This window comes from Ambystoma mexicanum, chromosome 4p, assembly GCF_040938575.1.
Source record: "Ambystoma mexicanum isolate Mex_15411 chromosome 4p, UKY_AmexF1_1, whole genome shotgun sequence".
In the NCBI taxonomy this organism is placed as follows: Eukaryota; Metazoa; Chordata; class Amphibia; order Caudata; family Ambystomatidae; genus Ambystoma; species Ambystoma mexicanum.
The window spans coordinates 432,037,495-432,109,583 of NC_090927.1; positions in this window are offsets into that span (position 1 = coordinate 432,037,495).

Below are 72,089 nucleotides of genomic sequence, written 5' to 3' on the forward strand. Positions count from 1 at the left end.
AGGTCTATATTCTTTCCCAAAAATTAAGAGAGTGGATTAGAGTGGACTATTTTGCATTTACAGTTAAACACAGCTCTTCATGTTGGTTGTATACACATCTATCAGCTTATGAAGCAAATTCTGGATCCTCGTCATCAGAAAAGTGTTATTAAAAGGACAACATGGGGATCTTGAAACCGCCACATGTGAACATCTGCCTCAATTCTGCAAAGATATGTTCAGAGTTAATCTTTTTAACAAATGGATTAAACCCCTGTTTGAACTGATATTGGAGAGCTCACTTTACGTCCATGGTTGTATAACCATTACAGTAATATGTGCATGGATAGCTGATATGATATACAGTAACTCTCTATGGATCACAAAGTTGTCTATATAGTATTATGATCCTCAAAGTCAAAGGCTGTAGTCAGGTCCATGAAAGTCACGGTTAGACTCTCCTCTTCGATAATTAACATTTAGCTGAGACCAGAAAAGGATGGAATGTTATAGTATGGTTACAAGGCCCAATCTAAAGCCCAGTTAAGTGATTGAGAGAACATTATGCTCCTTGATCCATAGTTGTAACCTCACCAGTACTATTGTGCCAAATATTTTGAATGCATTATCTAATACTGAAGTGGGTCTGCCTGTTTCCAGCAGCACATATCATGTTTTCTGTTACCATGGAATTGAATCCTTTGGTGAGCAAGAGTGCCTGTATGCCATTATGGGTCTTAAATAAGTCAGATGGTAAGAAATCAGCCCAGGGGCTGTTGCCTGCTTTTGTCGCTATTATTACTGAGACTACATAAACCTTTTTCATAATTCCAGAAAATGAGTTAACAAAGCCATCCACTAAAATCCCAAAATAGGGAACATTGTAATGTGGCAAGGCACCCAACTGCTGTCAGCTAGAGTTCTTTGGTATAGTGATCTCAATGGAATACTCTTTCTGGCAAGTTTGTTCATTGACCACTATTTGCCAGAAGACCCAAACATTTTTATCAGCCATATCCTTAGCCAGGTCATCCCACAATGATCTGGCAAATTCACGTTTAAGGCACTTAAGTGTCTTTGTACAGCTTTCAGAGTGAAGATAAATCTCTTCTTGTATTATTGGACAATTTGAGAGCCTCTAACAACGAGTCTCTGTTATGTTTACATTCTTCATCTAGCCAGGTAAATCCGATGTTATGTCATTTAAATGGTTTTGTTATTGACAAAGCATTTTTTAAGGTAGTAAATATGCCTCAGTAATTAGATATCATCTGAGGTGGGTTTAGCAAGCCAACAGATTTTGATAAAGCCAAAAAAAAGGGAAGACCATTTTTCATTGGCCCTGTTATTAGCCCATTACAATCAATGCGTTTTTGCTGTCACAGCTCTCTCTATCATCAGAGAAACTCGACATTCTTTTTGTTGTTGTTGACATTAGGTAGTTTTTAGGTTGTTTTATTATAGTGAAGCAGATAGAGGAATGTTCCCAATATGCACTGGGCATCACAATGAACTCAATCATCCAACTTCAATAGGCTATTATTGGCAAAGCAATATCATCTATAGTTGATTTCCGTCAGGAACCCTCGGAAACCCAATGATCGTTATATCACTGAAAAGCCTACACTTTATTGATGCATTCCCCAACATACTCGGGTTTAGACCAGCATTGTCCATCAAGGGATCTTTCATGATGAATTTAGGAATACCTAATATTTCTCTTTTTCATATCCAGGAGATTGTTAGCTGGGCCATATTCATTTAAATCAACCCCGAAAAATGTGTGGAATGAAGCCAGTGCTCTGGGTCATTATGTCATCAATGTTATTATTCTAGTTTCTCGAAGAAATTGCAATGTCCTGATTTCCACAGTGATGTCTAACAGTTAATTACTCAGAGTGAGGCTTTCCCATCCCTTTAATTTCCAGGATCTGTATGAGATCAGCATTTAAGCAAACTAAGCAAATCAGAACACTTAGATCTGCAGGATGCCTTCCGGGCCTCTTTCTTCTGGGGGTTTAAATCACTGAAAGTTACCCATGTCTTGTGAGAGGAGTGAATGGCCACATTTCCTGCAAATGTTTGATGTCATATGTCTCTAATATATGCCGAGAATCTGTCTTCATTCATTTTCATTGTGAGTTCTGGCACATTACAAACAATTATTTGTAAGGTTTTCTTGCCAATTTGCCAACATGTGTTTTGAGTAGATGCTTTCTTCAGGGAAAGGTTTTAAGTTTCCTAAATTCTGATTCTCACTTCATGGAAAACCTATATTTTTCAAATATAAAAATATTGTTCTTACATGGTGATGTTATTAGAAAAGAAACCAACATAAAATAAATTAAACCATATGACAATAGCAAAAGCAACTAAAGCTCTTTGTGATCCCATAGTTGTTTTAAAATGGAGTAACGTTACAAAAACATTGGAGACAAAAACAGAAAGAATAATAAATTAGTTAATGGTCATTGACATTTAATATAACTTTCATTTCTTCTCATGAATTACATCTAGGCCTCTTAGAAATATGCATGTTCACCTGTTTGTATCCCATATATAAATTAGGTACTTTTAATGTTGCACTATATGTGATGGTTAAGAGTTATGTTTTTTGTCCAATCCCACATATCCACTTGCCTCTTTAGATACTGACATGTAAAGAATTATCATTCAGCCAGTGAATCTCATATTGTGTATCTCTAAAATGCCTACCAATCTCATGTCAAAGTAGCAGGATATTCAAGAAGACTGTTACTTGTAAGAGTATTTAGCATTATTTTTATGCAGCGCCACTGCATGGGTTTGGTGCATTGCTATAATGCGGTACAGCAAGGCATGTGTTGCCAGTGTGACATGGACATGTAAATGAAAACAGGCTATTCAGTCAAAAACGATTTCTACATTTAAAATGCAAATCATTTTTTCACAGTTAAAAGCATATATTTTTTTCTCCACCTGAAATTCCTCTGTTGCAGGAGACACATTCGAGGATTAATGAACTAACCTTATTAACAATACTAATGATTCTAACTCATTAATAATATAATGTGTTCTCCACTGCAAAGTGAGGCAGACTCTGAAAGTCATTTTAAACGCGCATCCAGATTTTTTTTTCTCTGTGCTGCTTTGTCCACAGTATTTGCAGGAAGCAAAGATTCGAATAAGCAGGAAATCAGTTTTGTTACAGTTGCTTACTGTAAAAGATTTCTATTGTGTGCAGGAGGAGGATAGGACATAGGGGATTCTTATTGGACAAGCATCATATTAGAGGCTGTAACCAAGTTTTCCTGTAGAATCTGGGGGAAGGAGAGAGGGAGAATATATTTTACACAGCTCGGGGGAAGACCTGACTGGTGGCTGGGGAGTTCCTGATTGAAAAAGCAGATCCCAGCTGCACTGATGCAGAGACTGGGAATTCCAGACAAAAATCCCCGGTTTGAGTAACGGCAGATGCCTGTTCTCACTGGGGGTGCTTGAAGAGGGAATTGCCACATCCAGAAGGCGACCAGCCGAAGAATTTCACATGCTGAACAGATTAGGTAATTATATATTGCAAAGTACGGGGGCAGTGTGCATGAGTGCGAAACTATTCAGTCAGTGTAGAAGAAAGAATTCCAATTATCAACATGTTTAATGTTGCGACTGTTCTCGTCGCCCTCTTCTCATTTTGTTACAGATAATGTTGACTGTGCTATTTCATTTATTTCTGTAAAAAGAGTAAGATCGTGTTTAAATGCAATTTTTATAATATACAAAAATATCTGAAAGCAGACGAGCAGTGTGTTTTATTTTCTCTTTCCTTTGTGCATTTACCATTACAGTGCTGATGATGTGGGGAGATGTTTAGACAGTGCAATTGTCATTTTTAAGGTAGCTAAAAATAAGACTTGGCTGCAGCTGTGTGCACGATTTCATTCAGTATGAGCAATTATAAATAACTGTGTGTGTGAAATAGCCTGCTGAAGGTAAATGAGTCAGCAGAAATAGAGACCCGGGACATAGTTCACTATTGTATATAAAATAGTGAGTGTTGTACCACATGTTAGCTCGCTGTTGTAAATAATTCAGTGAGAATTGCCCATGATGGCACACTAAAAATGAAAATGTGGTATTTCTGAAAGGTAGGCCTGAGGTCTCTGTAGTGATCACATGAACAATCTAAACAAAAATAAGGGGTTCTGGATATTGGGGCCACAAATAAAGGAATTATGCTCACCAAAAATACCACCAACCACGCATACCAACCACGCATACCAACCACGCATACCAACCACGCATATCAACTAAATATGTCTGTGTACTGTAATAATGCATATCCACCGTGTTATTATTATACCTAACCTAATCTGAGTACAAGTAGTCATTGTTGCTAAATTATTTTGGCGGTAAGAAAATACTGCCAGGCCCCAAATCTACACAAAATACCCAACATATTTATGGTGCGTTGCAGGCCGGGAAAGTGATCATAGAGCACCTACTGGGCGTGGCAAGCGTGCCTCACACCGCCATCTGTACACTAAAGGGAACCCATTTCATAATAGCAGTGTGCCACTAAAACGAATTTCAGAATGTCTCAAATGGAAGCCACATTCCCAGAGCTAGTGCAATATTTAGAGGCAAAGTTATTTGCACATGGGACGTGGTCATCGAACAATGCCACAGAATGGCACGACCGCATTCATGGTGAAGTGCAGAAAGAAAAACTAGACAGTATTTTTGCAGCAGGCAGCATAATTCAGGTCTGCCTTCTGAGATTATTAAATGCAGCTGACAAACATGCAGAGAAAGATTATCTGATACGGCTATGTGCCAAGATCTGGTTTATATTGAATAGGTCCCTGCCAATGCAAGAAAATGATATCCAGCTAATTAACAGGTTAAAGACTGACTTAGATGGGGCAAGTAAAAAAGAGGAGATGTTAAGAACAGAATTAGAAGGATGTCAGAAAGACATGCAATTAAAATGCAGAGATTTTGATATTCAGTTGTCCAAAAGCAAGAAACAGTTTGAAGACAGTGAACAAGAATTGGTACACTTAAAAGCCTTAGTGGATCACATTAGACAGGATAAAGATGAGATTGTTTCAGAAATGTAGATTTTACAAAAAGAAAATTTTGAAAAAGAAAGTGATCTCCAAGGTGCAGAGCAAGAAATGGTTAAAATGATACAAGAAAGAGACAAGAGAAACAAAGAATTCAATAAATGCCAAATGCAAATGTGCGACATGCCGGAGGTAATAAATAAAATGAGTGATGAAAACAACTATCTGCAAAATGAAGCACGCAGGCTCCTTAAAAAGTGCAAAGACTTAGAACAACAAATGTGCATTCCCAGGTCCCAGGAGAGGCGGCAGGGTACTACATTCAATGGAGTGGAGGTGAATTCTAGTTCTGCCCAAAGAGCTAGTGCTCCAGTGACTGGGCCGGTGACTGAACTTGGTTGCAGCGCCCTTGGGGGATTTGATGCTCCCATTGGGGGCAGCCACCAATCCCATACACCTGGAACCAGGATTGAGTCACCAAGTAGTGCAATTCCATGCATTGCAACAAGTAGCCCCATAAAAAATATGAAAATCTATTAAAGCTCTGATCAAACCATTTAAGAAAGGAGGGGAATGCTGCATTGAGGATCACTTAGAAGCGGTTCATGACATTTTTAAAGCACTCCAGATACCTAAGGAACAGTACAGACAATATTTTCATTTAACTTTAGATGCTCCGACGGCCAGCATCATAAGGGGATTAAATGAACAGCAGAATATGACATGGGTGGAGTTTGAAAAAGAAATTAGGCGTCATTTTTCTCCTTTCCAGTCATTACAGGAGGCAAAGAAAGTTGCTTACACACTTACTGCTGGGCCTAATACATCCCCTCGCCAGTTTTTACAAGACTTAAAAAGAGCATTTTCTCGCTTTGATATATCTTTTGACCCCAATTCTAATGAATTTAAAACCGCCTACTTCTATGGGCTACAGAAAGACATCATATCCCAATTGGTTCGTGAATTTGATTGTGACAAGTCCCTTGAGTGGATTGTGCATCAAAGCACAAAACTATATGAGGTACTCTATTGTCAGGGTAGAGAAAGTGATAAAATGAAAGATACTAGACCTAAATCTAAAGAACCCTCAGCAACAGTGATGGAAATCAGGTCAGCCAAAATGTCCCTTGATTCTGCTCAAAGTCCAGGTAAAAATAATTCGGCACCTGAACAAAGGGTTAATCAACAAAGGTCATCACACTCTGCACCAATGTTTCAATCACATGATCCTAGTAATAGGGAGAGCTACATCAGTCCTAGGTATTTAGGAGATAGGCCCCGGGCAGGCTATCGGCCTGATATGTCAGGTATGAACTATAATCAGAGACAAAATCAAGATCAAAGAAATGATGGTCCCTAGCAGACATTGGGGACACAGAGCAAATTTGATCCCAACACCATGATATATGGTAATTAGGATAGACCCCGATATGTGGATCGATTTGCTGATAATGGGAATCAACATAGGGGTCAGTACCCACAACATGAGAGACAGGACATGAGACAGAACATGAATTACACTCCATGTCAATACAATGATTCCCCACCAGGGGACTAAAACCACAAATGAATCAAGAGTTCAGAAACTATCCCAATAGAAATCACTCACCTGAGAGGTATCAGAATAGATCCAATCAGGGAGAAAGCAACCAATATCGATCTAGGCCATAGAGGGAGGATTCTAGAGAGATGGAAAGGTTCCAGTGCCTTGATGCCCAAGTGAAAATGTTAGCTGAACAAATAGGGAAGCTTTGTACAGCACAAAAACAGTCATGAAAGGAGGGGGCTGATGGCCATAGCAATGACCGGGGGGCTACTTCTGAAAAGTGACTAAGTACTCATGATACCTACAGCGCTGAAAAAACAGATTGCTCTGATGTAATTTCGCATAATGACTCTGAGATGTCTAATGATTTAAAACTGAAAATGCCAGTAAATGAACATGTAACAGAAAGTGCAAATACTTCTAAAAGAGAGGTATAGTTTAACCTAGAGCTAAATCAAACATTGGAGATTTGTACAAATGAAATAAGAAAACCTGAAACTCCAAGAGAACAAAGAGACAGATTTAAGAAAAATGACTCATGCATGGGGAATACCAGTAAACAGGTAGTAAGTGGGGATGCTATGATTTCTTCCCTGGGTAGTAGAACAATGGCCAAACACAGGCAGAAAAAGGAAATACTCCAAAGGAGGGTACATGCTTCACCTGAAGAATTCTTTGAGCCACATATTTTTGAAGAGGCTGAAAGGGCTGGTACCACACTAAATGATCACAAATGCACAGAATTAAACAATGACAGATTTCTGAATGATATGATATGATATGATATGGTATTTGTAACGCGCCTATACAAAAGTGAATGATACTGGATGGATAGGCGAACAGTGGCCACACTCCAAAAAACCTCTGAACATGGAGAAATGAATAAAGTATCTCGCGCAGAAATGGGTAAAAAGGAGGGAAAAATGTCTTTCCATTTACCAATGTGCTTAGCCAAAAGTGAAAAAGGCCTGAGAAAGGTGAGTCCTGAAATCAGTAAGAATTCACACTTCTTATGTGTATTAGAGGAAGTTGAGGACAGGTATTATGCTCCCATCACTGTAGAAGAAAAATTCCAAACATTTGCAATGATTGACACTGGCGCACAGGCCACAATTATGTCCAAGGAGCTGGTAAAGATTATCAATGAAGGGAGATCCCCACAGAATCAGATCACAGTGAAGGAAAATCAAGGTCCAGTGCATAACTTTAATGGGGAGGAGGTGCCCATCATAGGTGTAACTGAGGTTGACATAAAAATAGGAAAGCACAGAATTAAACAAGAGGTATTGATCACATCTATTTGTGAAATTCCATTTCTGATGGGGACAGATTGCCTGAAAAGATTGTCTCCTCTCATAGATGGGGTGAATGGAGTGCTGTGGTCCTTAACCAAAAAACCATTGAGACCTAAGAAACTAAAATCACAAAACAGCAACATAATGAATGTCACACCGTTGCCAAAACAAATGATGCTGTGGAGGTATATCTCCAGAATAGTTGCATCACTAGTGTCACTGTTATATTAATGTGTCAAGACAAAATGCAGAGCGACAATGAAAAACTACCTGTACAAATATACTTGGACCCAAGGAAAAATTGGCATAGATGAGCACACGTTACGTTTTTATTTAAAAGAAAAGATATGGAAACAAAATTTTACTCCTAAAGCAGATTCAGAAAAACACATTACCACTCTTGCTGAAATACACATGGAAGATGAGCAACCATGGGTTCATGTTGGTATAAATGACTGTTTTAAAACAATAAAAGCCACTTTAGCGCTTGAACATGAGAGGAGCTTCATTAATGAGAAATTGTTGCAAAAAATAATAGAGAGGGAGGAAATCCCGAAATTTAGGATCAAAAACCAATATGTTTCTGGGTTGGACAGTCCAGACTTTGAAAACCGAATTGCAGGCAGATGCATGCTTAAAATTATCATTCGGCAGAAAACAATTTACCATAATGTATGGATAGTGAGTGGAGCACAAAATGATTTTTACATGGGCAATGACATCATGCACAGAATGTGTATGGTGTTAGATTTCCTTAATCAAAAAATATGGTCACGCCTAGGTGGGCCGGCACCTGAATTTGAAGACAAAGGAAGGGCTTATCATTGTGCACAACTTGTTCCTTATGCAATCGAACTACAAATGAGGAAAGATACTATTATTCCTGCATTTACAAAACAGTTTGCAATAACACTGAAATGCAAAAATGGACAGCAGATAAAAGACTCTGATGCATTTGTGTGCCTGAATGAATCCATAAAACAGCAAGGCCTGGATTATGAATACATTCCATTGGTAGATATTGGTGAAGGGCCTGTAAGAATTATGGTAAATAATAAGGGTTGTCAAGATATTCATTTAGAGGAAAACTCCCCATTAGGAATGGCCATACAAAAATCACATTCTACTGCAGATCTAAATAACATGGTGATTGGAAATATCCCTGAAAAGTATGTAGATGCCAAGGGTGAGTTACCAGAATACCCGGACTCTCAGCCCAAAGGAATATTTAAAATTCATTCTGTGTACCCTTATGATTCAAGTGAGACAGTATGCTGTTATCAAGAGAGTTGTATAACATTTGATTTAAGTGAAAATGAAATGGAAAATCAGCCCATTGAAATGGAAGCTGACATGACAAAACATTTAAAAGTGGCAGCTTTACAAAGAGATACAGCCACACAGCTAGAGGAAAGCACCGAGATTCCACTACCAGAACATTTTCCGGAATTTTCCAAAATGGTAGAAGAGCAGATCTCCTTAGCGGATGCGTGTGACAACGATGAGGATAGAAAAGAATTGAGGAAGATATTTATGGAATTTAAAGATGTATTTGCAAAAGATGCCTATGATTGCGGGTTAACTAATTTACATGTGGCCACACTTCCGGAAGGGTGTAGCAGAAGTCCAGTATTTGTACGCCAGTATAGACTACCGCTGGCATGTTTAGAATCATTGGCAGAAATTATTAAAAATTTAGAATCCCGAGGAATCATCAGGCCTATCCATAGCACGTCCAACGCGCCCATTTTAGGTGTGTTAAAGCCAAATGGTCAATGGCGGCTTTGTGCAGATTTGAGGGAGTTAAATAAAAGAGTATCAGTGTCCAGATGGCCACTGCCATTCATTGATCAGGGCCTAGCTCAGGTACATGGTTCAAAAGTGTTTACCACATTAGATCTCACCTCTGGATATTGGTGCGTGCCATTGGCAGAGGAGATACAGAATTTATTTTCCTTTACATTTGACAGGACTCAATACGCATGGGTTAGACCTCCGTTCGGGTACGTTAATAGTGGGAGTGAATTTGGAATATTTTTGAGGAAGGCCATGCCTGATGCAGCAGAAAGAAGAACCATAGTTTATGTGGATGATGTCCTGACAAAAAATGAAAGCTTAAAAAACCATTTTGATGAAATAAGGCATGTGCTTGGCCAATTGCAGAAAGCAGGCGCCAAAGTGTCTTTACAAAAAGCACAATGGTGTAAGAAAAAAGTGAATTTACTAGGCCATGAAGTAACTGAACATGGACTAAATCCACAAAAGAAGAAAATAGAGGCCATACAAAAACCAAAAGACCCTAAAAATGTGAAAGGGGTGAAAAGTTTATTAGGAATGACAGGCTATAACAGAAAGTTAATTGAAAATTATGCTGAGATCACTCAACCATTGACTAAACTGCTAAAAATAAATACGCCCTGGAAATGGGAGAAAGAGCAGTCTATAGCAGTAGCCAAATTGAAGGAATGTCTTGTAAAGGCACCATGTTTAGCATACCCCATAAAGGATAGGGATTTCTTTATAGAAATAGGTATCTCTGAACATTGTATGTCAGCTGTGTTATCACAAAAACACGATTTGAATCACAAAACCATTGCCTATGCAAGTAAGGCATTTTCCCAAGTTGAAATGAAATTCAATGAATGTGAAAAGGCCCTATTAACCACTGTGTGGGCGCTACAACATTTCCGCCCCATTGTTCAGGGGGAAAAGGTGATTATTGAAACAAATCATCAACCTTTGCAATTCTTAGAGAGTAAAAGAATTAGGTCAGGTAATCTAGCGCAGTCCAGAATCACTTCATGGACGCTAGCATTACAAGGTTTTCCTGTAGAAGTGAGATATGGCCAAAATAAAAAGAGCCCAATTGCTCAAAGTTTAGCAGATTTACACGACTGTGCAGCTGAACAAGCATCAAACGAAATGGAAATAGAACCTAATTTACAGGAGTTTGAACAATCACCACACAAAGCTTTTGATGAAAAAACATGCAAGGACTTGCCAACTGTATATGTCGATGGTTGTGCTTTTCACATTGAAAATGACAGTAATAAACAATTAGTGTCAGGAATAGGAAATGTCTGGTTGAAATGTGAAGGTATCCCCAGCATAGGGATGAGAATTGGAGCTAGGTGCAGTCAAGTAGCGGAAATGGCAGCCATTGCTACTGCAATTGATAATAAATTCAGTGAAATTGTGCTGGTGACTGATTCTGACTATGCATGAAACAGCTTTGTGGAATATCTACCTGGCTGGAAAGCGAGAGGCATGATTACATACAACAAAAAGCCACTTAAACATGGAAAAATGATACAAGCCATAGACAAATTGGTGTCAGAGAATGCTTTACCAATATACTGGAGAAAAATGTGTGGGCATTTAAAAACACCTGGAGAGGATAAGGAGGGAAATGATAAGGCAGACCACCTGGCTAAAATTGGGGCTGTGATGGGAGAATTGCTACCTATTAATGATTTACTGGGTGAAATACAAATTGATGCAGTAACACGTTCTAAAGCACCAAATGAGGTAGATCAACCAGTGGTACAGTGGGGTCATAATACACCAGACCAAGATGTGATTGAGGCACAAAAGAATGATCGAATTTTGGGAATCTATTATAATCATTTGATAGATCCTGAACAAAACCCTTTAACAGAAAATTATTGTATGAGAAAAGAAGAATTGAGGGTGCTATTAAAGAATAAAAAACAAATTAGACTACAGGATGGACTCATGGTTAGAGAGTCCATAATAGGACAGATACAATGGGTGGTACCCCTTTCATTTAGAGGGCTAATGCTACACCATGCACATGATGCCATAACTGCTGGCCACAGAGGTTCAGAAAAGACATTGAAAATACTAAAAGATTATGCTTATTGGCCACATATGTCCCAAGATGTGGAATTGTATACTAGAGGATGTCTAGTATGTGCCCAATTTAAACCTGCTTCACCAATGCACAGAGCTCCACTAATGAAAAGAGGCCTAACCCTTCCATGGTCAGATTTGCAAATAGACTATGTAGGGCCTTTAAAAAGGTCGGGCAGAGGAAACCGTTATATTTTGAGTGTGTTATGTTTGATGTCGAAGTGGATTGAATGTATTCCTGCACCAGATTGTAGTGCGCAAACAGCAGCCACATTGCTAGTGAATCATGTGTTCTCAAGGTTTGGGTTGCCACAAATAATTGAGTCAAACAGAGGAAGTCATTTCACAAGTGCTCTAATGAGCAAGGTATGGCAAATACTGGGTGTGAAAAGGAAACTACATATCGCATATCGGGCGGCTTCTTCAGGTGGAGTTGAACGGGGTAATAGGTCTGTTGTGGACATTTTAAAGAAATTTGTAGCTGAAGCAGGTGCCAGCTGGGATTTACGTTTACCGTTGGTTTTGATGGCAATCAGATCAACTCCTGCCAAAGCAACAGGTATTAGCCCCCATGAGGTCTTGACAGGTAGGAAAATGGTGTTACCACAACACCTACTATACAGAACACATGAGCAAACACTTGTAAGCGCATCTACAGTTCATGAATACATTGATGAGCTGAGGAAGCATTTACAACATGCATTTGCTTTTGTACAGAGATATCTGGAAAGGGCTGCTGACAGTGCTAAAACATACTACGATAAAAGAACATCAGTGAGAGAATACAGTGTCGGGATCAGGTGTATAAGTTTCATTTTGGGAAAAGTAAACAGAAAAATTCTAAATTTCTAGCAGCCTGGCAGGGGCCATTTCGAATTATAGATAAGGTCTCTCCTGTAGTTCATAACATTTTGAAGAATGAGGATGAAACAGCAATAGAGCAGTTTGTCCATGTGAATCAGATCAAGCCATGCCATCCCAGACACGAGATCAGGCAGCTTGAGCATGTAGAAACAGATAAAGTCCCTTGAACACAAAAAGGTAAAATAAATGGGCACAATCAGGAGGCAGTGACAGAGAAGTTAAAAAGATGGTTGAAATGGTACATAAACACTGTAATATATGTAAAAATATATAAAATAAAGATAATTAAAAAAAATTAAAAAGAAATAATAATAAAAGAAATAAAAAATAATAAAAGCTCATGGTTGGTGTGCAGAATGAAAATGCATTGAATATTGAATGTTGTTTTATGTATGCTTGTTTTCTTTTCAACCTGTGCTTAATTTCAGAAGGCGAAAGAAAAAGGGCGAAATGTTTTACAAAGCATGTTTTATTTTTGGCAAAAGGGTGAAGTTAGTATTGTGCTATGTACTTAATCTGTTTCTTTTCTATTTGATATAGAATATTAACATATTTGTACCGGAGGTCACGGGAGACGATGGAGTCCTGGAGTCCCCTGGATGAAGATCGAATGATGCCTGCCTCCGGGTGGAGGTGAAGACAAAATAACCGGAATGCCAAAGAAAAGATGACTTCTATAGAAAAGGATCCAAGAGTACCAAGATGGAAGAACACCCGAATGAGCCAAATGATGTGACATCGCTGGTCGGGACATATCAGAGGCAGACAAGTGTCCTGGCGTATGGAGTTCCACGTAATTATTATTTTAATTAATTATTTTAATCTGTTATGTTAATTCTTTGTTTTAGTTATTTGTTTTATTTTATTGTTTTTGATTGACTTCAAGTATAGAATTGAAGCACTGAACTATGGACACTTCCATTGGGAAGGAACATATGGACCCAAAGATGAATTTTGATATTATGTTGATTGGACAGTGATTTTTCAACTTTTTCGTTTTGCATGTGAATATTCATTTTGTTGGATTGCTACATTTTAACAGAAGGAAGGGAGCAAGTTGATTTTCCTCTAATTATGGCTTGTACTGCCAAATTCCCAGAAAAAGGGAGGGAATATGTAAGAGTATTTAGCATTATTTTTATGCAGCACCACTGCATTGCTATAATGCGGTAAAGCAAGGCATGTGTTGCCAGTGTGACATGGACATGTAAATGAAAACAGGCTATTCAGTCAAAAACGATTTCTACATTTAAAATGCAAATAATTTTTTCACAGTTAAAAGCATATATTTTTTTCTCCACCTGAAATTCCTCTGTTGCAGGAGGCACATTTGAGGATTAATGAACTAACCTTATTAACAATACTAATGATTCTAACTCATTAATAATATAATGTGTTCTCCACTGCAAAATGAGGCAGACTCTGAAAGTCATTTTAAACGCGCATCCAGATTTTTTTTTCTGTGTGCTGCTTTGTCCACAGTATTTGCAGGAAGCAAAGATTCGAATAAGCAGGAAATCAGTTTTGTTACAGTTGCTTACTGTAAAAGATTTCTATTGTGTGCAGGAGGAGGATAGGACATAGGGGATTCTTATTGGACAAGCATCATATTAGAGGCTGTAACCAAGTTTTCCTGTAGAATCTGGGGGAAGGAGAGAGGGAGAATACATTTTACACAGCTCGGGGAAAGACCTGACTGGTGGCTGGGCAGTTCCTGATTGAAAAAGCAGATCCCAGCTGCACTGCTGCAGAGACTGGGAATTCCAGACAATAATCCCCGGTTTGAGTAACGGCAGATGCCTGTTCTCACTGGGGGTGCTTGAAGAGGGAATTGCCACATCCAGAAGCGACCAGCCGAAGAATTTCACATGCTGAACAGATTAGGTAATTATACATTGCAAAGTACGGGGGCAGTGTGCATGAGTGCGAAACTATTCAGTCAGTGTAGAAGAAAGAATTCCAGTGTTTTATCAACATGTTTAATGTTGCGACTGTTCTCGTCGCCCTCTTCTCATTTTGTTACAGATAATGTTGACTGTGCTATTTCATTTATTTCTGTAAAAAGAGTAAGATCGTGTTTAAATGCAATTTTTATAATACACAAAAATATCTGAAAGCAGATGGGTAGTGTGTTTTATTTTCTCTTTCCTTTGTGCATTTACCATTACAGTGCTGATGATGTGGGGAGATGTTTAGACAGTACAATTGTCATTTTTAAGGTAGCTAAAAATTAGACTTGGCTGCAGCTGTGTGCACAATTTCATTCAGTATGAGCAATTATAAATAACTGTGTGTGTGAAATAGCCTGCTAAAGGTAAATGAGTCAGCAGAAATAGAGACCCGGGACATAGTTCACTATTGTATATAAAATAATGAGTGTTGTACCACATGTTAGCTCGCTGTTGTAAATAATTCAGTGAGAATTGCCCATGATGGCACACTAAAAATGAAAATGTGGTATTTCTGAAAGGTAGGCCTGAGGTCTCTCTAGTGATCACACGAACAATCTAAACAAAAATAAGGGGTTCTGGATAGTGGGGCCACAAATAAAACAAAGGAATTATGCTCACCAAAAATACCACCAACCACGCATACCAACCACGCATACAACCACGCATACCAACCACGCATATCAACTAAATATGTCTGTGTACTGATGTTACTTGCCCTAGATGCCGCTGTAGCAACGCATATTATATAGGGATGCGAAGAGGGAAACTGACCCTAATACTACAATGAGGCTATGATGACGGATAGTAATTAGCTATACAGCAATTTCTAAAAGGACCATTGTTAAAAGAAACAGTTTGGTATAATTCGTCCAATACTGTGTCCATCGAATGGTCAAGCAAATTGCCTGGGACTAGGTTTCTCAAAAGCAATTTATTCACTCTCCACGAGGTGTGCTTGATCCATTCATGGATACATTATTATAACACCTTAGTGGAGAGGAGACGGCTAGTCCGTCATGCCTCTCTGTTTGAATGTTTGGACTTGAGGGTAATGTGTTTCTATATTGCAACTGACGTTCGTTACAATAGACTGCAGTTGTCACTCTTATATGTGCTCAAAATCTAAATGTATAAAGAAATACAATGGATGCAATTAAGGCTTAATCTCCTAATTGTTAGGAGATATTCTATTTTCTCAATGGCTTCTCTCCTTGTTTATCTTAGTTCAGAGGCACCTAAAAAATAGTCTGGTCGACCCGTTGTGATGACATCTTTTTCATGCGCCATCTTCTTCATGACCGATTTCTTGAAGTTGTAAAAATCAGACAGATCGCCTGTCAAATTCGGCACATAGTCCAGCGTACTCTGCAGGGCACAAAAAAGTCAAAGGTGACTTGTCATGGGCCGGATAGTGTCAGGACATATATTACTTGTTTATGTCGTATTTACAACCAGTTGCTATTTTGAGGCGTGCAAGGACATTTTGCGGGCACCTCCACCTCCCAATTCTGGGCATACACCAAATCTCATATGCATTTACTTAGACACTTTCCGTAACTTAGATGGTATGTGAGGATGCACACTTATGAGAACTGTAGTCATGTTTCCTTCATTTATTTACATGACATATACTCTGTTACAAGGTTGATGATGTTTACATTGGGCAGAGTACTTCCTTTCTAGGTGCTAGTTGTGGATTTGACTGTGTGCCAAAATATTTCCTTGTTCTTTCACAGGATGATACTGTGGAGAGACAGAGAAGAGTGATGGTCACCTCTTCCCCACAAGTACCCATTATCTATAATAGGCTATGCATGTTACTTGGTTGCTGACACTCAGTTTTGAAATATTGTTCTTGAGCGCAAGTGTTTTGTCGTGCCAGTTCGAGTTACATGTGTAGACCACTGCTTACAGCAGGGACATAACAGTTCTGTTAAGGTCTATTCAGAACTAGGGGCCCGTGAGCCGCCTGTGTATCTGTGCGGTTATTTCTTAAGGTGGACAAACATATGTTGTTAGACTGTTTATGATCCTTTATGATCGGCGCCACTTTGGATCCGCCAGCCGTTAAAAACACTGCATGCATGAATGAGCGGGTAAGCAGCCGTTCGATTTTCCAATTTTACGGGCAACATTCAGTACATTTCACATATTTGTGAGAGCTCTATCGGCGATTTTGTGTTGTAAAAGAACTGACTTACCTATTTCTCCTCCGTGTGGGAGCAAGTATGCAGCGAGGCTCTGTGAGGAATCTCGTGCTGCTTGTTTTCCGAGAAGGGCTCGTCATAGCAGCCATAGTTGGTATTATTTCATGTCGGGCCGGGCCATTTCATAGCAGTGGCCATATTAAAGTGGGCCATACTGACAGTATCGAGCAGCCACGTTTCAATTGTCATTTTTTGTTAAAGTCTGCCAGTATCAGACATCCATGTTTAAATGGTCATTTTAGATAAAGGAGGTGTTCATACGTTGCGACCAGATACTATTTAGAGGCGTGCGGGTACACAGTAGCCTAGTTCATTTTATTTTTGGTTTTATTTCATGTCGTGGCTGGGCCGTTGCCTAGCAGCAGCCATCTTGTGTTAGTCTGTGCTGACAGAGTCAGACGGCCATGTTTCAATGGTCGTTTTTTGTGTATTGCTGCCAGTATCGTACGGCCATGTTTAAATGGTTGTTTTAGATGGAATAGCATAGGTGTTCATGCATTTCTTGTGTGTTATGATTATGGTCTGCTGGTGATCCAGTGTCCTACATGTTACGGCCTGAGCAAATTCTGGGACTTCTAATTAAACGATCATTTAGATCGAAGGGGTAGAAAAACAATCTGTGATTGAACATGTTATATGTGCTCACCGATGGAATCATTTATCCCTGAATCAATGATGTTCATCATGTCTGGCACATGTGTGGTTATTTTGATGTGCCAATCAGTGGCTCCTTAAGTGGATGTATTTATCTATCAGGCCCAATGAGGCATCTAAAGTGTATTATTTCATAAGGGCTAAACTGTACCACTATATCTCCTCATTTGACACATTACTTACTGTTTTTAGATGTAAAATGTTGTTCTTTTTTAGAAATAAATCATGGTAGTTCCCTCTTCTACACGGGTGTAGGATCTTTTCCAGGACTGTCCACTTAAAGTCTCACATTTTAGAAACTGGAGAGTAAAAGTAGTGCGCAAAGTCATTAGCAGAAAGGGAGCTAATGATACATATTGGCTTGAGAGTTGTTAGCAAAGATTGAAGGCTAGATGAAAGTTGGGGGGGGGGATTGTGACAGGGTGAAATTAGGTTTGTGACAATGTCCAGTTCAGCGGTTAGGGCAGCAAGGAAATATTAGTAGGCTGCGTGTAGGGCAGGTGTGCATAATTTGTGACAGTATTGTGGATCACAGAATATGTTTGTTTTGAGGGTCTGAATTTCAGAGTTGATCCAAGGCTGAGGACGGGAACAGGGAGGTGTCAATATGTGAAGAGGACAGTGTTGGTCAAATGGAGTCATAAGTGTATAGTTAATGTCAGAGAAAGCACAGTCAATGGAAGAAGCATGAATAGGGCAAAGAGACAGGAGAGTGGTCCTCAAATCATCAAGGTAAGGGAAAAGAGAGTTCTACAGGTTAAAGAGCACAGGCGAGTGATTAGAGGAAGAGGGATTAATGGAGAGGTCAGAGGAGGAGAGTGAATTAGAGATCAAGACAAATTCATTAGATTTCTCACCAGAGTTGGTAGTCCAGTTGTGGATGGAGTAAACAGAGTGATCAGATAGGAGGGAGATACATTCAAAGAAGGTGGTTAAAGAGAGATTGTTGAGGTTAGCCGTCCGGCATGAAAAATGAGATGTTGGTGGGAAGTTACTCAAAATCAAGGCTCATATCAGGGGAGAATGAGTTGCAGGGACCAGATGGTCAATAAAGAACCATAACAGCAAGAGGAGTATGTGTAAGGAGGTTAATAGTGTCATATTTAAAAGAGAAAGAGTTGATGCCATATTTGGATTAAAAAAGAGTGCTGAGGGCCTTATTGATAAGAAACCCCACACCACCACCCTTCCCAACAGGTCAGGCAAGCGAGTGAAGGTAGCAGAGTCAATATGGATAGCTGCTAGTGTAGGGATGTGGGGAGATACATGTTTCTGTGATAGCAAGAATTGAAGGTTTAGAGAGATAAGAGTTGTAGTTGTCAGTGATGTGGGCAGACTTGCTACAGAAGGCCTGTGCATTACAGAGACCAAGTGAAAGAGTTTTAGGAGGTGGGGGAGAGGAGCAGGTGTTTTGCTATAGGTGAGGGTGATAGAAGAGGTCAGAGATACCGGGGAAATGCGATCATCTTCTCTGAGGGATGTGGGTTGAGGGAGGAAGATGGGGAGGTCAGTGAATGATGTAGATGTTACACCAATGTTCTACATTTCCTAACTTTTCCAAAACAATCAATAGCATGGACGTTTTTGGGTCTAATGATTTAAAGGTGGTGGCCTCAAGAGGTATGTTATCTTTCATTAGTTCTGATAATTGACTATTAGGATTAGCTGTTTTTCTAAGTGTCAGTGTCACTGCTGCAAGTTTCAGTTCCTCACTGAATTCAGAAAAAGGCTTGGTGCTGAGGCCAATTTGCTATTTCTGCTTCTGGAGAGCGCTGAACAATGGATGCAACCTTGTTTGTTTGTTTGTTTAATTTACTTGTATAGCATGCCTGACCCAGGGGTATCTGGGCGCTGGTAAGTACAAATAATACATGTTACAGTATATACAAAGTAATTCGGATCTTGCACAGTAAGGGGTTACAGTTCACACACCAACTTACATATGATACATGCTAGGAGGACACAAAGGAGGCACATAATTAGATACATAAGAGTCTGGTCTGTTTTAGACTAGTCATGGTGAATGATAGAGTGCAAGGGTGGGTTAGATTTTGTTGAGTATCCAGGTGATGACGCTACCTCTGAAATTGTAAAATACTTGGATAGATTTAATGTTGGGTGGAAGTGTGTTCCATAGTTGGGAGGCCAGGACAGGGATACAGGAGCCACCTGCTCTTTTGAGATTGTATCTGGGTACCAATAAGCATAGTGTATTAGTGGACCGTTTAGTGCGAGTGGATAATCTCGCAATGAGTTTGTCAGTGAGGTATGGTGGGGCTCGTTGATTTAGCGCTTTGTGGGTGAGGCAGAGAGTTTTCAGTTCAATTTTTTCTTGAATGGAAAGCCATTTACAGTGTTTTCTTGTAGCTGTAATATGTTCTCTTCTGGATATGTTTAGTGCAGCTCTGAGCGCATTGTTCTGCAAGATCTGTAATTTGTTGAATATGGACTTATTAGCGCCTAAGTAGATAGTTTGGACTGTCTGAGTGCTCTGGCTAGTATGAGGAAGCTGTTAGGTGACAGAAAAGGTCTGCATGCCCTGATCAGCTTGCCTGTGTAGGCGGTGGCTGAAAAGGTCATATTCACCTGTTTGGTTAGATTAGTGTTGGCGTTGAAGTAGAAACCTAAGGTTTTTACATATTTGGCAGTGGGGATGTTGTTCCGTCTATGCTTATGCTATTATATTTAGGGCTGAGTTTTTTTAGGTTGGTGGGTGATCCAACCAAGAGGATTTCGGTCTTATCATCATTGAGGCAGAGGCCATGGAGTGCCATCCATGCCTGAATGATGGTATAGAATTTGTTAATCCGAGCTACATCTATGTCATAATTGCCTGACAGGGCTAGGAGTATCTGGGTGTCATCTGCGTAATTCATGTAGGTGACACCCAGATGGTCCAATTTATCAAGCAATGGCTTTGTAAAGATATTGTACAAAGTGGGTGAGATACATGAGCCTTGTGGCACGCCGTAGGTGATGGGTATGGGGTCAGCTGCTGCCAAAGGTGAGAAGACCCGCATAGTCCTGTTGTTAAGGAACGATTGGATCCAGGTGATGGCGGTGTTAGAGAAGTGAACTGCCGTTGCTAGATGATCGCAAAGTACCTTATGGTCGACCAGGTCAAAGGCCACCGACACGTCTAGAAGGAGAAGAGCAGCCATTTTTCCTTTGTCTTTTATTTCATCAATTTGACTCTTGAGGTCAACAAGTGCAGTCTCTGTTTCATGTAGTGGTCTGAAGCCCAATTGTCGGGTTCATAGTAGTTTATTTGTCTATAGATAGTCTTGTATTTGCAGATTTGAAACCCTGTCTAGAATTTTTAAAAGGAAAGGGACCATAGTAATTGCCCTGTAATTTGTTGGTATAGTCGGGTCCAGAGTTTGTTTCTTAAGAAGTGGGAATACCCATGATTCCTTCAGGTTGCAAGGTACGGAATTGCTAGAATATGATGAATTGATTAGTTTGGTTATGAATGGGGTGAGATCTCTGGCTGCATCTTTTATAATCTGTACCAGACAGCTGTCGTGCTGACAGTTGGATGGTTTCAGAGAGGCTATGATTTTTTGCACCTCTGGCACTGATACGTTAGTGAATTTAAGGCCTGAGATGTGATGCGCCGAGGCAGATGTGGTTGGAATATTAGGGCTATTGGTAGTTAGTTGGAGCTTTTTGTCAGATATTTTTGTCTGGTGGCCTATGATTTTAGTGGACAGTGCATTTTGGCTGCTAGTGCACCAGCTTTTACCCTTGAGGCAAGTGTCCGAGGGAGGGTTAGGGTTTTCCAGCTCTCTTAGAATAGTGAACAATTCTTTAGTGCTGGATCCTGCTTGGTTTATTCTGTCATTGAAGGTCTCTTTTTTTGTATGCATAATCTCACTTTTGTATTTAGCTGTGATATTAGCTAAATTGGCTTTGTTCTCAGTAGCGGGGGTGTTTTTCCAGAGTGATTCAAGTCTTCTTTTTTCTGAGCGTAGCAATCTGAGATCTGGGGTGAACCATGAGTTCAGATGAGCTGTTGGTTTCCCGCTGCGCATCTTTAGTGGGGCGATAGTATCTACGGCTTTGGCCATGGCTTTGTTGTAGGTGTCTACCAATAAATTTGTGTCATTAGTGGATGGTAGAGCATTTAATGTAGGGATTACTAGTGGTCTGATGGCATCAGTGGTAATGTTGAGTTTATTTCTCGTAAGGCATGGTGGTGCAACTGGGCTAGTTTTCTTCTCTAGATTGTTAATGTTAAGCTCAAAGGTGAGGAGGTAGTGGTCGGTCCACAATTGGGGCGACGCTTCAATGGTTGTGATATTGCAGTTTAGGTCTGCTACCCAATCAAGTATCCAGCCTTTCTCATGGGTGGGTTGGATAATTTTTTGTGAGAATCCATGTTCTGACAGGGCAATGGCTAAAGATGTGGCTGGTGGGTCATTCGGGTCGTTATAGCAAAGGTTAAAGTCACCTACGATGATGTTTCGCGCAGTGGGTTTGGTGTTGTCAGCAGCTATTGACGTGATGTCTTCCTCGAACGATCCTAAGGAACCAGGAGGCCTGTAAATTAAGTGGATGGTGATAGTACTTTTGGGTGATGTTTGGAATTTAACTGATAGATGCTCACAGGAGGTGAAGGTAGTCGAGGTGCATAGTCTGATGTCTAGTGAGGATCTAAATATGATGGCAGTGCCTCCTCATCTAGAATTGGGTCTATCAACTCTGAGAATAGAGTAGTTGTCAGGGATTGCTAGGGCAAGTGCCGGGCCTGCTGCAGCATATAGCCATGTTTCTGTTACTGCAAGAAGGTTCAGGTTGTTTGCTAGGATGATGTCAGCGAGCTCAGTCAGATGGGCTACGAGGGATCTTGCATTTATGAGGGCTCCTCGTGTGGGTTGCTTCCCTACGAGGTGGGGGTGTTTGTTGGCTTTAGAGTCTTTCAGATTGTCAAGAGGTCTTTTGTGCGAGGGTGATTAGTCTGTGCGTTCTGTGTGAGGTTTAGACATGTGCTTGGGGTTGAGCGTGGCTGACCTGCTTCAGTTAGTATGAAGCCTAGTTCTTAGTCTAGTGTTTCTGGTAGTGATGTTAGGGCATGAGGTGAGTGTACCTGCTGTGAGGTTCAATTGAGTATTAGCGTTGACAGGGACGGGGTTGTGCCTTTACTGTTCCGGAGTGAGGCATGGTGGAGTTTGGGTAAAACAGGTGGTTCTGTTGCTCCATTTGGGCAAGCTTAGGTATTCTAATGCCAAACCTGGCGATGATGGGTAACAGGAGGATAGTGCAGATTATATGTAACGCTCACCTGATTCCCGTAGAGGCGCCGGTCTTGACTGGGCGTATACCGTATCTTCAAAGGTGATGTGTAACACACGGCTGGCTCTTTGGGCTGGACCTCTGTGCACTGTATGTCTGACTCGAAGGGTAAGATGTCTGCAGATAGAAAACATGGGATTAAGGAACTGGGTTATTGAATGTCTCTCTCTTCTTCCCTTTCTCTTCTCCTGTAGAACCCCAAAGGTTAACGCTCTCACCTTAGGTAAGTGAACGCCGTGCTCTCCATCTGCCTCGGGGCAGGGTGCTGTAACCAGTTTCTTCACTGGATAAGGGGAGCAGGCCTCTTGACTTCAGAGGACTGCTGTCCGTCGTTTACTGCACGAACGGTAAGTTTCGAGTAATTCTAATGTCTTTAAAGTCTTTAGTAATGATGTTTCTTGTTTTGCAGGGTTCCGGCGATGGCGGATGACGGGCTGAAGTGAGTTGAAGATGGAGCCCGTGTGATGAATAGAAGCGCCTGGAAGCACGTAAGTAAGCGCTTTTTGCCTGCTTCACGATGCGCTCTAACTGTCTTTTTATTTTGCAGGTACAAGTTCGGAGCGGCTGCAGGGTGCCGGAATACCCACTGGGTTAGATGTGGAAAGGAGTAATGGCACGTGAGTATTAAAGTTCCCCAATGTCTTTAAACGCACCGTGTTTTGTCTTTCAGATGCGGGATGCAGCGCCGAAGGCCTCCGGAGCGTGCGAAGAGTTGGTAAGCTTTTGTCTTTCAGATGCCGGAATGCAATGTGAAGACCTCCGGAGCGCACGAAGAGTAGGTAAGCCTTTGTCTTTCAGATGCCGGAATGCAGCGCGAGGCGTTGGTGACAGCCGATGGACCAAGTAAGTGAAGAGCTGTCACTGAAGACCGTAATGCTAACCTGTTCTTTCTTGTCTTTATAGGTGTTGCTGAAGACTGGATTCAGGATGGTAAGCCTTTTTCCTTAGGCCCAGGATCAGATGCAGAAGACACAATGAGCGTTCTGCTGCAGAGGATGCAGAATAACGCAAAGCAAGATTCATCCATCGGGTGTGGTTTAAATAGCCTCCTGTAGTGCTTAGGTGTCTCCTTCCACAGCCACGCCTAGGTAAGAAAAGAGTTCCTGCTTTCCAGAAGAGTTCCAGTGTTCTGAATCTAGGGAGTGGCTCCTGCCCCACCCAACAGGAAAAGTAGTTCCAAACAGAAGAGGATCAGAGGCTCAACTGGCAGGCAAGTAAGCAGCATGGTCTGCTGCAGGTAAGTCCACCCAAGCATTATGAGCCCGGCGCTTCCAGCGCTGGGACTGGGCATATTTATGAGCCTGGTGCCACTGGCGCCAGGACTGGGTCCAAAAGGTCCCAATTGGGACTGGTTGGCACTCGGAACCTGGGTTATGGATCTGCTTCCAAGGGAGTTGGGAAAACCCTGACCTTTTGGAAGCAGAGATCATGACAGTACCCCCCCTCAAGGCCCCTCCCAAACCGGGCTTCTCCAGGGGTTTTGGCTTCTCAGGAAATGTTCGGTGAAATCTTTTGATTAGGCGAGGATCGTGGACATATTCAGCAGGTTCCCAGGATCTCTCTTGGGGGCCGTAGCCTTTCCAGTCAATTAGGTAAAATAGTTTAGATTTGGAGATCTTGGAGTCCAGAATGCTTTTGACTTCAAACTCGAGTTCTCCATCAACTAGGATAGGTTTTGGAGATTTAGTTAGTCGGGTTTGAGGTTGCACGGGTTTTAATAGAGAGACGTGGAAGACCGGATGTATCTTCATGTGCGGGGGCAAGTCCAACTTGACCGCTACTGGGTTTACTATGGTAGTGATGGAATAGGGACCAAGGTATCTTGGGTTGAATGTGCGTGGCCCTTTTAGAGGTAGATATTTGGTGGATAACCAGACTTGATCCCCTACTTGATATTGAGGGGCTTCCTTCCGATGTTGATCTGCTCCTTTCTTGTATTGTTCTTTAGCCCTTTGAAGATGAGAAACAGCTTCCTTAAAGGCTTGGGTGATTGTAGAATGCAGGTAGTCTACTGCTGGTGTTTCAAGATCTTGGCGGGGATCCAACTCCGAGGTTCGAGGGTGACTGCCGTACAAAAGAAAAAACGGGGTTTTCCCAGTTCCCGAATGGACAGAGTTATTGTAGGCATATTCGGCTATCCAAAGGATGTCTTTCCAAGTTTTTTCAGTTTGTTGCAGCATGCAGCGTAAATACTGTTCCAGAGTTTGATTGGTCCTCTCGGTTTGTCCGTCGGTCTGAGGGTGGTGACTGGTCGATAGTCTCACATCAATTTGAGCCGACCGACAGCAACTTCGCCAAAAATGAGAAATAAATTGACTACCTCGATCCGAAATTAGAACCGAAGGAAAACCGTGCAGTCGGACGATGTTTTCGAGAAATTCTCAGGCCAGAGTTGCTGCTGTTGGCAAGCCTTTGAGCGGAATGAAATGCGCCATCTTGGAGAATAAGTCCACGATTACTAGAATCGTATTGTATCCGGAGCATGGAGGTAGATCGGTGATGAAGTCCATAGAAAGCGTATGCCAAGGGCGAGGTGGGATGTCAATAGGGCGTAAGAGGCCTGCTGGTCTTTCCTTTTGACTCTTGTTTTGGGCACATACTCCACAGGACATTATAAAGTCTCTGATATCTTTTTTCCAAGACGGCCACCAGAAGTAGCGCTTGATCTTTTCTGAGGTCTTGGCCATACCGGGATGTCCTTCCATTAAAGAATCGTGATAACAAGAGATTACTTTTTTCTGTAAATCTGTGCTGGGTAGGTATAATCGTTCTTGGAAATACAATAAGTTGTCCTTTACTGCAAAGTCCTTTCCCTGCAGATGCCAATTCTGTATGTCAGCTGGAGTTACAAGTTGCCTGGCTTTATCCTTAACTTCCTCTATGGATTCTGTGGCGATTACACCCAGAATTCTTTGTTCGGGAAGAATTGGTACAGGTTTAGGGTTGATCAAGTGTTCTTCCACTCCCATCCGAGAAAGGGCATCAGCTTTACCGTTCTTTGTACCAGGTCGATAGGTAATTATGAAGTCAAACTCGGCAAAGAATAATGCCCAACGGAGTTGTCTAGAGGATTGGGCTTTTGCGGTTTTCAAATATTGCAGGTTTCGGTGATCCGTAATCACAGTAACGGTGTGTCGGGCCCCCAGCAGATAATGCCGCCAAGCCTTAAAGGCAGATTTGATAGCCAGAAGTTCCTTGTCAGTAATCGTGTAATTGATTTCAGGAGGCGAGAATTTGCGGGACCAAAATGCCACGGGATGCAACTGATTGGTTACCGGGTCCTTTTGTGATAGAACTGCCCCCATGGCAAGGCTTGAAGCATCAGTTTCCACGATGTAGGGGAGTTCGGGGCGAGGGTGTTTTAAGATTGGTGCAGAGATAAATTTAGTCTTCAAATCCTGGAAAGCTTGTTCCGCCTCAGTAGACCATTCAAACCGTTTGTTTTTCTTTAACAAGTCAATGATGGGCTGGACTATTCGAGAGAATTCGGGGATAAACCTGCGGTAAAAGTTAGCGAAGCCTAACATGCTTTGCACACCTTTTACGGAGGATGGTGATGGCCATTTGAGAACTGCATCGACCTTCTTTGAATCCATACGCACTCCGCCAGGTGATAATATGAATCCCAAGAATTCAACTTCAGTCACGTTGAAAACACATTTTTCCAACTTAGCGAAAAGTTTGTGTTGACGCAATCTTTCGAGGACCATTTTCACGTGTTTCCGATGTTCAGATACCGATGAAGAATAAACGAGGATGTCGTCAATGTAAACAACAACACACACATCTATGAGCTCTCTGAGGACATCGTTCATAAAATATTGAAAGGCGGCCGGGGCATTGCAAAGTCCGAAGGGCATGACCTGATATTCAAATAGCCCATACTTGGTGCGGAAGGCCGTCTTCCATTCATCGCCCTCTTTTACTCGTACCAAGTGGTAAGCTCCTCTAAGATCCAGCTTTGTATATATGCATGCTTTTCTGACTTGGTCCAGGAGTTCAGGGATCAAAGGTAACGGATATCTATTCTTAACGGTGATCTGGTTCAGGGAGCGATAATCTATACAAGTTCTAAGGTCTCCTTCTTTTTTTGGAACGAAGAACAAAGCTGAAGAAGCAGGGGACTTGGAAGGACGAATAAACCCATTTGCCAGGTATTGATCCAGGTATTGTCGAAGGTGAAGGTTCTCAGGCTCGGTGAGGGCATAAATTCTACTACAAGGAGGAGTAGTTCCAGGTATCAGGTCTATCTGGCAGTCATAAGACCTATGAGGAGGTAGAGAGTTAGCCTGATCCTTCCGGAAAACATCTTGGTATTCTAGGTATTCGGGAGGTAACTGGGGAGTCTCTGAAGAAATTGCTGCCAGTGCAACACCAGGTGGAGGGTGACAAGTAGAGACACATTCTGGAAACTGGACCGTTCTTGCTCGCCAATCGATCAGAGGATTGTGTTTCTCTAACCAAGGTATTCCTAGAATAATCTGAAACTGAGGGGCCTTGATCACATCGAACACGATCTTCTCATGGTGTCCATCTTGACTTACTAGCGTCACCTCTTGAGTGGTATGCGTTACTGGCCCGGAGGCTGTCTCCGTACCATCCACCGTAGTAATGACGTCCTTTACAGCCTTGGGACAAAGAGTTAGATTCATCCTCAAAACCATTTCATGATCCACATAATTGCTGATGGCACCGCTGTCGACGTAAGCTTCAATTGCATGTAATCGATCCGGATTATCAGGGCTAATGAGGACCATAGGTATCACGAAATGCGAGGTCACGGAACTGGTTTTCACGCTCGGCAAGAGGACCTCTATTCTTGTCGGGCGAGGTCGTTTCCCTGCTCAGAGTTTGTAACTTTGGTAACTGCAGCTCCTACTGCCTTCTTGGCAGGTTTCACCGGACAGTCTCGAAGAAAGTGCCCTGAGTTTCCGCAATAGAGGCATAATTGCAACTGTTTTCTCCTTTCCCGCTCCTTTTGTGTTAGAGGACCTTTCAGACCCCCTATTTGCATGGGTTCCCCGGAGTCTACTCCTTTGGAAGGAGTTGGCGGTTTGGAAAATACTCGAGCTTCAAACTTGGAACGATCGGCCTTCCTGTTCTGCAGTCTGTGATCTATTTGAACGGCTAAGTCTATATAGTCCGAACAATCTTGTGGGGATTCACTACTTGGGCTAACACATCTTTGAGCTCTCCACGTAGACCTCTATAAAACAGCGTAATCCTTTTGTCCTCAGGCCATTGAGTTTCCACTATCAGTCTGTTGAAAGACGCAATATAAGCCAAAAGGTCTTGATTACCTTGTCGCAACGAAAGAAGCTCATTGTCCAAGGCCTGCCCCTGTGAATGTCTTGCGAACAGTTTTTCCATACTGAGCTGAAAAGCTTGAAAATCATGGAGGACCGGATCATCTTGATTTACTAGAGGGATCGACCAGTCTGCCGCATTGCCACTAAGGTACGAAAGCACGAAAGCTACTTTAGCTTGATCAGTTGGAAAGGCTGCTGGCCGGCATAAGAAATGCAACCGGCACTGATTGATAAATACTGCAAACCTCTTTGGGTCACCAGAAAATCGTTCGGGCGGAGCCAGAGGTACATTCCCAGGTAGGTTGATCTGCACTGGATTCATAGAGGATGTAGAAGGAAGATTTCCCCCAGATGGGGGTAACGGGGTCTGTCAGGCTTGTGACTGTAGCAATTGTCTAGCGAGATCATCTGTTCGCTCCTTGGAAATAATCAGTTCCCTTCTTAGAGTGTTCATTTCCTGACGGGCTGCGTGCACTTCTGCCCTTAGTTCCCCAAGTAACTGGGCTAGTGGTCGGTATCCGAGGTTTCCATAGCGCCTGGACGGGAGTTTTGTGGTAGGCTTTGCGTTCTGTAACGCTCACCTGATTCCCGTAGAGGCGCCGGTCTTGACTGGGCGTATACCGTATCTTCAAAGGTGATGTGTAACACACGGCTGGCTCTTTGGGCTGGACCTCTGTGCACTGTATGTCTGACTCGAAGGGTAAGATGTCTGCAGATAGAAAACATGGGATTAAGGAACTGGGTTATTGAATGTCTCTCTCTTCTTCCCTTTCTCTTCTCCTGTAGAACCCCAAAGGTTAACGCTCTCACCTTAGGTAAGTGAACGCCGTGCTCTCCATCTGCCTCGGGGCAGGGTGCTGTAACCAGTTTCTTCACTGGATAAGGGGAGCAGGCCTCTTGACTTCAGAGGACTGCTGTCCGTCGTTTACTGCACGAACGGTAAGTTTCGAGTAATTCTAATGTCTTTAAAGTCTTTAGTAATGATGTTTCTTGTTTTGCAGGGTTCCGGCGATGGCGGATGACGGGCTGAAGTGAGTTGAAGATGGAGCCCGTGTGATGAATAGAAGCGCCTGGAAGCACGTAAGTAAGCGCTTTTTGCCTGCTTCACGATGCGCTCTAACTGTCTTTTTATTTTGCAGGTACAAGTTCGGAGCGGCTGCAGGGTGCCGGAATACCCACTGGGTTAGATGTGGAAAGGAGTAATGGCACGTGAGTATTAAAGTTCCCCAATGTCTTTAAACGCACCTTGTTTTGTCTTTCAGATGCGGGATGCAGCGCCGAAGGCCTGCGGAGCGTGCGAAGAGTTGGTAAGCTTTTGTCTTTCAGATGCCGGAATGCAGTGTGAAGACCTCCGGAGCGCACGAAGAGTAGGTAAGCCTTTGTCTTTCAGATGCCGGAATGCAGCGCGAGGCGTTGGTGACAGCCGATGGACCAGGTAAGTGAAGAGCTGTCACTGAAGACTGTAATGCTAACCTGTTCTTTCTTGTCTTTATAGGTGTTGCTGAAGACTGGATTCAGGATGGTAAGCCTTTTTCCTTAGGCCCAGGATCAGATGCAGAAGACACGATGAGCGTTCTGCTGCAGAGGATGCAGAATAACGCAAAGCAAGATTCATCCATCGGGTGTGGTTTAAATAGCCTCCTGTAGTGCTTAGGTGTCTCCTTCCACAGCCACGCCTAGGTAAGAAAAGAGTTCCTGCTTTCCAGAAGAGTTCCAGTGTTCTGAATCTAGGGAGTGGCTCCTGCCCCACCCAACAGGAAAAGTAGTTCCAAACAGAAGAGGATCAGAGGCTCAACTGGCAGGCAAGTAAGCAGCATGGTCTGCTGCAGGTAAGTCCACCCAAGCATTATGAGCCCGGCGCTTCCAGCGCTGGGACTGGGCATATTTATGAGCCTGGTGCCACTGGCGCCAGGACTGGGTCCAAAAGGTCCCAATTGGGACTGGTTGGCACTCGGAACCTGGGTTATGGATCTGCTTCCAAGGGAGTTGGGAAAACCCTGACCTTTTGGAAGCAGAGATCATGACATTATATTAATCATGATGGGGCAGCCTGCAAGTGGATATGTTGTGGACACAGAGAGGTCATGGGTGTATCAGCGGCATACTGAGTGATGCAGTGGTGCTCGATGTACAAACAATATGGTACAGTATTTACACAAAGTGGTCAGTAGTCTAGGCCAGGATGATGTAGTCAGCAAGATAGGTTAGATCAGCTCAACTCACTGGAAGATGCTGTCAGGGGTATTGACCCACGTTTGGACTATTATGCTGCAAAATATGGTGCTGTGGGTTTAGGAAATCCAAGAGGGCGGAAAAGCCCACATTTGCGCCAGAATCCTGGAGAACCGCGCAGTCTTTGCGCACAACAAAATGGTCGCCTGACCTGCCACCCACCAGTGTGAGCGTGAGGGGCCAGGAGTGCCATGAGTGAAATATGTGCCAAAGGAAAAACAGCAGTGCCAGTTGGCTCAAAAAAGCGCTTTGAAATCACCTTTGTTTCTCTGAAATGCAAGCTAAAAATGCCTATTTTAAACATTGCAAGATATTCAAAAATCTCACTGAACACCAGAAGACATTTGGCAGAATGTATTCTTGTGTGCATACAAAATCTGGAAAGATGAAGAGCCCAAAACAATGTTTATAACAAGCAGTAGTTTGTTTGTGCCTACACCTCTTTGCGCCAAATTTCTGATGTAAATGAATAAAAGTACGTAGTCTATTTTCTTCAAGTACGTAGTCTATTTTCTTCAAGTATATTTTTTTAATTTATTTGATATATGTTCTGCCCATATGGATGACACGTGTTTCGGCGTTTCATTGGCGCCTTTTTCAAATCCGGGCTGAATGCAAGCGTAACATGTAATAAAACAAAACACAAAATATAACATATGAAATAGCATTTTAGCATATTTTGTAACACATTTAGTAGTTAGAATAGTGACATAGGCTGTGTAGTATATCCTTTTAGCATTCTCAAATTTCATGAACACCTAAAAGTGCAGCACCTCTTAGTTACCTCAAATGGTTAAAAATAAATCCATTACAGTGACTATGTTAGTTTTTTAAAATTAAATTTGTGCAATCTGAAAAAGAAGTAAGTATGGGATGGCATGGACCTAACAATTTTTGGCTGTCAGAAAAGCATGTAACTTTGTTTTCTTACCCTTATTGAATGTAATGCGAATCTCCCTTTCCTTATTTCCGGGAATTCGTTTTTAGTTGAAGTGTATCACGGTAGTTCCAGGGTTAAATCCCACCTAGAACAAATTTGGTTGTTCTATTATGCTAGCATTAGCCTTTTAACCTTCTATCGGATTGATTCTTTATGCATGATTCCCTGGCATATATTTAGACACATTTTAAACTCTAGTAAGCATGACTAGTAACATCTTTCTCATTGCATTTATGTAAAAATACATATCCTTGGTCTCATGCATTCTGTTACTCTAGCGGTCACTAGGAATTACTTTTTCAGTTACAATGACTGGTAACTGATTTGCTCCCCATTTGTGTTTACCAAAACACCCTTTCGCGTGAGTTTGAAATCCCAACCAAAATATATTTTGTTTATGCCACTCGGCATCAAGCGTGCTGAATTCTACATTGAGCATGCTTGTGGCGGTGGTCTTTCCACCCCTTAAAAGCGCTTACCTACAAAATTCTCTTGCTCATGCCTCAAGCAACGGGGGTCCTGTTTTGGTTCTGGCAAATCCTTGTTCATAAAGAGTTACAGATTGCTAGTCCCTCTTTCCTTTTGTTCATTTACAAAATTCGGCGGCCATGCTTTGGGCTGAGTTTTAGTACGTAAGTCCTTTTTTCCTTTTTGATGTTTAAAATGATCTGTTGCATTTGTGTTTAGTGTAACATTGATTTGAATTTAAACTTCCGTATTGTTTACTAGGGAATTACCTCCTGAGAAGCTTGTCACCCCTAATAGATTGCGTAAACAGGGTCCTCTGGACCCAGACTAGCCGACCAATAAAACTAAAACAGAGTATCAACCATGTTAGTTTAAACGGCACGTACCACATGGTTGAACAAAAATCTGACCAAGTAGAATTTCACTTCCAGAACAACCAAATTCCAGACGTGACAGTAATAGCAGTAGGACAACACCCCTGGTGATGGGGGGTCCTCTCTATTTCTGAAAATCAACCTTCCTTCCAGTTTAAGGTGGTATTCCACACTGGAAGGAAATAGTCTGAAATTCTTTACCAATCCACAATCAGACATTCCCACTCCGATAGTCCAGAAAGATGTGAAATCAGCTCAGAGTCTGGCTGATATTGAGCAAATTGGAGAGCAGTTGTTTACCCTGTTCAGTTAAATGATGGGAAGGACTCTGTTCTCGCCCGAGTGTGTGTGAACAACGGTAAGAGCTTCATCAGCGAAGCCATGTTCCACCAACTCCCAAAAAATCCAGCCATTCCCACATTCAAACTGATGGACAAATGGGAAATGGATCTGGAAGCACCTAATTCCAAACATCTCCTGCCAAGCAGGTGTATGCTCAAAATCTCCATTGGCAACAAGAGCATAGTCCATAATTGTTGGTTCGTGCGAGACGTCACTGCCGCCTTTTACTTAGGCAGTGATATTCTCAATCGCTTTGCCATTAGTTTGGACCTTATAAACTTCAAAGCTTGGTCCCGATTAGCGGATAATCCCATGGGCTTTGATGATCCAGAAAAAACATTTAGGTCAGCTCAATTGCTACCTTATGCAGTCGAAATTCAGATTAAAGAGGAAGTCACCATCCCAGAAAGGACCTGACAATTCTCCCTGGAAGTGAAAGTTAAAAGAGGACAAAAATTGAAAAACCCTGATGCTTATATTCATCTAAATGCTTTCCTCGAACAGCAAGGGTTGGGGGTAAACCCAACACCATTAGTCAACATAGAACATGACACCATTCCAATAGAGGTGGATAACAGCGACTTAAAGAGTATTACTCTAGCCGCAGGAACCCTTATTGGAATGGCGGTTGATGACCGACATTTCTCCATTGATTTAGGAAATGAACTGTTAGGACCAATCCCCAAGGACTGTTTTGACAGTGAAAGTGATGACAATACAACACCAGACAGGATCTTTACCCGGCATGGGGGGAACTTCCTGGTGTACACTTCTTGCCCTTATGGTAAGGAAGATGTGACTTGTGACTTCAGAAGGGATGAGGTGATTTTCCAGGTCCATGAGGAGGGACTTCTCCACCCAGCTGGAGGAGGCCGCTGAGGTAGCAAAACCAGAAGTCTTTCCAGGCTTCAGGCAGACGGTGGAAGAGATAGTCAACCTAGCTGATGCCTGCGTGACTCTGGAACAGAAGCAAAAGTTGAAACAAGTTTTCTTGGATTTCCAAGATCTCTTTGCGGTAGACTCATATGACTGTGGTCGCACCGACATCCACACAACAACAATTCCCACGGACCCTGGAATGACTCCAGTGTTTGTGAAGCAATATTGTTTGCCTCTCTCATCCATGGAGTCCCTTACTGAAATAATTAAGAACCTTGAGTCCCGGGGAATAATCCGTCCAGTACACAGTACCTTCAATAATCCGGTGCTGGGAATATTGAAGCCAAACGGCCAGTGGAGACTCTGCGCTGACCTTAGGGAACTCAACAAACGGGTCCATAATTCCTGATGGCCTCTGCCCTACATTGACCAAGGGCTGGCCCAGATTCAGGGGTCACAGGTATTCACAGCAATAGACCTGACCAATGGATAGTGGACCGTGCCTGTCAGTAGGGAGGACCAATACAAACTGGCTTTTACCTTTGGGGGCCAGCAGTACACATGGACCCGAACTCCTTTCGGATACCTCAACTCCGGCAATGAATTCAACATTTTCCTGCATAAGGCCATGCCCGACCTGGGTTCGAGGGGTAACCTGGCTTATGTAGAGGATGTCATCATCAAAAGTTCATCTGTGGAGGAACATATAGCGGAGATCCGTTATGTTCTGACACAGTTGAGGGCCGTCGGAGCAAAACTTTCCTTTCAGAAAGCACAGTGATGTAGAACCTGTGTTAATTTCTTGGGGCATGAGATTACTCCTCAGGGTCTCCGTCCCCAGGAAAAGAAAGTGGAACCACTTCAGAAACTAAAAGACCCCACAACTCTGCGTGAACTAAGGAGCCTCCTTGGACTGACTAATTACAGCAGAAAGTTCATTGAGGGCTACGCAGAGATCACCAGACCCCTGATTCATCTCTTGAAGGGGGTGGTCAAGTGGGAATGGGGTCCAGAACAATCCGAGGCAGTAAGACAACTCAAAAGAAGCCTCTCACAAGCGCCTTGCCTAGCTTACCCTGTCAGAAACAAGGAGTTCTTCCTGGAGACAGGGTTCTCTAATACGTGCTTGACGGCAGTATTATACCAAAAGCATGACAAAGTCAATAAAGTAATCTCCTATGCGAGCAAAACTTTATCCTCCGTGGAGGAAAAATTCAACGATTGTGAGAAGGCACTCCTGGCAACGGTGTGGGCATTGAAGAATTACCGCCCGTTCATCCAGGGGGAACACATCATAGTGGAGACTCCACACCAGCCTCTGCAATATCTCCAAAGTGACAGAATCCGGGCCGGAAATGTGAGTAATTCCCGAATTACTTCCTGGATTCTGTCAATGCAAGGCTATCCTGTGGAGGTCAGATATGGCCAAAATAAGAAGAGTCCCCTCGCGCAAGGTTTGGCTGACTTGCATGATTGTTCCAGAGAAAACTGTCTTGAGGACGAAAGTCTAAAAATCAAGGACAACATGGAGGCATACCTTAATTCCCCCCACAAAGTCTTTGAAGAAGACAAGTGTGAGGGAATGACCACTGTCTATGTGGATGAATGCTCTTACCATGTTGACAACAACGGGGAGAAAGAACTGGTGGCCGGCGTAGGGAATGCATGGGTGAAGGAGTTTCCAGAACCCTCCGCTGGGTACAAAATTGGTCCCCGAAGTAGTCAGGTGGCAGAGTTGATGGCTGTGCATCAGGCCATCCTCACTGCTGTCCAACATCAACTCCATGAACTGGTCATAATCACAGATTCGGATTATGTATGGAACGGGTTCGTGGAGCACCTGGTTAATTGGAAAACCAGAGGCATGTTATGTGCTAATAACAAATCCTTGAAACATGGGAAGTTAATCCAAAACATTTATGATCTGGTCACCTCGAATGGGATGACCATCTACTGGAAAAAGATCAAGGGTCATTCCAAAGTAGAGGGACCAGACAAAACTGGAAATGACTTAGCTGATCAGCTGGCCAAAGCCAGGGCCATCCAAGGGGATCTAATAGAAATAAAGTCCCTGTTGGGGGAAATCCAGGTCACTGCTATCACTAGGTCCCAGACAAATGCTCACAACGATCTTTCAACTGCACAATGGAGTAAGGAGACCCCTGATGCTGATTTAATTACGGCTCAGAAGGGGGATCCAATAATTGTTAAGTTTTACCAACACATTGAGGACCCTGAGAACTTTCCCCTGACGGATACCGACTACGTTGGGAAAGAGGACCTAAGAGTGTTGATGAAATGTCCAAAAATGTTTCGAATCCAAGACGGTTTATTGGTAAGGAAATCCCAAGCTGGCCATGATCAGTGGGTGGTTCCTACCTCATTCCGAAGCCTGATGTTAAGTCACGCCCATGATGTGGCCACCGCCGGTCATATAGGGTTTCACACAACACTTGAGATCTTAAGAGAGGTTGCTTACTGGCCACACATGGGGCAGGACCTCGACCAATACTTGAAGGGGTGTTTGGTGTGTGCACAAATTCAGCCAACATCCCTCACACATCGGGCGCCTCTCCAAAAGAGGGGGATGACACTGCCATGGTCAGATTTGCAAATCGACTTCGTAGGCCCTGTGATTTGCTCGTCTAGAGGAAACAAGTACATGTTGATGGTCACATGCTTGTTTACCAAGTGGGTGGAATGTCTCCCGGCCCCAAACTGCAAGGCAGAAACAGCAGCTGCCCTGATGATTAACCACATCTTTTCCCGTTTTGGTCTACCTCAAAGGATTGAGTCAGACAGAGGTAGCCACTTCACTAGTGAAGTGTTGACAAAGATGTGGGAGATACTGGGGGTCAAAAGGAAGCTACATATTGCTTACCGGCCAGCTTCTTCTGGGGCAGTAGAACGCTACAACCGGACCATTGTAAGCATATTAAAAAAGTTTGTGGCAGATTCTGGGCCAAGTTGGGATATCCGATTACCTCTGGTCCTAATGGCCATCAGATCTACCCCTTCATCTGCAACCAAAATGTCACTGTGTGAGCTGATGACTGGACGCAAGATGGTGCTTCCCCAGCATTTGCTCTACAGGACCCAAGAGCAGACATTGATAAATGCCTCCACAACTCATGAGTATGTGGAGAATTTAAAGAAACACATCCAACATGCTTTTGCCTATGCTCAGCGGAATCTAGAAAGATCAGCTGATAGCATGAAGACTCATTACGACCTGAAGACAACCAGGAAGGAATATAATGTGGGAGACCGGGTCTATCTATACAATTTCCAAAGAAACCAGGCCAAACAGCGAATGTTTTTGCCTACATGGAAGGGACCGTTTGAAATTATAGACAAGGTCTCCCCAGTAGCTTATAAGATCCGCATCCCCAAAGGTAGTCTGGCGGAAGGGGAAGACAAGTGGGTACATATAAATCAGCTAAAGTGTTGCCATCCCAGGCACACTCTGCAGCAACTGGAGGAATCCTCTGGAATTCCAGAGGGGGCCGCTCCAGAGTAATTCAGTTCCAACCCTAAAATATCCCACATATAGTCTCTAAAAATATCATGATTCTGGTATGAGAATGTTTCCTGTTATATCTTGTTTTTTAAAATAAGACTGAAAAATGTAACCGGATGTATAAAATGTATGTGTTCGCCACACCATTAATAGTGGTGGAAAAATGTCTAGGAATGTGTATTGCCGCTTTGCTTTATCATCCTAGGAGAGATGAAACCATGGAGACTGACCACGGAAGATGAAATGGAGACCGGGAGCAAAGATCCGAGGGGCCCGGGGTACCGCCCAATATTCCCATCAGGACAGGCGAGGAGAACCGATCGATCCAACCGGATGGAGGAAAAGATGCTGAACTGTCTCATCTGTGGAATTGGAAGAAGATGATGCAGACATACCAGCGCGTGGATCAAAACATCCTTTGCACCTGACTCCCCCTCGTCTCGAAATCAAAGCGTAGTCGGGCGGGGGGGCTTGTCAGGGGTATTGACCCACGTTTGGACTACTATGCTGCAACATTTGGTGCTGTGGGCTTAGGAAATCCAAGAGGGCGGAAAAGCCCACATTTGCGCCAGAATCCTGGAGAACCGTGCAGTCTTTGCGCACAACAAAATGGTCGCCTGACCTGCCACCCACCAGTGTGAGCGTGAGGGGCCAGGAGTGCCATGAGTGAAATATGTGCCAAAGGAAAAACAGCAGTGCTGGTTACCTCAAAAAGCGCTTTGAAATCACCTTTGTTTCTCTGAAATGCAAGCTAAAAATGCCTATTTAAACATTGCAAGATATTCAAAAATCTCACTGAACGCCAGTAGACATTTGGCCCAAAACAATGTTTATAACAAAACTGGCTGAGCTGTGGATGTCAGCAGCTTAAGTTAAATTGGACTGAAAGCCACTAAGATCTAAATGTTTAAAATAAATGAGTGACCTACTGTTGAGTGTCACATAGTTGCAACTGTTAAATGTCATAGTTTTGAACTTAGAATCAGCATTCTAGTTGCATGTGTAAAAATTGTAAGTTTGATTTGGATGAAGAAAAACTGGGAACCAAAGTGACATTTAGCTGAAGCCTGGCTTAAGAGAGTGAAGTCTGCCCGGCAACTACCCCCGACAGGAGTTGGAACTTGATCAGCAGCTGTGTTCCCAGGCCTGACTGCATTCTGTTGCCCCTGCCAAAAGGAGATGACACCTCTCTGATTGAATTAGGGGAGTGGCACCTGGGGACTACAGGAAACTAAACACAGCACTGTCCTTGGCCCAGGCAAATGTTAAATTAGGGGGGTCGTAAATGGCTTCCTCTTGGAAGGAAACGGGGAGGGGCACTGCATCTGTGAGCAAGCTGAGCTTGGGGAAGTGAATAAACCAGAAATTCCACCATGTGCTTTGGAAAACCACACCCCAGAGCATAATTTTAAAAAGATGGATAATTCATAGTGCGGACTTGTAAAAATTATATAAATAACATCATCATTCTTGTGATTTTTTTGTGCACATTTTAAGAGGTGTCAGGAATCTGTGGTATCTTCTTGGGGGTAGTAGTGGTAAATAAGATATTACTCCAAATGTATGCATGTTAAAAATCTGACACTTTATCATCTGAAACCCATATCTCTGGTGCACATTTGTGTAAAATCTGGAAAGGTTTAGAGGTCGTTATCTGGATGAAAAGGGGAGAATTCTGTCAAAAGTTGATACAACATCTTACAAAGACAGGGATCGGATGGTTTGGTGCTGCAGAAAATATGTTAACTGGACATATAATATTAGAAAAATGGTACATAGATAAATATGCATGTGGATCAGAAATAGATTTGTGTGCAATTTGACAAGGGGAGGGTCCTCTGACCATAAACCTACCTCATCACTCTGACTCACAACCCAGTTCCCCCAATCAAGGGAGAGAGGAGGAACTGGCCAATGATAAGTTGAGAGGGTTGGGCATGCAGAATGAGCCGACCCACCCACTTTCTAAACACATAAAAGGAGACTGTGCAGGACAGGTAGGGACATCCAATTTCCATTTCCTTGCGGAGCACGCTGACAGGCGACTTCACATCCAGAGACCCAAACTGACTCCAGCTAGACAGAGACCAGAATTTAGAACTCTGACTCCAGAACTTAAAGCAAAGGCCTAACCCACAAGCTGAGTTCTCTTCAGCAGGCCTCAAAACCTAACCAAACTATTCACCGCCGGACGAGCTGTTTGAATTCTTTGCCAAGAACCTTTGCCAGAACCGGTAGCAGACCCAGAAGGCAGAATTATCCAGAGAGACCAGAGATCCAGAGAGACCAGGCCCAGACCAGATCGCTGTGCAGTGCTTAGAGCTGACCCAGATCACTGTGAGCAGAACCAGAGAACCAGTACCCAGTGGCAAGAGAACCACAGCCAATCCTGACCCGATCCGTGACGAAGTCGCATTCCTGTCCAAAATATAGTGTGAGTACTCAGCCAGAACTGTGCAAAACCAATCTCTTAGTTTAAAATAATCTAATTCAAACTATTTTAAGCTATTGAAAACTGCATCATAGAAATCGTGTCCCTTCTTTTGATTCAAAGCTGCAAAACTGTCATCTGTCATTTTGAAACTTTAAAATTTCATTTCTGAAAAACTACCTTCACAAAATCGGCCGTATCTCGGGAACCGTTTGTCCTAGGAACAAAATTTAACTTTCATTTCTTTCTACTCCTTATAGTTCCTTCATAATTGCGCTCGACACACGTGACTAAATTGCCGCGATTTGACATTTTGCTTCATTCCAGCCACGTGTAAAAACATTTATCTTTTGCTTTCCTTTGCTGAAATTCGCTTACAACCTGACAATCATTCATAGAGCATTGCTAAAGTGATCCTGAACTAATTTAAAGTAGCTATCACCCACCCTGAACCTCCTAGAGGGAATTAAAACCAATTTGAGTATATTTTTCACTTCATTGCCACCACATTTAAAAGGATTTTGCCTGTGTTTAAAATCATACCTGTTTTCCTCTAAGCTCGCTGGGGGGAACTGGAACTTTGTATTGCATTTGTGTGTATTCCTGAGAATTGTGTGTGTTACTTCCATCTCCTTACATTGCATAGGGGGGGAGTGAATTGTCAAAGAAAAAGTGATCACATTATCTTTTGCTGAAATCATATCAAGTTTATTTCTGTACTGCCTGTTATTCATCTTTGCATCTCCTTGAAACCATAAAGCATTCTCTGATAACTTATTCCCCTGTTCCTAGTCATAAGTCACCAGAACTGTGCTATTGTAGGATTACCTATTGCTGATTACTGCTCATATCAATTATTAATTTATTATAAAAGTGTGATATATATATATATATATTGTTTAATTCTCAAATAAACCTTTTAAATTTGCAAAACAAACTTACTTCTTGGCTCAGTGGGGTCAGGGGGATTCTAAGAGAGGGGTGTTATATAAGGGTTGTCATCCAGAGTACACGAACTGGACATAAAAATATATAAATAAGGGCTTCCCTTGAGCAATCCTCCCAGACAAGGCACTGACTTAGTGGAATTGCTTGATTGGAGTCTTTAACAATGCAATCAAAGTGGGCCTGGGGGTTTGTTCATAGCAAAAGTGTTTATGGTGGAACAGGTAATCACAGGAGCAAAGGTATGTACCGTTCAGTCAGGAAGCAGGCTAGTTCCGGAATAGGCTAGTTCAATAATAGCATGGATACTTACAGTAGAAATAGGCTGATTCAGTTGTGGCAAGAGTGATTCCAGTAGCAGGTTAAGAAGGTTAAGGTAACATAGGTTAATGCTGTTCATACAGGCAGCAGGGTAGGCTAATTCAAGAATGGCAGAGGTACTTACAGTAGCAGAGCGGATTGCGGTATCATAGGTGATAGCCGTTAGGCCAAAGGTTTGGATAGTGCCTGGATGAGTTTGCGCAATGAGTAATGGACAAATGTCATCAAACAGAGATAATTGCATTGAAAGGAGACTCTGCATGGGTCTGGTGAAAATCTGTTATATGAGTATGGGCAACAGAGTACTAAATGCACTGTGTTAAGGTACGTGCTTTACCATGAGTCACCTGTAGAGTTTCGTAGCTTGTCGTATATAATCTCTGGCTCCTTCGGAGAATAGGGGCAAACACCAGCCTTGTCCCTAGCCTTCTCCCACTGGCCAGCTTCTACCTGTCGGTGCAGGGGATTGGCTAAAGAGGGACTTAGTTGCTAGGCAATGTAGAATTTGTATTTTGTATCACTTTATTCTCAGTAGAGCCTTTTTTTGTTATATCTTTTCAATTGCTGTTAGCTTATCTTTAGTAACTCCTGTTATTTTTGTTTTGCCTGTAGGTATAACAGCAAAAGCAAGTTGAATTATCTGCGTGCCCTCGCTGAGTTTATTCAAGTTAGCTGGATTAGTTGGGTTATGTGCCCGAACAGTGCTAATGGTGTGATTGTGTGGGAATTGCTCGGGAGAGCCACTACATCCAATTGCTCCCCCAGAGTGGTCTGCTCCACTGTTTGTGACTCAGCTACCACTGGCTTGGATATAATCTACTAGATTGGTCATTAGCTACTGTTTTTTATACATACTATTGTAACATTTTATTTTATAATGATTTGTGATCAATTACCCAGGCCAATGTAATTCATCCATAGAGATCTGTGTCTTCAACTCTTCCATCACCTGTTTTAAGTATATTAAGTTAATATCAATTGGTCCCATCATTTGTAGACTTTTTGGGGCCAGCTACGATGTAGAGGAGACTGTTGTCTTTCTTTTAGTCATACTACGGATCAAAATTAAAAGAATAAACACAGATAAGAGAGAACATCTGAAAAGAATCTGATGTTTGTTGAATCTGATATATATATATGAAACTATCTGATATACCTGGAATTTTTTAGGCTTTCATTCCCTCACAGGTACAGGTAACTGTCCAAAATTTGGTGCAGACTGGTGAAACGGTTTGGAATTGAATAGAGAACATAAGCAAAGACAGAAAACCACAAAGCCACAAAACCACACCCACATTTTAACTTTTGCTGAAATCCAGGAAAGGGGTGGGGTGCCCAGATTTCATGTAGCTAGTAATGTCTGGAGGGTCCTAACAGGTGACTGTGCAAAACTTGGTGCAGGTTGGTGAAACGGTGCAGAATTGTATAGGGAGCAACGCTTCGCTAAGGCACCATCCCACAAACAAATGTTGACTTTTGCTGAAATCCAGGGAAAGGAGTGAGTTGTCCAAATGTTATGTAGCCAGTAATGTCTGGAGGGTCCTAACAGGTGACTGTGCAAAACTTGGTGCAGGTTGGTGAAACGGTGCAGAATTGTATAGGGAGCAACGCTTCGCTAAGGCACCATCCCACAAACAAATGTTGACTTTTGCTGAAATCCAGGGAAAGGAGTGAGTTGTCCAAATGTTATGTAGCCAGTAATGTCTGGAGGGTCCTAACAGGTGACTGTGCAAAATGTGGTGCAGATTGGTGAAATGGTGTGAAATTATATAGGGAACAATCCGCAAAGCCACAAACCCTCCACACACATGTTCACTTTTGCTGAAATCCAGGGAAAGGGGTGGGGTGTCTGAATATCATGTAGCCAGTAATGTCCAGAGGGTCCTAACAATTGACTGGGCAAAATGTGGTGCAGATTGGTGAAAGGGAGTGGAATTGTACAGGGAACATAAGCAAAGCCAGAAAACCACAAAGCCACAAAACCACACCCACATTTTCACTTTTGCTGAAATGCAGGAAAGGGGTGTGGTGTCCAGATGTCATGTAGCTAGTAATATCTGGAGGATCCTAACAGATGACTGTACGAAATTTGGTGCAGGTTGGTGAAACAGTGTGGAATTGTATAGGGAGCAATGCTTCGTCAAGGCACCATCCCACAAACAAATGTTGACTTTTGCTGAAATCTGGGGAAACTGATGGGGTGTCCAGATGTCATATAGCTAGTAATGTCTGGAGGGTCCTAACAGGTGACTGTGCAAAATGTGGTGCAGATTTGTGAAACAGGGTGGAATTTTATAAGGAACATACTCGAAGCCGCAAACCCCCCACACACATGTTCACTTTTGCTGAAATCCGGGGAAAAAGGGGGGTGTCTGAACATAATGTTGCCAGTAATGTCCAGAGGGTCCCAACAGGCGACTCTGCATAATGTGGTGCAGATTGGTGAAACAGTGTGGAATTGCATAGGGAACATACCAAAGCCACAAAGCCACAAACCTACACCCACATTTTCACTTTTGCTGAAATCTGGGGAAAGGGATGGGGTGTCCAGATGTCATATAGCTAGTAATGTCCGGAGGGTCCTAACAGGTGACTGTGCATAATGTGGTGCAGATTGGTGAAACGGTGTGGAATTCTATAGGGAACATACGTGAAACCACAAACTCACAATGTTCACTTTTATGCAGAAATCTGGGGCAAGGGGTCGGGTGTCCAGATGTTATGACCTTAACAGGAGACTGTGCAACATTTTGGTGCAGATTGGTAAAACAGTGTGGAATTGTATATGGAACATACGTGAAGCCACAAACTGACACATTTTCCCTTTTACACACAGAGATTAAAACTCCAAGTTTCGTATTGCACAATAATTTCAACAGAGCCTAAGAGTACTGTGTGCAGAAAAATAGACCTACTACTTTAAACCTGTGTAAAGAGGCACAACAATGTGCTTGCTATATGGCTTTTTGGGAATTGGAGGACCAGGTTTACAGTTTGTTAAGAAGTACCTCATGATGCTAATCTCAACAGTCCCACATGGACCCACCAGTATTTTAGAAGTGTCCATTTAATATCCAATGGGGTTCACATTCCAAATGATAAGAGCTCATAGACCTCCAGGAGTTGCCAATCTGGTTAATCACAAAATGGAACCCCTCACAGGACACTGCTCTGCAACCATGATTGCTCGGGGGCTGTAGGAGGAACTTTCAATAAATGTCAAAGGCCAGGTGCTGCATACAATAATAGTCAGAACTCAGGAGTCCAATATATGGAGGGTGACATCCAAAGCCGTATTACTCACTCCAAAAAGTGCTATGCAGCAGGGCACAAATTCAACATATACACAGCACACAGCCAACAGCACTTGTTAACTCTCTTAGCCACTCTTGTCTTCTCTAAACTGGACTACTGTGCCAGCATCCTCTTTTGTCTTCCCAACAATGTTTTCTGTCCTCTCAACAAGATCATTAACTTTGCTACCAGGACTCTCTTAAAACTCTTTCTCTTCACACCTACTTTGTCGTACCATCACAAAGCTTGATGGCTGACAATGCAAAACAGGGCCATATTTAAATGTCTCCTCGTCCACAAATCTATACATAGTAAGACGCAACCATGTCTATCCTCCTCTATCCAACTCTATAAGTCTTCTGAATCTCTGCTCTGCCTCCTCGATTACACTTTGCCCTCGAAATGCTTCTGCTCACTTCTGCTATTTCTCTCTTCTTGCTCCACTTGCATGAAATTCTCTTCTTCTCTTCTTCTCTTCTTCTCTTCTTCTCTTCTTGCTTCACTTGCATGAAATTCTCTTCCCCTGCACATTTGAGAAACAGTCCACATTGGTTTGTTCTAAACCAAAGTAAAAGCGTACCACCTTTCCTCTAAATTACCATCTCAACCTTCCTCCCATCTGACTTGTGGCTAACATGTTTCCCTCGTCTCTAACCTGCCTTTGAACCTCACTTTCTCTGCCTCGAACCTAGCACTTCATCCATCATGGTCACATCCCGAACACAGCCAGTCACCCTGTCTACCTGCACTTAAAAAAGTCTAAGGTTGTCTGAGCTTAATCTATGTATGTCCACCCATGTATTTTCTCTGGTGACGGTTCCATTTACTCACCTTCACAACCTAGTTACTCAAACTTACCCCATTTAAGAAGCTCACTGCTTCCAGTAAATTCGGATTTCTTATGTAGTGTACTTGTCATCACGTTTTTCAAATAACACTAAACGTGGTTGGTATTTTATCATAACATCTCTATTTCGAACGCCATTAAAGAAGATGAGAGAAAGATAAGCCCAGGAAAAGTCTCGACAAAAACCATTTGATCTTTATCGTTCATAATCAATATGGTATGTTTCTATCTTCTTTGTTCAGAGCGTAAAGAGGAACCTCCAAAAAAGAGGAGATCCATCACATCACTCCTGGTCTATGACATGTTCACAAATGTCTTGGCTGGAAAGGTTAATGTGTGAGTAAACATGCAGTCACACTCCTTGCACTCTGCAAAAGTGCCCGCACGTATCTTCAAAAGTGTGGGTGCTCATTGTGTCTCTCGTAATGAATGAAAAATATCTTATAATATAATAGCCACTGAAGAGTCAATTGTCACTTACCATTTATAGTTAACTTTAAGGACAGTTGAGTTTGAGCACTTGTGTGAATGCAATAGTGTGTTTAAGGAATTGTGAGTGTTGTAATCACTATTTTGACTGTGTTTTTATCTAAAAGCCACTGTCTCTTTGCCTGATTTTCAAAAATACTATGTTATATCCACGTGTTTTAAATAACACTTCTTCGTATTTTTTTAACACCTGTCACAATCTCCACTTCACCCGATTATCCCAATTGCAGAACTGTGCTTGTTTTATTACCATAATCCGGCATCCAGAATACATAGGCTGGAATGGCTGCATGTAAATACTTTCTGTAGTCACATTGAGGTCTTACAAAACTCACACACGCATGTTGTATCAATGGCCTGATTAGTAAGGATGCAATGGTAAATCTGAAATATATGATGTAGGAAATTAATGGGAAAATGGCTGCATCCTGACATGATTATTCAGATTCAAAATGTAGATGGACAAATAAGTGGCTGCACTAACCAGATCAAGATGGGCCTTGTTACTGAGAGGACATTCAAGAACATGCTTGATCCCAGCTGGAAAAATGATTTCTGAGGATGAAGGATTCATTTTGTTGACAAGGAAATGTTCTTCTTTTTGTGGATCCATTTTAGTAGGAGAGTTAATGGAGTTTCTTATTAGATGTTGAGGGATCCTCATAGTGATCTTTCTATACTGTCGAGTTCCTGATTTATTAAATAACTTTGACAGAAATTCAAAATATTGGGGAAAGAAGTTGGGTAAAAAAGGAGTTAACCGTGCACATTCTCTCTCAATACCAGATTTCTTTTGTGACTTTCCACCATTTGGTGGCAGATATCGGGGTCTTCATATTTTGAGATTTCTGCTGCACTGATGTTTCACGTTTCGTTTGATAGTTCTGGTGTTGTTAGACTTCACTATTTTGTTGTTGTTGTTGGCATGAGGTTGGTTTAAGAGTTGTGATGGGCATCAGAGCCACTGAGAATCCTCCGGATTATGTTCAGCAATCCTGAGGTACGGAGAAAACTATCAGGTACAACGAGGGATGCATCTATCAGATCATTGCTTCCATGGGTATCAGGAATGCCTGCAAGCATGGAACCAGAGGGGAGGAGATATTGATAGCCGGGGCAGGTGGCACTAGTTGAAAAAGTATGCTTACATTGCAGATTAAACTATGTTCTGGTGTCCTTGAAATCTCTGTGCTGATCTTTGACTGCAGGCTAAGTTAGGTGTGGGAAATTTGAGTTATTTGCTGGTGCTCCTTCTCAGAATCATTACCAGAGTTGTCAAAAAGGTGATGGGTTGATGGATGCACTTTAATCCAGCTGTTCCTATGGGGACGGATTGAGCACCAAGGTGAAATCATGTTAAAAAGTGTAAGAATCGTGATTTCCCCTAGTAACTGGCAGAATTCTTCCATCCGTGTTTCTTTGATGGGGTTCAAAGGTAAAGTGGCCCCTCGATTTCATTGGTGTAATTATGCCTATTTTATGCTCACAAGGACCAATCACAGGATGTGATCCATTTAACATTCTGGCACACATGCTATCAGTGGAAGTTGCCACATTCAAACTTTGTGGATTGTTAGAGATGGAAACTGGGCAAAATGTGTAAACTCTCCTCTCCTGCAATACTGTGAAACATCCAATCATTGGATATTATTCTAGTGCACAAAACATGCACAAAACATGGACCCCAGAGAATTTGGTTGGATATGGTTTTACATCTGACTGCAGAACTTCGATTCAGAGCCATAACGGGAGATAGATGAAAAGACTGTCAGTTTAGATAGGTATTAGATTGGATGTGTGCCTTGGTATGCAGGACAATGATGATATGAATGGCATTGAATTTCTAGTTTCTCTACAGAAATAATGATTTGCTCTATTTAATACAATTTGTTTAACCAGATACATAAGTTTGGCACCTCTATGGCACTGTCATAATGCCATAACTTTGTTCCATCTGCAATGGGAAGAGGGCAGGAGCCCTCTCCCTCTCCCTGAAGCTGCCTCCATGCTTCCCTCGCCGCCGCAGAGATCCACAGAGGCCTGCCTGACCCTGTCTCGAGGCCTGCCTGACCATCTAATGCCGGGCGCATTGCGGCGCCGAAACGAGGCTGAGGCCGCCTCTTTTCAAATCTCAGCATCCGCCGGCAGGCGGATACGCCGGCGGCCAACACAAAGGCCATACTAAGGCCTGTTGTGTGCCTGTGCCCCCACTTCGTTCCATCTGCCAAGGGAAGAGGGCAGGAGCCCTCTCCCCCTCCCTGAAGCTGCCTCCATGCTTCCCTCGCCGCCGCAGAGATCCACAGAGGCCTGCCTGACCCTGTCTCGAGGCCTGCCTGACCATCTAATGCCGGGCGCATTGTGGCGCCGAAACGAGGCTGAGGCCGCCTCTTTTCAAATCTCAGCATCCGCCGGCAGGCGGATACGCCGGCGGCCAACACAAAGGCCATACTAAGGCCTGTTGTGTGCCTGTGCCCCCACTTCGTTCCATCTGCCAAGGGAAGAGGGCAGGAGCCCTCTCCCCCTCCCTGAAGCTGCCTCCATGCTTCCCTCGCCGCCGCAGAGATCCACAGAGGCCTGCCTGACCCTGTCTCGAGGCCTGCCTGACCATCTAATGCCGGGCGCATTGTGGCGCCGAAACGAGGCTGAGGCCGCCTCTTTTCAAATCTCAGCATCCGCCGGCAGGCGGATACGCCGGCGGCCAACACAAAGGCCATACTAAGGCCTGTTGTGTGCCTGTTTGGAGCCTCAGGAGCCAGGGGCCAGGAACTCTGCCCGTTCTGCTCCAGGTAAGCCAGCGCTGCCACATGCATAACACCATCTGCTGACTAGAAGTGCTTAATTCACAGCGCATTTCTTTCGTTCCTGTCCAATTAACGCTGCTATCCCGCACGGCTGCACACGTGTCTGCTGTCCATGCCTATAATGTGCCACTCGGATACTTCGCATTTCACCTCCCGACTCACCTTCGCTGGACGCCCTTGTCACTTACCCGCAGCTACAACTATTATGGACCACATCCTTTACACCTACGGCTGAACGCTGTGCATCCCTTACTTGCCCCTATCCTTTAGACCTTTCATTACATCCCCCTTATTTACAAGTATATTCTGTAATGCCTGTCCAATGCCATTTTGTATCTAGATGCCTTTATACTGTGCCTAGTGAACTGTGTTGCACTGCTTCTAGCTGCCTAGTTTGTGCCGTTTTGAAACCTAGTTGCCTTATACTGTGCCTATTGAACTGATTTGCACTGCTGTTAGCTGCCTAAATGTGCCATTTTGAATCTAAATGTCCCTGTACTGTGCCTATTGACCTGATTTGCACTGCTGTTAGCTGCCTAAATGTGCCATTTCGCATCTAGATACCCCTGTACTGTGCATATTGACCCAATTTGCACTACTGTTGGCCGCTTAATTGCGCCGTTTTGAATCTAGATGTCCCTGTACTGTGCCTACTGACCTGATTCGCACTGCTGTTAGCTGCCTAATTGATGAGGTCCAACCAGACCGAAACACGTGTCTGGGGTTTCTGTTGGTACTCTTGTTCAGAGGAGAATTGCCTCGCATTTCGGTGCTGGACTGCCCCAGGGCAGGACAAAGACTGATATGTTTGGGATATTTCTTCTCTGTGAAAAGATAGTGAGCTAAAGACTCTGGGTAAGTCTCTCGTAACCAGGACTAATGTCTGGCAGAGAGACTCCCAGGACCCCCCTTGTTAAATCTGCATATTTAAGTAACTTTGGGTCTCACCCTAAGTTACTAGGGGAATCCAGACGTGGACCCCTTGCTCACTATTCTTAGAGAGGCACAGATCCACCCTACTGATGAGGTCCAACCAGACTGAAACACGTGTCTGGGGTTTCTGTTGGTACTCTTGTTCAGAGGAGAATTGCCTCGCATTTCGGTGCTGGACTGCCCCAGGGCAGGACAAAGACTGATATGTTTGGGATATTTCTTCTCTGTGAAAAGATAGTGAGCTAAAGACTCTGGGTAAGTCTCTCGTAACCAGGACTAATGTCTGGCAGAGAGACTCCCAGGACCCCCCTTGTTAAATCTGCATATTTAAGTAACTTTGGGTCTCACCCTAAGTTACTAGGGGAATCCAGACGTGGACCCCTTGCTCACTATTCTTAGAGAGGCACAGATCCACCCTACTGATGAGGTCCAACCAGACCGAAACACGTGTCTGGGGTTTCTGTTGGTACTCTTGTTCAGAGGAGAATTGCCTCGCATTTCGGTGCTGGACTGCCCCAGGGCAGGACAAAGACTGATATGTTTGGGATATTTCTTCTCTGTGAAAAGATAGTGAGCTAAAGACTCTGGGTAAGTCTCTCGTAACCAGGACTAATGTCTGGCAGAGAGACTCCCAGGACCCCCCTTGTTAAATCTGCATATTTAAGTAACTTTGGGTCTCACCCTAAGTTACTAGGGGAATCCAGACGTGGACCCCTTGCTCACTATTCTTAGAGAGGCACAGATCCACCCTACTGATGAGGTCCAACCAGACCGAAACACGTGTCTGGGGTTTCTGTTGGTACTCTTGTTCAGAGGAGAATTGCCTCGCATTTCGGTGCTGGACTGCCCCAGGGCAGGACAAAGACTGATATGTTTGGGATATTTCTTCTCTGTGAAAAGATAGTGAGCTAAAGACTCTGGGTAAGTCTCTCGTAACCAGGACTAATGTCTGGCAGAGAGACTCCCAGGACCCCCCTTGTTAAATCAGCTGCCTAATTGTGCCATTTCGCATCTTGGTGTCCTTGTACTGTGCCTATTGACCCAATTTGCACAGCTGCTGGCTGCCTAACTGTGCCATTTTGAATCTAGATGTCCCTGTACTGTGCCTATTGACCTGTTACACTGTTGCTGGCTGCCTAGTCGCGCCACCTCAACTGCTTTATACCCTTTGTCCTGAACCCATATAATTACATCCTCAGTCCCCTGAGAAATACAAGCTGCGACATGCAGCTAAGAACCTGTGCCAGCATTGACCTTATATTCATAGTCTTCCTAGGACTATCAGCCTGCACTGCTGCCAGCTACCGTGCAAGTAACACTAAGACCTTACTTATTCGCCCATCAACCATGCTCTACCATCCCGAGCCTCTATCGAACCCTTACCTCAATGACCCAGCCCTTTGGCTCAATCACTTTGCTACCAAACCCACTCCAAACATCCCATGTACTCTACAACAAAGGAATAGCAGACTTAGAACTAGACTGCCCAGACCACCTTGTATCTTGCGCAATCGCTCTGCCTTTCCACTGCCCAACTCTACCGCAACGCCTAGTCCTCCACCTTCCACCTTACCCATCGCAGCACTCAAGGGAGCCCTTATCAATGCTAGATCCCTCACGGCGCACGCCCTTGACATCGCTGACCTCATCACGGTCCAGAACCTTGACTTCCTAGCTATTACCGAAACCTGGTTACATGACGCCTCTGGCCCACTCCTCGCTCTATCCCTACCCAAGGGTTATACCATTATTAGAAAGACCGCCATTCCAACTTGTCGAAAGGAGGAGGAGTCGCTTTTATACACAGCAACAAAATCGTTATGAGAGCTGCTCCCCACATACAACTTAGTTCTGCAGAATCTCTCTCAGTGAAACTATCGCTCTCTCCTACCAATACAGCAACACTCCACCTTATATACAGACCTCCAGGCCCATTGGGTTCATTCACGGATGATGTTGCATCCACCTTGTCGACTAACACCAAGCCCAACTCTCAGATACTGCTACTAGGAAACCTCAACCTAGGTCTCTCAGATCCCAAGGACCACATGGCCACTGAAGTAGACACCACCCTCTCCAACCTAGGCTTCCAGCAGCGTATTCGTGATCCTACACACATCAAAGGAAGAACGCTCGACTGGCTAGCCGACCTTAACTGTAACACCAATGTCACTTCTAATGATGCATGCGCCTGGTCTGACCATTATGTTGTTACCTTCCTCCTGCCAGCCACCAACCCCCAGCCCATACCTACCATAGCCCCCGCTATACCTAACAGAAATAAAAAAAGATATCACCAGGGAGAAACTGCTTCCTCTTATCCTCCCTTGCTTGAACACTCTTGCTGCACAACAGAAGGATAAGGACCCCACTGTCCTAGTGGACACTTATAACAGCCTAATGACCAATGCCATTGAGAGCCTAGCTCCACTAAAAATCCGTAAAGCCAAACAACAGTCCCACCTGAACACCTGGTTCACCCCGCAGCTCAACGCTCTGCGCAAAGAAAAGCGCAAGGCTGAAGCCCTTTGGAAAAGCCACCCCAGTGCTGTTAATAAAGCCTCCCTTCTAATCACCTCTCTTAATTACAAGGAGGCCATATTACAAGCCAAAAAGGAGACATACAACTCACGAATATCCCAGGCAGAATCGAACACTAGAGAATTATTCAAAATCCTCAAAGAGCTAGAATCTCCCTCACTTGCCCCAGACACGTGCACCAAGGACAGCACCTGGTGCAACAATATACAAAATGCCCTTCTTAACAAAATATCCACCTTGCAATCCAAAATCAACGCCAAACAAAACACCCTCCACACCCCTACATTTAGCAATACCAGGCCACCTAAAATAACAACCCCTGACTCCCGGGTGCCGTTCAGCTTCACACCACTCACCGTTCTGGAGGTTGAAAAAATCATCTGCAATTTAAAACCCTCAAACTGCCAAGGGGACACCTGTCCAGCCCCGATCATTAAGGTGTCGGCTCATGACCTCGCTCCTTTTATCACCTCTTTCATCAACGCCTCCTTTCAATCGGGAGTGGTCCCCAATAACCTAAAGGATGCTTGAGTTATCCCTCTCCTAAAAAAAACCACCTTAGACCCGGAGGTTCCAACCAATTATAGGCCTATCACAACGGTCCCATTTCTGCTAAAGATCTTAGATAGAGCAGCCTATCTTCAGATACAGAACTACCTGGAATCAAACAACCTACTAGGCACGAGACAATCCGGCTTCAGACCGAAGCACGGTACGAAGACAGCCCTCCTCAATCTCAAGACCCAAATTGAGGATCTCAAAGACAAAGGTAAACTAGCCCTGTTACTACTATTAGACTTATCTGCTGCCTTTGATCTGGTTAATCACCAAATCCTCTGTCACCACCTGAAAACTGCAGCTCACTTCTCCGACATGGCCACAAACGGGATTCAATCCTTCCTGGATAACAGACAGATGAGGGTATTCTCGCCCACCTCCGTAGCTGACCCTGCACCAGTCCCTTGGGGAGTCCCCCAAGGATCGTGTGTATCCCCTACCCTTTACAATGTATTTACTAAACCCTTATCTGATGTGCTCGACTATCTAGGTGTCACCTACACAAATTATGCTGATGACACCCAGATACTCATCCCCATCACGGGTGATTACACGTTAGATTCAAAAGCCTTGAATGACGTTTACCATGTCATTCAAACATGGATGGCCCAACATGAGCTCTGTCTCAATGACGACAAGACAGAGCTCCTCATCCTAGGTACTCAGCAAAGACTAAACAAGCTGAACGCTATGTTCAGTTCCTTTAACATCGATGGAAATATAATAAAAGTCTCCAAAGATACAAAAACGCTTGGAATCTACCTCGACTCCACCCTCTCCCTTCACAGACAAACTAATGCAGTTGCGGCCGCCGCCGCCTATACCTGCAAGCTGATCACAGCATGTCGCCCTTTCCTCTCCTCGCACAACTGTACTACCCTTGCTAGGACCCTGGTCATGTCCAAACTTGACTAATGCAATGCATTGTACCAGGGCACTAATTAGGGTAACCTAGACAAGCTCCAAATCATACAAAATAACGCCATCAGGGCAGCCCTCAATATCCCCAGATCTGCACACATTTCGGATACCAGGAAGAACCTTCATTGGTTGTCAGTCACCCAAAGGATCTCACTAAAATCGCTTGCCCTTACCTCTAAATGCATGAACAACCTGCCCCCCACTTATCTCTCCTCACGATTCATGCTGTACACTCCAGTTCGCTCACTTAGATCTACCCTGAACCAGAGCCTACTGATACCTAGATACAAGCTCCAAACAGCTGGTGGATCCAGCTTCCCAGTCCTGGCAGCCAAATTGTGGAATGCTGTCCCCTTGACTATCAGAAACCTCCCCTCCCTCAACCTTTTCAAACATAGAGCCAAATGTTGGCTCGCCTCTTCCAATGCCTAAGCTACATTCTGAAAACGTGTTGCAATAACCTATGTAGGGATGTACTACTTAACAAACCATGTATCGTTGTACTACCTACCTATGTCTATTTCTATGCCATATTTATTGTTTGATATATAATCACTGTATGCAACTTATGTAACCATTGCCTTAAGGTATGCGCCCGGTAGCCTCTGGGCCTGGTCTGCGCTATACAAATAAAATAAATACAAAATACAAATACAAATATACCTTATTTAATTTGATTGCAGATAAAGGCAGTCATTATAGTTGGGGGAAATGTTAATGCTGACGATAGAGATGACTCTCTTTTACCTTTTTGGAAGGCAAGAAAGACATAACTACCTGATTAGTGACCCTGACTCTAGTCGATACCTGTACTGAGATCAAAAGGATTAGAACTATTTTTGAATTTTCTGAAGTGGGGGCAAATGTGGCTTAATGGTCGAACTCCGCTGTAGTGGACTTGGAACTGTGATGCTGGAAATGCCTTATAGAGGAAAAACTTAGACAAAAGGGCACACCTCTCTCTGAGGAATGCATGTAAATAGACTTGTGGGGTTATAAATAGTATGTTTTATCAAAGATCTGAGTAAAGAGACTGAGGTGCAGAGGAGAAAAGAAGCTCCTAGCACATGGAACCTATAACAACTAACAAAAAAGAAAACGTTCCCAACATTGGGAACTCCCGTGCTCTGCACACTATCTGTGGCCTAATAAAGCCAAATAATATTGAAAAGATTTAATGGTGATATGGTTAAGTACATAGGGGATGAAAGTATCTAATCAATAGTCATCCGATTATTATAATGAAAAACACGTTGAATTTCCAGTACATTGTCATACTAAATGTATTTAAATTTCAAACACCAACAGCTGAATCCAACATATTCGAGAAACAATTCTCTTCATTAGGGGCGTCAAATATTTACATGTTCTGAAAAAATCATAAGGAGACAATTATAGACAATATATATTTACATGCTCAAAAACACTTTCGTAAACTCCAATAGTATAAAGTAGGCTTAATCAGTCACATCTTGTCTTAAAAGTTCCATTCAAATGTCAAAGCTGGGGCAATCTTTCCTTTGAAAATGTTCTGCCACTTCATCGGAGCAAAAAATGTTGGTGGGTAAATTGGTGAACAATGTTAATCTGCACTCAAATATCAAGGCATTTTATATCCCAATGGCTAACATAAGTCTTACCAATATCCATTCCTATATATCAACCTGGTGGGTTCATATTTATTCTACCATTAATATTCCAGTGTGCAATCAAGAAGTGTCCCTAAAATGTAAACATGGCCGAGCCTCAGTAGACAATAGGGTGGAGTAACTGTTCACCATTAATAGTCAATCCATCAATAGTCTTTCACAAATTGCCTGTGAAAAAAATAATGTGAATACTTAGGATAACTCTTCAAAGGTAGTGCTAATCACATACTTTGGAAGAAGGCTAACAGTCTCATAAGAATAATGATAACGTGAAAGCTTCTTACCTCGTGGGAATGGTCATCCCCAAGGTATTGTGTGAGTCACAAAGTATAGACACCAAAGTTCATAATGGGTACCTACATGTATGGAGGGACAGGGGCCCAGAGTCCTTGTCCTACCACTATTCTGTGTGTGTTTCTCTGTTTTCTGCCATCTCTTCATGCTTTCCTTTTGGTGAACAACACCCATGGGATACCCTTATGTCACCCTTAAGTGTGTTTTAGGCACCTGTGAATTGCCTCCAGTTTTGGGGAACTTCGGTCTTGCCATAGGAATCAATGGATTCTGATAGAAGGCAAGATGGCCACTGTGGCCTCTTGGTTTCGATTGCCTTTTAACTTGTTTCCAAATTCCTGAGAAGCCCTGTCTCTGTCTATTTCCTCCTGACTGGTTTTTGGGTGGAAATACAAATATGGCCCTGGGGCTGCCTCCTTTCAGACTGACCGGCACTTTCCCAGAAGCTGTGTGTTGTGGTTACATTCTAGGGGTGGGACCTGTGTAAATGGAGACTGAAGTGAACTCACATTCTGTGTTATGGGTGTCTGGTTTCTGTGTCTGTGTGTGACACAATGAATGAAACAGGCCCTGACTGAAACTGACATGAATGCAGTGTAGTGTGCTAAAAGGCTGGGTGCTTACCCCAATCCACATTCTTTGTTACGGGTGTCTGGGTGGAGTGAATGGCCTGAATGCCTGTGAGCCTGATTGGCTGCCTGCCTGCATGAATGTCCTCCTGCATGATTGGTTCACTGAACCTAGCTCAGCCTGAGGGAATGGGAACCAATGTGTATAACAGGGGACATCTCACTCAGCAATTTGTTCAGAAGCTGAAATTGAAGCTGAAGCAAGAAGAAGCTGGTTCTTGAAGCCCAGCTGGAGGGGATGTCTGCTGCTGCATTTTGTTCATATAATCCACAAGCTGCCGTGTTCTTCCAAGCAATGATCCGGAAAGGACCTGCAAAGGAGATCTCTCCTCGAGCTACGAGGGACCATTGTGCAACCTGCTACCCTGGAAGCCAGTCATGTGTGCCTGCTGTACAGAGAAGTGGGCTTCATGAGTTCTGAATAGGAGTGCCTGGACATCTCGAGTCGAAGAAGTCCATTACTGTCACCTATGGTCCAGAGGTGCTTTTCATGACCACTGGAAGGTGTTGCTGTCTACTGCCCAGAAGAAGAGGTATGCTGGCATAGTGCTGCTAGACACCCAGAGCTGCAAAAATTCCAAACTGTCTAAGAACATTTCAAAGGACATCCTTGCCATCATCACTGACCACTGTTTCCCACCAGAGAGACCCCATAGTCCAGAGTCCAGAGTCACTGAGTGCAGAGGAAGGTCACCAGAAACTAACAAAGGTGTACTGAGTGTCCAGACTTGGTGAAGGTCCATGGTCCACTCCAGTGGCCAAGACAGGTCAACAGAAAATTTCCAGAAGTCTGTGCTGCGGCTGCAGCACCAAAGAACCAAAAGTCAGACAACTGTGATATTCTGAAAACCGACACCAAAAGTGACCTATTCACCCGTCTCTGGAAGAAGGCATCGAAAGGTCTCAGGGGTTTCACTCTCATCTGCCAAGACTTTAAGGAGTCTGGAGCAAGTTTCATCTTCACAGGACTTCTACAGTCTGAGAAATTGTCGACCAACAGAGAGCAAAACTACTGCACCTGAGAAAGTCTTTGGTTTCATTTTCTTTCCTGGACTCAGCATCCCAGTGGCTCCTTCTTACAAGGGTGTCCATCCTGGGAGGGAACCGTGGAGTGAAACCGAGAAACTCTGCCACTTCGCCTGCCAAGGCACCAAATGCACTGTGATGAGGAAGAGCTTCTCCTAGCTGCAGGAGTCATCCAAGGGTCCCAGATTCATCTTGGATCCTGTTCTCCTGTGGCCTCTCAAGTACTGTGGTGGTAGAACCTTTTAAACAAAAGCAGAAGGTTATTGATGATCATTTGACTGGGCTGTGAAAGATATGTTACTCCCTTATTTGTCCATTACAAGTTGCCCAGGTGGGGTGATCTTCACACAGAATTGCATATCTAGCCTAATAAAGCATTCTGCCACTGTTCACAACTAACCTGAGTTTCTTCCCTATTCTATGCTGATACATCTCACTTAAGAATTCACCTGCTTTTTTAAAACTGTCTGCAGTTAGTGCATCTATTCCTGAATTGAAGTATTGCGGGTTACCACATAGAGTGTATATATTTGCCATTCTTTGACTAAATATTTCCAAGTACAAAGTGTTATTATTTCTATGTATATGTTTGGGTAGCAACCTTAATTTATATAAATGAGCTGAATTATCTATACCTATTATAGTGTGTGTACATTCCTTTGTGGAGCTTGGGGACTCACTGTACTTAACAACCTGCCTGCATCACCTCCTGAGAGCTTAAGTCTTGTTTGCTCATCCATTCTACCCTAATAGAGAACCTTGGATGAGGTGCTCTGTGCCTTTGTCCCAACCATATAGCAGGCAGAAGTACAGATACCCCCCCACCAGTCTTTACAGAAACATTCCTTTGTTTGTGCTTGGGGCGATCTATGTAAGATTATAGACCTAGCCTGAAAGACATACTAGGAGTTATGGGCCCTGAAGATCGAGTTAAAGGCCTGATTACTCTGAGGTCATTTAACAAGGTTTGCAGACCCCTAACTCCAGCTAGATTGTGTTGTGATGCCTAAATGTGATGACTATAAAGCTAATATGATCCACTGAAATGTGGGGTTAGGTGGTGTGATGGTTCACAAGGTATCATCACTTCTCCCCAAGGGAAGCCCTTTTCAATGAGGCTAGTAAGGTGCGGTCACTACCCAATAGTCCCCCTAGGGGTGGGTTAGTGAGAATGACATCATGGGGAGGGACTACCCCTCTGGCGACGAGGGGGATCACCTGGGATGCATCCCATTGAGTGTTCTCACTCCCCAATATTCCCTAGCCCTTGCCACTGTTCAAAACCAACTTATTGAAAATAAACCTAAGTATTGTTGTAACACAGGGGATAAAGACAAAGCCAAAGGTTCTAGGATGAAGAAGAGCACAGGATACAAGAAGGTCATTAACTAGGCTAGTACTGGTATGAGGTGGCCCTGAGAAAGAATGAGGATTAAGTTATCAACAGAAGCAAAGAACTTTTACAATCCACCAAGGCGGGACTGGCAACATTGTTTAAATATAAACGATGGACTAACAAACCTGTGAAATCTAGATGGGAGAGGCAACAGGTGCAGAAACCGGCAGTAGTTTCAGACGTTGTAGACAGACCATAGTCGGAAAAGAGTGGAGGTTGCTGGCAAAGCGCGGAAGGAGTTTTCAATGGGTCCTGTTGAAGCAGACCTGAATGCGAAGCAGGAGAGAAGAGCTGTGCAGCTTACCAGAGCACAGACCCGCCACGATGCTGTCGAAACCAGAAAGAGAGTCCCAGTGAATTGGAGAGAAGAACCACAGTCCCAGGAAGTCCTGGTGGCATGCCAAAATCCCTCAAAAGGTAATGGGAGGTGTGAGAGGTCCAGTGGAGACACAGGAGTGGAAGATAGAAGGGTTGGGGACCCTAACCATTGTAAACCCTGCATCCGAGGAGAGCTTCCTCATCACAGTGGTGACAATAACCCCACTGACCACCAGAGATGGGTCAGAAACCCTAACCAGTGTAAACCAAGCATCCAAGGGAACTTCCTCATCGCAGAGGCAGTTATAAGTCCACTGACCACCAGAGAAGGGTCTGGGACCCCAACAAAAGGGAGCTGAGCAAGCAAGGAGAACTTCCTTGTGCATTGGTGACACTAAGCCCAGTGACCAACAAAGAAAGTTTGGGACTTTGATAATACCAAAACAGAGTGGCATACTGTACATCAAGCTGAAGATTGTGAGAGAGTACTTATGAGACTGCAGAAGGGAGTCATTCTCCTGGAGAATGGGCTAAAGCCCTTGAAATATACTCTAAAGACACCAGGGGAAGTCAGTCATTCCCCCTGGCCTTGCTATAAACTGTGCCAAACAATACCAGGAGAAGGGAACCGTTATCCTGGTCCCGAACTGGAAATTGTACTAAAGACGCCAGGGGAAGGGAGTAATTTCTCCTAGCCTTGTTATGTATCTATGCGGCCTGACTCTCTGATAACAATTTGTCATGGCACCCATTCTCTCACCTGATAGATATGGGTTTCTGCTAGGGTCGTAGCCACTCCCTGCCCGCCGGCGTGCTGGCTAAAAATGCACACATGAATTTTAGAAATCCCTTTACCTCTCACATCTCTGACTACAATCTTCCAAAATGCGTTCATTGCCACAGCGCTTTGAGGCCATACTACTGGCAGTAGGCGCTATACAAATACCCTATTACGTAACATAATAGGATGAATGGTGCTTCAATACCCATGTTAAGACCTTCCTGGATTGAGTTTACTATTTTGGATATCTTAAGATCCTTAGACTCTCAAAGGAGCATGAAAGGTTAAGCCCTGATGCGGTCCGAATTGATCTTTATAAACAGTGGTGGCCGGTGTGCTGGGGCACGAGGACGCTGCCCCCCTTCTAATTAGTTGAGCATATCTCAGCTAGCCTGGTGTTGCTGACAGAGTTGCTGCTCCTGCCTGCCTCCTAATTTCAGTGGCAGAGAGGAGCAGTGACTTTGTAAACAACACCAGGGGCCTCATTACGACCCAGGCGGTAAGGGGTTAACGGCAGCGTTAACAGCGCCGACACTTACCGCCTGATTACGAGGTCCCTTAGCGCCATGGAGGTTTTAACACCCGCTTTTAGCGGGTGTTAAAATCCATGGCACTAAGGGACCATGGAGTTAATTACGCCACCGTAATTTACGGTGGCGTAATTAACGCCTTTCCCACTCCCATTATGCCCTATGGGGCAAAAATGGGAATGGGGAAGGGTAAATGGGGATTGGGGACTTACCGCCCCACCAAGGTCGGAATGGGGCGGTAAGTCTGCCAACCACCATGGCGTAAACGTAGTTTACGCCATGGTGGTAAAGTCACGGCCCAGGCGGTAACTTACCGCCTGGGTCGTAATGAGGCCCGAGGTCTGCTAAGGCTGCACTGCACGCTATGGGGATATTTTATTTCCAGCAGAAACATTGCTCTCTACACAGAAAACACAAACTACAGTATTAAGTGGGCGGTGGCTTTTTTGGAAATCCGGCTCCACCGGCCAATAGCATGCATCCACACGTACACTAACCATGAGGGGCAGGTCTTCTGGCTCACCATGTGGTGGCCGTGGTCTGTGGGTGAGAGCAGGTATGTGTGGTAAACAAAATAACATGTGTGTGTGGGGGGGATTTGTATATGTTTATGCATTCATGTGAGGGATTCCCTAAGCGTGTACATGTGTATGCAATGTGTTTGTGTGAGTTTGTGGACCAAGGTCACAGTTGCAGTTAGACTGTCTGAGGAGGACTAGTATAGCCACAGTGTGGGTGCGTGTGTGGGTGGGCTGTGGGGAGATGAAGAGGTGGGTGCATGGGGAGGGGGACATACATCGGTAGAGCCAGCCAGTACGACCATCTGTTGCCGGTGTCACACCATCCTTTCTTACATTGGCATGGCTTGCTTTAACAGCGTTATGGCAAAGCCAAAATACATGTTTTTATCTGGGCCTATTGTTCTACATTGGTGCCACAACCACTATGCACATGTTCTCTTATAAAAGCATGGAACATTTTACTGGCATTACAGCAAAGCCAAAACAATGCCCTCATCCCGAATTTGTCCGTGTGATAAAAGTGGGGTTAATTCTGTCACCGTCACTGTTTTGCCAGTAATGGAACTACCGCCACTTTTAACATTCGTTTGAAATCTGTGTTTGGAAAAAAAAGGAGGATTCATCTCAAGTAGAAAGCTGGAGATGAATCCTATACCTCCATTAATTGGCAGATTTACTGCATGGAAGTGCGTCTCATGGTAAATCAAGCACAAATACCTATGGAGTCGCACAGATTCCGAAAATTAATCTGTATGCGCAAAAAGCATCAGGAAAATGAATTGTAAATTGCTCCTCTGAACTATTTGTGATTTGGCATCTATTGGATATTTTCAGGTCTTAAGCTACAGAACTGATTGGCATCTGTGGGTCTTTTTACACAATTTTTAATTGGAAGAATGTTGAAAAATGCACATATGTAACCCATTATTTTAAATATTTTCTCTGGGGATAACCCTCCACCCAGAAAACTTCCATGGATGGTTTGTTTCGGTTCCCTCACTACATTCGGTTTCTTTCGCGCATCAATTTCAAATGTTTATGTGTCACCAATTAAGAAATGACCAAACCAATTACCATAATTTATTTTTGGGTTCTCTAATGGCAAACATATATACAGGGTAATTCATAGAATTTCGCAGAAAAGTGTCGCAAGCGGCTGGCGCAGAGTGTCCGCGTGCGATTGACTGCGCCAGGCACGTGCGCTAAAACCAATTTCCGCGCACAGCGTATTCATGGATTTTAGGCTCCCAAACCAGCCGTGGCGCAGAGTATCGCAGCGACCCTGCAGCAGCGCCAGTAACGCCCCCAAGAACGCCCTCGCGCAAGGAAAAGCCATCAAAATCGCTAAATCATCGCAAAGGGCTGCGCTAACCCTGGACCAGTTTACAGGGCTGCCAAACAAGGAACGCAAAGCGGGTAACGTGCATATCAGGGGTACGCGTGAAGTTATACACGCGATTAGCCAGGGTACGTGTATTACAGGGGTACGCGGGAAGTTTAACACGCGATTGGCCAGGGTACGTGTATTACAGGGGTATGCGGGAAGTTTAACATGCGATTAGCCAGGGTACGTGTATTACAGGGGTATGCGGGAAGTTTAACACGCGATTAGCCAGGGTACGTTTATTACAGGGGTACGCGGGAAGTTAAACACGCGATTGGCCAGGGTACGTGTATTACAGGGGTATGCGGGAAGTTTTACATGCGATTAGCCAGGGTACGTGTATTACAGGGGTACGCAGGAAGTTGAACACGAGATTGCCCAGGGTACGTGTATTACAGGGGTAGGCGGGAAGTTTCACACGCGATTAGCCAGGGCACGTGTATCACAGGGGTACGCGGGAATTATCACATGCGATTTGGCTGTGTACGTGTATTACAGGGGTACACGTGAAGTTTTACACGCGATTCGGCTGGGTACGTGTATTACAGGGGTGCGCAGGAATTATCACACGCGATTTGGCTGGGTACGTGTATTACAGGGGTGCGTGGGAATCATCACACGCGATTTGGCTGGGTACGTGTATTACAGGGGTGCGTGGGAAGTCACACGCGATTAGGCTGGGTGGGTCCTCACAGGTGTTCCCTGTACACCCTCCACGGCCCCTGCAGGCAGCCTACAAAACAGGGGACTACCCTGCACACCTGCTCATGTCCCCCTGCACCCCCACCCCCCAGCAGTGCAGGGGCAACCTCCACCAGGCCCCCACCCATGCCTCCCACCACCCCCAACCCCCAGCAGTGCAGGGGCAGCCTCCACCAGGCCCCCACCCATGTCTCCCACCACTCCCACCCCCCCGCCACCAGGGGCAGCCTCCACCAGGCCCCCACCCATGTCTCCCACCACTCCCACCCCCCCTGCCACCAGGGGCAGCCTCCACCAGGCCCCCACCCATGCCTCCCACCACCCCCAACCCCCAGCAGTGCAGGGGCAGCCTCCACCAGGCCCCCACCCATGTCTCCCACCACCCCCACCCTCCCGCCACCAGGGGCAGCCTCCACCAGGCCCCCACCCATGTCTCCCACCACCCCCACCCTCCCGCCACCAGGGGCAGCCTCCACCAGGCCCCCACCCATGTCTCCCACCACCCCCACCCCCCCGCCACCAGGGGCAACCTCCACCAGGCCCCCACCCATGTCTCCCACCACCCCCCCCGCCACCAGGGGCAGCCTCCACCAGGCCCCCACCCATGTCTCCCACCACCCCCACCAGTGCAGCGGCACCCTCCACCAGGCCCCCACCCATGTCTCCCAACACCCCCACCCACCAGCACTGTGGGGCACGTGGCCAGCAGGCAGTCAGGCAGCAGCAGGTGGGAGCGTGCTCAGGGCTCTGGGGGGCAGTAATTTGGCCTCTTGGCCAGGAGCGTGGTCTCTCGTGTGTGAACGCGTGGACAGCCTGATAGGGAGTGAAATCCCACACGTCAGCAAAGGCCCTTAGCGCGTAAACCCGTCAACAGCATATGCGCGCCTATAGTCACCTGCACGTGCAGGAAATTGTTGCGTGACACGTCCCAGTGTCAAAGCGTGTGATTGGTGAAAATGGATCTACACGCAGAAGTGACAAAGCGTGTGATTGGTGAAAATGGATCTACACGCAGAAGTGACAAAGCGTGTGATTGGTGAAAATGGATCTACACGCAGGAGTGACAAAGCGTGTGATTGGTGAACGTACACGCCGCGTAAGTGACGCTGTACGTGTGGGCCAGTATATAAGGTACATGCAGAACACCATTTCCTTGTACGTGCTTTTCGTGGAGAGCGAGTGGGTGAATTCTGTACTTCTTGTCATTTCACACGCGATTTACTTCACGGCGTTTCCAGTTCGTATTCCCTGTTACCTCTGACAGCTTTTTCTCTTTTTTCTCTTTTACTGGTTTACCTGGGCCTGTTCCCTCAAACAGTGTCCCCTTCTACTGTTGTCCTGTCTTCTCAGACAGCGTACACATCTTCTTTTGGCGGGGGTTTAGCCAGCCAAACGCGCTCATTTTTCACGCTCTTTTACCTGGCAGACGGTGAGTCACGCACGTATCCAACTTCTGTGCTTGCCCCGTGTGTAGCCTACCCCTTCAGAGGTCATTCTAGGCTGCGTGTGACACGCATACGTTCATTCTTGTGTTACTGGGTGCCACAGCGTAGTGCAGGTTTTTCTTTCTGCACACGTGGTCTAGGAGGGGTTGCGTGCACGTCATCTCCCTTTTTTGGGCCTCCTGTGCGTTGCGTGACCCGTCATCTTTCCCCAGGGGTTACAATCAGCCGTGCTAGAGCACTAGGGTACAATTACCATCTGGTACCCAACCCCTTTGACCCCCAATTGCCCAGGACAATTGTCTACAGCCACTCCCATACGCACATTAATATCAGTGCCATGGCTGGGAGGCGAGGATTCCGTAAGGGTGGCAAAGGTGGAAGAGCCACAAGTGGTGGCCGTGGTGGATCCGGTAGGGGACGTGGTCGTAACTTGCAGGGTGAGCCTGTCCCCCCATGTGTGGAGGACCAGTCAAGGGCACCCATCATCCCCGCCCCTCCCCCCCTGCCCCCCTCCCGTTGAGGCTGAAGTGGCTGACACCATCCATGCTCAGCCCTTGTTGGACCAGCCCATTGTGGCACCAGACCTGGCTGACTCCATGGCTGACTTCCAGGTCAGCAGGGCTACGACACGTGCGCTGGTGCACGTTGATGCCATCATGCCACGTGGAACTGGGGCAGCAAGGTCATCTGCTGCACCAAGGAGGCAGGGCGGAGAGGCTGCAGGGGCAGCTGCGGCTCCATCCACCCCAGCCCTCACACACCCAGCCAGGACAGTGTCGGTCCTAGTCCATGCTGCTGACATTCCCCCTGACACCATCACACTAGAGCCAATGCCTGCACCAACTCCCATGCTGAGTGTGCAATCCCACACTCCTGATACAGAGTCCACCAGGGCTCCTGCCCCTAGTGTCCAGAGCGGCGCAGGACACTCAGGATCACCACCACCTTCCAAGCGGAAGAGGAAGAGTGCTCGTCCGGCACAGGCTGATGCCCCAGACACGGCTACACAGTCCGGCCCGTCCAGGAAGCCCAGCTTCACGGATGACGAACTGAATGCACTTGTCGAGTATGTGTCCGGACATGACAACGAGATGGTCATTGTTGCAGGATCCAAGACCACACCTGCACAACGCCAGGCACACTGGCAGACCGTTGCGGACATCGTAAGTGCCCTTGGAATCGTGAGGCGCACAGCCAATGATTGCTATAAGCGCTGGAATGACCTAAAGCGCAGGGCAAAGAGTAAGCTGGCCTCAAGTCATGCCGCAACTCTAGTGACTGGAGGTGGGTCTCCAGTAGTAGACATGGAACTCACTCCACATGAGTCAGTCGCTGGGACCTACGTCACGGAGGAACAGATCCAAGGCGTGGGAGATCTGGCTGATTACGAGGCATTGTCCGGTGAGTGCACATGCATGTGTGTGTCATCCATGTGCATGGTGTGTGTGTGAGGGCTTCTGTTCGGGTGCCAGGTGAGAGTGTGTGCACCTGAGTCGTATGGGTCAGCCATGTGCTTCATGCAATCCTTCCTGCGCAGCTGCATTTGGCCATAGCAGTATCCCTTCTGCCAACAGTAGACATCTAGCACAACTGCACACCAGTTGCCCTTGGAGTGTCACCTTGACACAACATATTTGCTTCTTTTTCACTGTTCATTCAGTCAGTTTGTTTGCATTCCACCACTTTCACTAGGCATGTCGCTGTCCACTAGTCACATGTCTGACATGGCTATGGTAAAGTGGAGTGACTTTGTTACCTGGATATCATTTGTACACACATGTCCCTGTGCAATTTGACCATTTCAGACTGGCAGCTCCAGGTGAAAAATCTGACCTGTTAGAATTAGAAAAGCTATTACATGCGGGAACTGGACTGAATGAATAGGTGCTGCCCTCCTCTCCATCTTCACTCAATAGCAATGGTACATGCCATCTGTGTGATGGCATGTGTGTTTCACCTGCCAATCACAGGCCAATGTGTGATGCCACTGCCAGGCAGCATGCAGAAAATGTGTTCATCATCCATCTTGGTGTCATCAGTGTGTGCCATTTGCCTGCACTTCATACGCAGTGAGGGTGCATGCATGGGAGGGTTTTAGTCATGTGGGACATGTGTCAATCAAGTACTGGTTCTCTTGCTTCTCAGCCCTCAATGTGTGCCATGGTGCTAATGCCTGTTTCCATTTCTTTGTTTACATGTCTTTGCAGGGGAAGACGCACCTGATACTGCTGGGGTTGTGGAGATGGCGCAGACCCAGGAGGTGTCCCAGGGCCGACCAACCACCAGTGAGGGACGTGGTGTGGTGGTGGGGGAGAACCCACAAGTGCTGCAGGTCCTGCTCTCAAGGGGTGTCTCTGGCTGCACCTCCCCCGAGCTGTACTCAGGTGTTGATTTGGATGAGACCTACGTGCCGTCGCAGGTGAGTGTTCCAGGGAGGGATTCTGTTCTGTCTCACCCACCTGCACCAGGGTCAGTACCCTCCATGGGGATGTCAGTGTTGGCAGCTACGCCTTCGGTGGTTACGGATGCAGGGTCACACTCCGCGACATCTGATCCTGTTCCTGGGCCAGCAGATCAGAGGGGGAATGCAGTCCTGCAGCCTCAGGCAGTGCCAGCACAGCAAGGCGCAGTTCGCCTTGCCCCAGACAGGTGTGGTGCCCGCCGACGTGGTGGCCGTACGCCACCCGGCAATACCGCATGGGAGCAATCCATTTACGGTATGGCTACCCAACAGGCTGCATCATCCGAGATGATGGCTCAGGCCATGGATAGGGTGGCCACTTCCATTGTCCCCCCAGAAAGGCAGATGGAGCGACTAGAGCAGGCAACCGACTCCATCTGCCAGTCACACAGGGAGGACATGTTGGGGTCCAACAGGGACAGGCGGGTGGCACTGGCGACTCTGCAGGAGGCCATCTCCATTGAGTCCCAGGGCCACAGGGAAGCCCTGAGGCAGGAGCTCCTACACCTCAGGACGACTCTTGTTGAGCTTGAGGCTTCAACACACCAAAGGACAGAACAGCAGCTGGAGCGTCTCACCCGTACGCTCTCAGCTGAGATGCAGGCAACGAGGGCAGAGGTCCGGGCATCCCGTGAGTTGTTGCATGGGGACCTCCGCACACTCATCCTCCAGAACCAGACCTACCACACCCGCATGCTTGCAGCCATGGAGGAGCAGACTAGGGCCTTGCGTGGGCTGCCTCCCATAGTGCAACCACCTCCGGATGCAGCTGCACAGGGTGATAATAGCGACAGCAGTGATACTCCCACAATAGGGTAGCCGTGTGGGCCATGAGCCCATGGAGGTGTTTTATCTTCCCAGGATCCACGCAGGTGGGTTCTGGTGTGCATCCTGTCCTCGGACCTCCTGGGTGGCCTCCCCAACCCCCCCGGGCCCATCAATGGCCATTTTTGATTGTTTCTTATTTTTATTTTTATTTTGATTTCTTTTATTCCCAATTTTTTTGGGACGATCTGTTGGCTTCGATCTGTTGGCTTCGATCTGTTGGCTTCGATCTGTTGGCTTCCGTGGTTCCTGTGGGCATACGCTGCATTGTGGCTGGGCACATGCAGGCTTGTAATGTATTTGGTTCAGATGCTTGGGTTTGAGTCACACACACCCCTCCTGCTTCCCGTTTCCATGGGCTTGCAAAGGGTGTGCCCAAGTGACAGTGAATTACACAGTGACGTTGGACTCCCATGAGCTGTGTGGCCAGTCTGTAGTCAATACTGTGTATACATTCATAGTGCATATTGCTGTTGTGTTGTACACTGCATGTTGCATTGATGTGTAACTCTTCTTCTGTGTCTACCTCCCAATTTGCAGGTCCCTTCCTCAAGTCCACACAAGGACCTCTAGTCTGGAGATGGGGACCATGTTGGCAGCAGTGCACCTACAACTCTACATGGCGACAACACTGCACAGTTGGTAGTGGTGGGAGTGCAGGCATTTCCAGGTGGTGAGACTACTAATATGTAACATTTGTGATGTCATGTTAATGGTACTACGTGCTCAAGTATGTTGTTGGTCCGGCATTGCTGTGAGCATTTCAGGTGTTGCAGGTTTCTAATAGTGCCACTGTACATAGTGAGAGTGATGTCATGTTGTGGGGATTACTTTGTTTACCTGCAATTAGCATGACATGGCACGGTGTGTCGTATGCCAGTGCTGGGGTTGGGTTGGCTGACATGGCACTGTCCTCTTGTTGCATTTTGCAAGTGGGTATTCATTTTAGCTGCTTCAATGTGTAACTTCACAAAACTGCATTGGTGGTGTCTGTGTGGGTAGGGATGCACACATTGTGACACTTCCAGGTGAACAATCTCAGGCTGACATGGTATTCCCGGTTCATTCTCCAGACATTCAGGATCAGTGTCAGGTTGAGTCATCATTGATTGTCAGATGGAATGTGCCAGGGCAGTGTGCACTCCACAGGGGTGTGATTTCTATGTGAAGTAATTAGCCACTAGCTGTGTACGGGCTGCCTCCCCCCGTGCCCTTTCCCCTCCCATGCGCAGCGGCTGTGCATGTGGTTGGGGATGTGGGGCCACCACCATGTCCACGGCCAGGCCCCGGCGTGTTGCAACGTTGGGCAGGACACATGCTGCCACTATGATCCTGCACACTACTGGGGGAGCGTATAACAGCTGCCCGCCAGAACGGTCAAGGGAGCGAAAGCGTGACTTTAGCACTCCGAATGTGCGCTCCACTATGCCCCTGGTTGTAATGTGGGCTGTGTTATATCTTACCTGGGGTGGCGTCGTGGGGTTCCGAATTGGCGTCATCATGTGGGGGCTGAGAGGGTAGGCACTGTCCCCTGTGGAGGTGGGGATTGGTATCATTGGTGAGGTTGTGACCTTGCTCAGTATCCAACATGCATGCATGTGCAGTGGCATACATACTCACCAAGCAGCCATGTATCGCCATGCCGCCCAGCTTCTAGGTCCCGGCTTAGGGTGGACATTCGGTAAATGAAGCTGTCGTGGGTGGAGCCGGGATAGTTGGCATATACTGATGTGCTGATTCCCTTGGCATTACATGCTACCTGCACGTTGATGGAATGCCAGTGCTTGCGGTTCCTATAGATGTGCTCAGGTGCCCTGGGGGGACGTAGAGCCACATGGGTGCAGTCGATGGCACCTAGCACTTTGGGGAATCGTTCCACTGCGTAAAAATCCAGGGCGGCAGCATGCCTTTCTGCAGGTGTTCTGGGCAGGTATATGTGCCTGCGGACTGATGGGCGTGCAGTCATGATGTTCAAGACCTGGTGTAGGCAGCGTGACTGGGTGGCCTGTGACACCCCACCCACTATGGCACTTGTCCGCTGAAATGATCCAGTGGCTAAGAAGTGCAGTACATTGAGGACCTTCTCCAGGGGGCTGAGTGCTTGGGAGCACAGGGTGGGTGATGTGAGGTCATCCTCCCACTCAGTCACCAGGTCCAGTATGATGTGTGGTGGAAACCTGTACCTCCCATACACCTGGTCATCAGGCATCCCGAAAAGGCTGGTTCTGGGTGTGAATATTCTGGCCCTGACTATCCTCCTCCTCCTCCTTTGGTAGCCCACTGCCACTGCTGCTAGGAACGGTATGTTCATCCAGTCGTCTGAGCTTGTTATTGTTAAAGTCCGCAATTTTATGCTTTGCGCGTGTTCTAGGCGAGCGTGTGACCCGCGCACCCCTGGAATCCAGTTCCCAGTCCAATAGCGTGTGGAAATTCACACGCACCACGGGATACAGCGTGTGACCCGCGCACCCCTGGAATCCAGTTCCCAGTCCAATAGCGTGTGGAAATTCACACGCACCACGGGATACAGCGTGTGACCCGCGCACCCCTGGAATCCAGTTCCCAGTCCAATAGCGTGTGGAAATTCACACGCACCACGGGATACAGCGTGTGACCCGCGCACCCCTGGAATCCAGTTCCCAGTCCAATAGCGTGTGGTAATTCACACGCACCACGGGATACAGCGTGTGACCCGCGCACCCCTGGAATCCAGTTCCCAGTCCAATAGCGTGTGGAAATTCACACGCACCACGGGATACAGGTTTGCTGACGTACTTGCGTGTGTAAGTGGCCGCGCACCCATTAAATACACGTACATAGGCCAATCGCGTGTACGCGCACTTTTGTCCAATTACACGCGATGACACTCTGACGTGCAGTATCTCCACGTGTGCCCCGTCATCACGTGCTGAGTGGGGAACACCCGTGCGGGTCACGTCACAGACGCGCTTACGCGCTGAGGGACTCTGGTCCAAAAGAATCGCGTATGCGTGCTGACGCGCTTACGCGCTAAGGGCCTTTCCTCGGATTTCACGCTGACGTGCAGGATATTCACGTGCCAAATCACTCCGTATCAAGCTGGCCACGCGAAAACACACGGAAGCCCACGCTCCTGCCCAGAAGGCCGAGTTACTGCCCCCCAGTGCCCCGAGCAGCCTCCCACGTGCCATCTGCTGCTGCCTGCCTGCCTGCCTGCCTGCTGCCACCGTGCCCTGCCATTTGGTGCCTGCACATCAGCCATCTGCAGGGGTCCAGTTGCTGTGTCCACCCCTGCTGGAACTGAAGACTCCCGACTGGGATTACATCGCTCCACAGCCCAGCCCCAGGACCCAGTTGCCCACCCACACCTGCCTCTGGGGTTGCCATGTCGGGCACTTCCACATCTGGCACCAGTGGCAACCCCAGGCCAGAGGGGCAGAGGGGCACCAGCTTCACTGTCACCGAAGTTGGTGTCCTGGTGGAGCATGTCCTGGGGCAGTATGATGCCCTCTTTGGATCGTCCCGCGCCAGCAAGGAAGGACGGCAGAGGATCTGGGCCGACTGTGTGGTTGCCATCAACGCGGAGGGGGTGGCAACCCGCGACGTCCTGAAGATCAAGAAGCGCTGGGAGGACTTGAGGTCCAGGACCCTTGTGAAGGCCCGGCGCCTCGTGGAGGGGGGCCGGGGCCGCATGAGTTCCATCCAGATGAGGGTCCTGGAACGCGTACGCCCAGCGCTCCACGGCCAGATCCTTGAGAGGGAGGCCTGTCTGGAGTTGAGCGGTAAGTGTCCATGCATTACTGTGTGAGACAGGGCATGTTGCGGTGTGCTGGTTCTATGATACTTGCCTGTATGTGTGCCATAGGCCATGTATGCATGTATGTGTGCAGGGACATCATGGTAATGCATGTGCGACCAGTGATGTGTGATGCACATGGTTGTTGCATGTGTTGAAATGCCGCATGGGGAGCCCTATTCAGATTTTGAACATGAGAGCATGCCAGTCTCTGTACCTGGACATGGGTGGGGGTGAGGGATGGGTGCTGATGCCAGGTACATATATGGTAGCCATGTCTGTGTGCCTGACCTGCGTGTCTGTGACTTGTGCATGCCATGGATGCATGACACATGTGTGTGACAATGCAGAGATTCAGTAAAGCAGCCAAATTACCCTTGTATCCGCTGTGTTTGGTGTGTTTGGGGCCAGATGGATGTGACTGAGGTGAAGTGTGTGCATGTGATGGGCATGAGCCATGATGCATGTGAGTTACATATCATTGAATGTTTCAAGAGTCCATTGGACATGCATGGAAATGTCCATGGCATGCACCATGCCTGTTACTGTGTGTGTTTTGCCTGGACTGACCCATGTGTTGTGGAGGGACATGATGGAAGTGTACTTTGACAGTGGTGCTCATCTGCTATTGCTTCCTGTCTAGGGGACCATTGTACAGTGCCCTGATGTTTGTGTTCTTTGTCTCCCTCTACGCAGCGGCTAGTGAAGAAGAGGGCGGAGACGGCGCTGTGGAGCAAGGCGGCGGGGATGCCCCCACGGCTGCAGCGGAAGGGGTGGGTGAGCCCCCACAGGGGCCTGCTATGGTGGGAGACGGTGAGGAGCCATCCAGGTTGGTGGTTTGCACAGAGGAGGAGGAGGCCGCCACTGGGGCACACATGGGGCCTGGTGGGGGCATCCCTGCTGGTGCAAGTGGTGCAGTCCAGGGCCAGGGGCAGGAGGCAGCACAGGTCACCGTGGAGGGGCCTGTGCATGTCGCTGTCCCTGACCCTGTGAGTGCACCACCATGCACCAGCAGGGATGCTCCGTCCCAGGCCTGTCCGCAGGTAGAGGGGATGTCCATGTCACCTGACTCCCCTCCACCTGCGGACGTGGGAACCCCTGGCCGTGCGGAGAAGGTCCTGATTGGGGTCGCGATGCGCACGGCTGTGATTCGTGATGCTGTGCGTGCTTCCCGGGAGGAGCACGCACGTCATCACGAAGTGCACCGTGCCGACGTGGCCCAATTGGGATCGGCCATGTTCGGGGGTTTCCTGCATGTGTTGGCCAATGTGGCGGCCCTCTCCTCCTCTGTGCAGGCTATCCACCAGTCGTTCTCCTTGCCGTCTTCCAGCCCAGATGCCACCAGGGCCCCCTGTGGACCTGCCCCGACCAATGCAGCCAGCTCGGTGGGGATCCCATCCCTGCCACAGTCGGGAGTCAGAGATCCAGCAGGGGTGGGCACCAGAGCAACTGGACCCCAGCAGATGGAGGATGTGACGGCATCATCGGGCAGGGCACG